Source organism: Magnolia sinica, chromosome 10, assembly GCF_029962835.1.
Source record: "Magnolia sinica isolate HGM2019 chromosome 10, MsV1, whole genome shotgun sequence".
NCBI classification, from domain to species: Eukaryota; Viridiplantae; Streptophyta; class Magnoliopsida; order Magnoliales; family Magnoliaceae; genus Magnolia; species Magnolia sinica.
Window position 1 is genome coordinate 44,771,575 of NC_080582.1, and position 72,089 is coordinate 44,843,663.

General features: G+C 39.4%; 1 protein-coding gene across 2 annotated transcripts; it reads left to right on the top strand.

Annotated features, from left to right (window-relative positions):
* Window positions 1-14,640: 14,640 nt before the first annotated feature.
* Window positions 14,641-38,945, top strand: LOC131258343 (uncharacterized). Of its 2 annotated transcripts, XM_058259601.1 has the most exons (5): window positions 14,643-14,876; window positions 15,965-16,000; window positions 17,721-17,922; window positions 38,440-38,518; window positions 38,671-38,945. In XM_058259601.1, the coding sequence occupies exons 1-5, from the start codon at window positions 14,692-14,694 to the stop codon at window positions 38,790-38,792; spliced, it is 624 nt and encodes a 207-aa protein (XP_058115584.1). In that variant the 5' UTR covers window positions 14,643-14,691; the 3' UTR covers window positions 38,793-38,945. The 2 variants fall into 2 exon arrangements, with proteins under 2 accessions (XP_058115585.1, XP_058115584.1); XM_058259602.1 differs by lacking the exon at window positions 15,965-16,000 and having other exon boundaries at window positions 14,641-14,876.
* The last annotated feature ends 33,144 nt before the right edge of the window (window positions 38,946-72,089 follow it).

The window sequence follows — 72,089 nt, forward strand, 5'->3', positions numbered from 1 at the left end:
TGCCCATAGCTGAATGGAAATGGGATTTCATCTCTATGAATTTCATCTCGGGATTATAGAAGACGAGGAAGGGACATGACTCCATTTGGGTGATTATGGACCGGTTGTGAAATCGGCTCATTTTCTCCCTATTAGAGTTTCAAACTCAGCAGACGATTTGGCTAGGCTGTACATCAAGGAGATAGTACGTCTGCATGGAGTACATATAGAGATCGTGTCAGACCGAGACACGCAATTCACAGCTATCTTCTGGACTCGTATCCAGGAAATAATGGGTGTGAAACTGAAGTTCAGTACCGCATTCCACCCACAGACTGACGGGCAGATAGAACGGGTGAATCAGGTGTTAAAGATATGCTGCGAGCTTGTGTGCTAGATTTCAAGGACAGTTGGGATGATTGTCTTCCTTATACTAAGTTTACTTATAATAACAGCTTCTAAGTGAGTATGGCATGGCCCCTACGAAGCATTGTATGGGCGTCTGTGTAGAGCACCGCATTTCTGGGCAGAGGTTGGCGAGAGAAGTTTGATTGACCCAGAGTTAGTATAGGCGACCTTAAAGAAGATCGACACTATTAGGCGTCGACTTCTTACAATACAGAGTAGACAAAAGAATTACGCCGATATGAGGCGGCGACCGCTGGAGTTCGAGGTTAGGGACTATGTATTCCTAAAAAAATTTCCCATGAAGGGAGTCCTCCGGTTTGGCAAGAAGGGGAAGCTCACGCCACGATTCATTGGCCCATTCTAAATACTAGACCGAGTGGGTGTGGTTGCATACTACCTTGCTTTGCCCATACCACTTGTAAGCATGCACAATGTATTTCACATAACTATGCTGAAGAAATACGTTCCTGACCCTTCCCACATTATCAAATGGGAGCAGGTATAGTTGAGTGAGGATGCTACTTATGTACTGCGACCGACACGTATTCTAGACCGGAAGGAACAGGTGTTGCATAGTAAGGTTATCCCGCTGGTGAAGGTGCTATGGACACACCAACTAAGGAAGAGGCTACTTAGAAAACAGAAGTCGAGGTCCGAAAGAACTACCCTCAGATTCTCGAGGAGTACGAAAAGGTACTAATTTCGAGGATGAAATTTTTTCTTAAGGGGGGTAGATTGTAACGACTTAGAAAAATCCGTACAAAGACCCGAGTATCACCTCAGGCAGAAATCACTAAAGACCAAATCCTTTAGAAATTAGACAAAAATTAATTAAGTACTAAGCTAAATTAATTGGTAGATTAGCTTGAACCGCTTTCTATACGATCTGTAAGACCCAAAGCCAGTAGAATCGCCAACGCTACATTACCTAAAAACCTAGGATCAATCTCAAAACCTAGTTGCTCTCGGGAGCAACACGAAACTCTGTATCGGACCTGGACAGCACGTCGAAAGTCCGATTACTGCAAAACTATACGGTTATGACCACCTTACTGGGCTTAACAATCATCTCCGAAATTAAGTCCTAATAATATCCAGAAATGCACAACTTGAGCCCGGAGTAAAGTGTGTGAGAAACGTGAATATCTTTAGAAAATGAACTCAAACTTAAGTGAATTGGGTCGTTCGCTTGCAGGCCAAATTTAAAGTTTCAGACCGTCAAATTTTAACCCAACTACACCCTTGGATTAGGAAAATTTCGCTACACATGTCAGTGCACTTGTGGCCCTGATCGAGTGGCAATGACCGTTGAACTGAAACTGGTCCTCCACGGTTGATCTACGAATTCGATCGGACTGAAAGCTTAACCTGACATAGATCCATTGTCAGGGAACTTTCTCTGGACCGTATGCAGAAAATGGGCCTCCAAATGAGCTCCGTTGGCCCAAATCAACCACCCTTTGGCTATAACCTAAGTATACCATGGCCTTGGGGCTATTAACATCAGTTTTGGACCTATATAAGGGCCTTAACCCACCCCTCTCTCATTCCATACGAAATTTCAAACCCTAGGAGAGAGAAGTGAGCAAAGAGAAGGAGAAAGTGAGGAGAAGTGAGAGAGAGTTGTGGTTTGTCGCCGGGGTTCGATCCTGCCACTCCACGTGCTGAATCATCCTACCCGTGTCGCTACACCGGCGATTTCGATTCTGTTGTTGGGTAAGAAATCCTAACCCTAACCTGTTTTAAGTATCCGGATAGAGTAAATGGTGAAATAACTAACCTATTTCATGCTATAGGTTACTGTTATGCCGTAGACGAAGACTTAATGTTCGAACTGAGTTTGATACGAGTTTATCGATGAAAGGTGTGGACTAAAAACATTTAGGTTATGGTTTTCAAGGCTTTCAATGTCAGTTATTGATTTATGACTAACTTGATTGCTATCACATATGCTTAGATACGATGTTTCTGCGTATTACACATATATATGAACTATGTTGAAAATAATGCATTCCATATGTTTGTTTAAATATTTGTATGAATATAGAATTATGATTTATGCTTGCCATGATTGTTATTTAGGAATACATGATTGTTGTATATGTGACAACTCCTTTGTGAAAGGATTTGCTATAATATACGTTATAACAAATTTATTACATGTATGTGATATGTGTCGTGTAAGTGTTTAATAAAATGCTTGAATGAGAAAATACTTGTTGAAATGTGTTTAATGAGGGTATTGAGATAGGATTCTCAACTCCCTTATCTATAGTTATAGTTTCCTTTATGTAACCTATATCGTTACTACGTGCTTTATGGTTGAAATGTCTATGTATGATAATATGTATACTATGTGTTTGTTGAAATGTTCAAATGAGATTTATATTTAGATTGTTGTCACATACTATCTTTGACTATCACATGTGAATGCTATTGTTTGGAGTGTGATTGGGGTTACGATGTAGTCCAGGCAATCGGTGATGGTTTACGATCGGTGGCCGAACTGTTTTATCCACTACAGACACGTTCGATGAATCCGAGTTGTACGATGATTATCGACAATGGTTAGGCCACAAGGAATGCGCATGCGCTCCATGTCGATTAATTCAACATGCGCTGGTACTAGTCGAGCTTGTCAAATAACCCAATTGACCTAATGTATGTTCATCTTGTATGGACGCTACTGTTTAAATCTAAGGTACTAACTTACTAGTGGAAAGCCCGTTTAACCTTAGTACCACGATCCGCTAAGACTCATGAGTCGAGCATGGTGGTATGAGACACTGTGGTTGAGCTGTCGGCCTACACTGGGGTGACGAGCCTCCCCGTAGTGTCCAGTGATCAAACCAAACTCGTGAGCCGATTACGGTGGTATGAGACACTGTATTCGAGCTGTCGGCCTACGATCAGGTGATGAGCCTCTCATAGTGACTTCAAGTATAAACTATGACTACGTTAAGGTGACGAGCCTTTCCGTAGTAACTTCGAGTATAAACCAGACCTGCGCTGAAGTGACAAGCCTCTCCGTAGTGACCTAGAACTACCATCGTATGTGAGTAACTAGGATTGACGACCCTAGGTGGATCATTGCTTGGGTAAATGATATAAAGGGAGGTGCCTTAGCTTCCCAACCTGCTGTATGAATAAAATTAATTAAGAACTTGGCTAATTACAATCATGCACCACATTACATGTGCCTTTGGCGTAGGAGTTGAGCACAGTGGAAGGGTTGCATGCCACGATCGTGATATGATGTCGCAGAGGGAGTGTAGGCGAGGGCATGCATTATTAACACATATCATCCTTGCATTAATCAGAGTACTTAGGAATGCTTATTGTCTTGCTTTATCATTACTGCTTGACTAAATTGATAACATGCTAACCTTTGCCTTATAGCTCTACTGAGTTGATCACTCACTCCCACTCTGGGACGGTGTTCTAAAACACCAACCAGACTCTATTGTAGTTTCAGGTAATGGCGAGGCTTACGAGATGGAGCCTGTCTTCTATGATGACGGGGAGTTCTCCTGCATGCAACTCTCCAACGGGTCTATGTAGACCTGGAGTTGCACATCGGGGCTACAGGGATATGGGCTAGATGACATTACACTTGATCATTTTGTAAATTTTAGTATATTATATGTAACTATTTGACCTGGTGACGTTCATACTCTGGGGACTTACAATCACTTATATGCTTATATGTACTTATCACAGTCTTCCGCTTGCGTAATTTAACTGTCTTTGGAGTATGATATGTTAATTTGGTATAATCTCACTCATGTTTAATGCACTAATACGGACAACATTTAATCATCATTATCTATGTTGCTTAAGTGATGTGTTAGAACTCAGGAGTTGGGCTCCTGCTCGACCCCCGATTTTCAGGGCATTACAAATGTACTGACCATATGACTGGAATTGTATGAAAGCAACACAAGGCCAATAACTCGGAAGAAGAGATCAGATAAGAGCTCAGTCTCGATTACCGAGCACGACCTCCGCGACTGACTCAAATACCAACCATCAACGATGGCCTCAACTATTTATCTAACACTTTACTGTTGCAACTAGAGAATGACTATGGAAGCTGACCTCGGGAATGACCACCGAAGACCTAGACCTCAAGACCTGATTCTGACCTGGATCATGATCAACAGTTCAGTTTGGTTTGCAGGGCCTCGGCCAAACCGATTTAGAGGTCAGCATTGACTATTAACCAGGACCTCCCCAGAAGCCAACCACCGAGAGATTTATTTTGTATACGAACATGATTAATTCTCTGGGATCTTCACCGAGAATCATGCCGAAGATAATGCCTTGTTTCTCGAGGAAGATCCCTCGCATGATACACGACTATATGGCAGATCCATTATTATATGCGTCAAACACCAAAGGGCTATAAATAAGATTCCCACCTATGGAAGAAGGTATGCACATCTACCCCTGATTCGACCGGACCCATCAAGCTCTAAATCTGACTTAGGCATCGAAGGGTCCCTGGCTACAACCAGGGCCTCCATTGTCATTTAGCTTTTGCATGTACACAGTGATCCAGCAAGGGACGACCAAATTTTAGCATCAACAGGCCAAATCCAAGCCATTCTCCATATGCAGATGTAGTCAATCTCTTTTAACCATTCAAATGTTCACGTGATAAGAGAATAGCTTGGTTGTCCGAAAGAGGACTCCCACAACCCTTTTTTTAAGTGATAGACATGTGGAGTAGCTTAAAACTGCTCAAGGCTGAAGTCAAGCATTATGAAGCAGATTGAAGAGTCGATCTGGGCCACTTTGAAATTGTTGGTTAGCTAGAACTCAACTGCAAGATGGACAGTTCGAAGGGAAAGTAAAACCAACCATCACTTGTGGTGTCCAACCTAGGGCTGAAAGTCAAGCGGGTTTAACCCGACCGACCCGCAACCGACTTGACACTGGGTTGGGCTCGGGCAAGATGTAACAGGTTTGGTCTTGAGCTTAGGCTATATAAACACCAACCCTACAAAACTTGGGTTGGGTTCAGGTTGCCTAACCCAACCCAAACAAGATCAATATATATAAATTACCTATAAAATATAATCGAGTGTAGATTGTCCGTGTTGAAAGCACATGAAATTCCAGTGTCATCGGGTCTTATTGGTCCATGTCATTTGTAATGACTCAAGCTACCAAGATATGCCGGATTTCTCTCTCCCAAATATATTGCGTGCTACACAACACGACTTTTAAATGAGTAGTTGTCTTATATTTTATCTTGTTTGTTTAGAAAAAATGAAGTTCTTTATGATAAATAATTACATATATAATTAATAAAATCATAGGTATAAAAAATAAGACGTGTATTGAAATATAATAGACTAATATAATAATGAAAATATTAGCATGTATCCACCCGACCAACCTGATTAACCCGACCGAGCCCGCTTCGGTTGGGCTTGGGTTGAGAATTTCCAACCCAGGGTTAGATTGGGTTGGGTTAGAGTTGAGGTATAGGAACCTTGGGTAAGTTAGAATGATTATGGTTTTTTTTTTTTACAACTATTTGTAACAGTGAGTCAAGTCAAGGTAGAGTGTAACGTCCCGGAAAAATTCGTACAAAGACCCGAGTACCACCTCAGGCAGAAATCATTAAGGATCGAATCCTTTAGAAATTAGACAAAAATTATTAAGTGCTAAACTAAATAATCAATGGAATTAGATTGAACTGCTTTTAATACGAACCGTAAGGCCCAAAACTAGTAGGATCGCTAACGCTACATTACCTAGAAACCTAAGATCGATCTCAAAACCCAGTTGCTCTCAGGGGGCGCATTGAAACTTCGTATTGGACCTGGACCACGTGTCGAAAGTCCGATTACCATGAAACTATACGGTTATGACCACCTTACTGGGCTTGACAACCATCTCAGAAATCAAGTCCTAATAGTATCCAGAAGCGCACAACTTGAGCCCGGAGCGAAGTGTGTGAGAAACACAAATATCTTTAGAAAATGAACTCAAACTTAAGTGATTTGAGCCGTTTGCTTGCAGACCAAATCTAAGGTTTCAAACCGTTAGATTCTGACCTAACTACACCCTCAGATCAGGGAAAATTTTCAACACATGTCAGTGTACTTGTGGCCCTGATCGAGTAACGATGACCATTGAACTGAAACAGGTCCTCTGCGGTCGATCCACAAATTCGATTAGACCGAAAACTTATCTTGATGTAGATCCATCGTCAGGGAACTTACTCCGGATCATATGCAGAAAAGGGGCCTCCAGATGGGCTCCGTTGGACCGAAACAGTCACTCTTTGGCTATAACCTAAGTATACCATGGCCCTGGGGCCATTTGCATCAGTTCTGGGCCTATATAAGGGCCTTAACCCACCCCTCTCTCATTCCATACGAATTTCAAACCCTAGGAGAGAGAAGAGAGGAAAAAGAGAAGGAGAAAGTGAGGAGAAGAGAGAGAGAGTTAGAGATCATTGCTGGGCTTCGATCCCACCACTCCACGTGCCGAATCATCCTTCCCGTATCGCTATTCCAACGATTTCGACTCCGTTCTTAGGTAAGAAATCCTAACCCTAATTTGTTTGAGGGATCCAAATAGAGTAAGTGATGAAATAGCTAACCTATTTCATGCTATAGGTGCCATTGTATCGTAAGCAAAGACATAGTGTTCAAACTGAGCTCGTTACGAGTTTACCGACGAAAGGTGCAGACTATGAACGTTTAGGTTATGGTTTTCAAGGCTTTCAATGTCAGTTAATGATTTATGACTGGCTGATTGCTATCACATATGCTTAGGTGCAATGATTTTCATATATTACATATATATGTTAACTATGTTGAATATAATGCATTTCATGTGTTTGTTGAAATGTTTGGATGAATATGAAATTAAGATTTGTACTTGCTATGATTATTTGATTAAGAATACATGATTATTGTACTTGTGGTAACTCCTTGTGAAAGGATTTACTACAATATATGATATAACTAATTTATTATATGTAGTTGATATGCGTAGTATAAGTGTTTGATAAAATGCCTGAATGAAAAAATACTTGTCGAGATGTATTTAATGAGGGTGTTGAGATAGGATTCTCAATTGCCTTATCTATAGTTACAGTTTCTCTCATGTAACCTATCATGCTATTTCGTGATTTATGGATGAAATGCCTATGTATGTTAACATGTGCACTATGTGTTTGATAAAATGTTCAAATGAGTGTTGTACTTGGATTATTCGTTAAATCCCTATATGATTATCACATGTTTCCATATGCTGCATTTGAGTATGATTGGGACTGCTACGTAGTCCAGGCAATTGGTAACAAATCCTGTTTAAGTGGCTGAATTAGTCTCGCCACATTTAATGCGTTTGGTGAATCTGAGTCATACGATGATTGTCGACAATGGTACCATGTCGATTAATTTAGCGTATGCTCGTACCAATCAAACTTATCAAGTAACCCGATTGGCCTACTGAGTGTTTACCATGTATTAACACTACTGCTTGAACCTAAGGTACCCCTTACCAATGTAAAGACCCGTTTCAACCATGGTACCATGATCTGCTAAGACTTATAAGCCGGGCATGGTGGTATGAGACACTGTGGTCGAGCTGTCAACCTACGCTGGGGTGACGAGCCTCCCCGCAGTGACCAGTGAGCAATCCAAACTCGTGAGCTGAATACGGTGGTATGGGACACTATATTTAAGCTGTCGGCCTACACTGGTGTAGCCTGGCTGTGGTCCCCAATTGGGTTGGTGACAAGCCTTTGAAAATAGACTACCAGTTGGTAGGGCATTGGTGAAGTGACCTCGAGTACAAAATAGGCCCATCCCAGCGCAACTTGGCTGTGGTCCCTAGTCGGGTTGGTGATAAGCCTTCGAAAATAGACTGCCAATTGGTAGGGCGTTGGTGGGGTGACCTCGAGTGTGAATTAAGCCTACGCTGAGGTGACGAGCCTCCCGTAGCAACCTACAGTGTAAACTCGCGAACTTACGTATCGTATGTGATAAATTAGGATTGACGACCCTAGATGGATCATTGTTTGGGTTAATGATATAAAGGGAGGTACCTTAGCTTCCCGAACCTGCTGTATGAATAAACCTAATTACGAACTTGGCTAATCACACACATGCACCGCATTTGCATGTGCCTTTGGCGTTAGAGTTGAGCACAGAGGAAGGGGTGCATGCCGCGATCGTGAGATGATGTTGCAGAGGGAGTGTACGTGAGGGCATGCATCATTAGCTCATATCATCCTTGCATTAACCAGAGTACCTAGGAATGCTTGTTGCATTGCATTATCATTACTGCTTGACTGAATTAATAACATGTTAACCTTTGCCTTATAGCTCTACTGAGTTGATCACTCACTCCCACTCTGGGATGGTGTTTTAAAACACCAACCAGACTTTGTTATAGTTTCAGGAGATGATGAGGCTTGCGAGATGGAGCCTGTCTTCTATGATGACGAGGGAGAGTTCTCCTACATGCAACTCTCTGGCGGGTCTATGTAGACCTGGAGTTGCATATCGAGGCTATAAGGATATGGATAGATGACATTACACTTCATCATTTTTTATATTTTGGATCTATACATGTAACTGTTTAACCTGGTGACGTTCATACTCTGGGGACTTACAATCACTTATGTGGTTTATATACATATCACAGTCTTCTGCTTGCGTAAACTAATTATCTCTAGAGTATGATATGTTGTTTTGGTATAATCCCACTCATGTTTAATGCACTAATACGGACAATATTTAATCATCATCATCTATGTTGCATAAGTGATGCGTTGGAACTCGGAAGTTGAGCTTCTGCTCGATCCCCGATTTTCAAGGCGTTACATAGAGCCTGAGCCGAGTCGAGTTTTGAGGCAAGTCGAGTTGGGTGACCTAGTGTGCGACCTCGACTCATTTTCTAACTCAAACTCCTAAATACAACATACCTTGACTCATCCCACTGAGTCGAAGCGAGTCAAGTTGAGTGAGTCAAGGCGAGTCAAGTTGAGTCCAGCGAATTTCTCAAGCCCATGACCAGCTCTACGCGTGTGTGCCACCTATGTATGCATGCAAACCTTCCCTTCAAATTTTAATTTTTCATGTGAGAGTTGCTCGAATGTACCTTTTTCTTCTTCTTCTTCCTATCTTTTTGCTTTTTTGTGCGTTGTATGGTGCAATACAACTGTAACTTGTAGTAGTACCAAGCTACTATGAGGTCCACGTCAAATGTATATCATATCCATTCCATCTATTAAATGCATCTAGGCTATTGACCCAAAATTTATGTTGAATTGAAACTCACGTGGACCACCCCATTGTCTATACACCATCTAATCCATTTATTCATACATGCATCGATAAAGGAACATAACAAAAATTAGTCCATTCTAAAACTTGAGTAGACCACACCATCTCATCTCATCTCTCCTCTTCTTTCTCCTTATCACAAGTCTCCCTCGTATCTTTTAGTCTCCCAACAAACCCTTTCTCTTAAAGAGAGAGTGTGTGAGAGCGAGAGTCCTACTAAGACTTAAAGAACCAAAGAAAGAAAATCGTAAAAAAGACAAAAAAAAAAAAACGAAAGAGAAAGTTAGAGAGAGGTTTTTGGAATTCGCCTATTCAGGTTAATACAATGATATTTTCTTTGTTTTCTTTCTGTAATAGTTTAATTCGATATTAATCTACAAATTAGACAAATTGGATCAATCAAGCATCCATTGTGTACGTCTAACTCATTCATGTGGAAATGGTATACTGTATACATGACTTTAGGGCTATTGTGCAGAAGATGAGATTTTTCCATGATGGACAACGATTAATATGATTTGTACAGTTCACAGGTTTTTTAAGACTCAGTAATGTAATGATTTCAAGAATCAGACCTATTCGATACCTCAATTGACTGTACCAATCATAGATTTACTAAGGTTCTTTCTTAAATTAAAGAAATTGAATTAATACTGAAAGAGTAATTCTCTATGCAAGTTACAAATTGACACAAAGAATTATATGACCTAATTTGAAACATGTGATTAAATCATTATCGTTCATCAGATTCTTTAAAATAAAATTAATTACAATTCTAAATTTCAGACCGATCGGATCATTGGATGGGCTGCATCGATCTGAAGTAATGGTAGACAATGAATCATGTCTTTATTTATTGTATGGAACCATTGGATGGTTGAGGTCTAACTCGATCTGAACCGACTATTAAAATTCAGACATCAGATGATGATAACATCTAGATTTGATGATTGATCTAACCATCTAATGGGCCGCATTGACCAATCAATGTAATCATTAAGAATTATAATAAATTAATATATGGATGATCGGATCAAGATAATCATTGGTTGTCCTTTGAAATTAATCAAGTGACGATCAATGGTTGGCCTTGATCTATCTATCAAAGGTGATTCGAAACTTAAATCATGAAAGTAGATAAATCTCAAATTTTTCGTATAAATCATCATAAACTACATAAAAATCTGAAATTTTAGGGCTAAAATAGATTTTTTTCACAAAGTTAAGAGATTTTAGTGTAAAATTTCAGAATGTTAAAGAATGTCTCCTGAACCTTCAGAAAAAATCAACTTTCAAGACTATTACTTAAAATAGTCAAAATCTGCAAAAATTTTAATGGCCTAATTCTAAAAACACATTAATTTTGTAATATTGTTTTTGAATTTATGATTTGCTTTAAATGAGATATTTTATAAGTTAAATGGATTTATATCGATCAAATGTGTGCTCCACTATGTGAACTAGTGAGATTAGAAAATAATTTTTATTTATGTGATTTTAGGGTATTCTAATTCAAATCAAACAATTGGTTTACAGAATCATCTCTAACGCATCAAGGTGAGTGATATCGACATGTTTTCCCTCTATTAAGTTAAAATAGATTCATTGATGATGTGTTGTATGTATGCTTTGACTTTGTTATTATGATCTCTTATTAGATTTGATTTAACGTATAATTAATTATGTTCAATATACTAGTATAGCCAATGATTCAATTTACTATATTGGTGAACTTATAATTTGATTTATTGAATGGATATAACAATAAATTGATGGTTGTAATGATTTTACCAGTTAGTGTAAAAATTGTAATGATTCAAATCTGAAAATAGGAATGATGATACGATATATCATTTATAACTAGTTAATACGCTTGTGCATCCATCATTTGTATGCACAACACATGTTGAATTCCTAGGGGACTTCCTTAAATGGTATACCTGGTAGAATCGTTATCAGAAGCCCACTATACTAGTAGAAGCCTACTCGTATAGTAGATGCGGGACTTTCCTATGCCTACCGAATCGTAGAAGCCTGCTAATGGGTAGATGCAGGTTGACGGGTTTCCAAGTCAAGCAAGTGGATAAATTCTTACTTGATGTATTCATGCATTCACGCACTGCATAATATTTACATTTTCTTTCTAAACTTAAATTGTAAATTATTGTTGCTATTCTATTATAATTTGATGCGAATAACTATGTCAGGACTTCTCAGTAGGCCTGGACAGCTTATCTTGTATTGATGTAAAATCGTATAGATATAATTGATGATGGGTCAGTAGCTCAAGAACAGGAGTACATGGTCGAGCCAGAAAAGGAACCAAGAGACATGTGGTCTTACTTAACAAAGGAAGAAGTTACTGCCCTAAACCAATCATGATTATTATTTTAATTTTATTTGATGTTCTTGGATTTTATTTTATTTTTATTTTTAGTTTGTCTGACAAGATTTATTTTATTGTATAAGACCTTGAGTGGAAAGGTTCTTAACTATGTTAATAACTGGTAATTGAAATTGATGGTCGATTTCTTATTCATAATATGTAACTAAATATAAATAAAATTTAGATCTACAATAATACTATTAGCTAGGAGAATTTTGTGTAAAGATATCAAATAATTTAAGTACATTTAGTACACTAGTCATAACATAGATATGAGATCCAAAATATACACGAATACTCAAAACCTTAATCGTGACAATAGAAGGGCAAACCTTATCTTTTCTTTTTAAATTATTTTTTATAACTTGGATAAGTATGGGAGTTGCATGTTGCAACTCGTTACAACTAGGCCCTGTGGTACAAATGTTTGTGGGACCTATGCTAATGTCCATGTACATGTAACATCCTCTCTATCCATCAGTAACCCCGGTTAATTTTAGTATGTAATCCAAAAAGTGAGGTAGATCGTAAACTCAAGTGGGCCACACCATAAAAGCTGGAGGGATTAAACGCCCACCGTTGAAACATTATGTAATTCCACCGATGATGTCTATATGCCATCTGACCCGCTTATAAGGTGATTACGACACACATATGAGCTTGATCCAAAACTTCTTAGAGCCCCAAGTGTTTGAATCCTCACTATTTCTAATGGTGTGGCTAGGGATGCCCATCGAACCGGTAGAGCCGTGTAACCGGACCGGAACCATTGGATCGGTCCGGTTTGGTCCAATTCTAGACAGGACCGGTTCCGGTTCCAGTTCCAAAAGTTCGAGAACCGTTGGATACAGATTGGTTCCGGTTTAGGGCCCTTTAGAACCGAACCGAACCGTTGATCCTAACCATAGATCTGAACCGTTGATCCGAAATGTGACTCGAACCGTGGATTCGAACCTTCACTTTAAAACAAAAAAAAACCTAAATATCTAAAACCTGACTGTTGTGCTGCCGCCCTCGCCCCTGCTCTCTCTCTCGCCGACTGCCACCCCTGCCTCTGCCCTCTCTCTCACCGCAGCTAGGGTTTGTGTGTGTGCGTGTGTGTGTGTGTGTGTGTGAGAGAGAGAGAGAGAGAGTAAGAGAGATGGCTGAGAAGGGATTGTCGCAGACAGAGGCGGATATACAGATGATGCTCGTGGCGGACGTGCATCTGGGCATCAAGAACTGCGATTTCCAGATGGAGCGCTACGTCTTCAAAAGAAGAACTGACAGTCAGGATTCTCTCTCTCTCTCTCTCTCTCTCTCTCTCTCTCTCTCTCTCTCTCTCAAAAGAGACAAAAGCTTGCTTGACTTTCATTCAAGTAAGACGATCTGCAACAGAAGTGTCTTTTTCCATCTTTGGCTCCTTTGTTCTGAAGGTATAGCTCAACAGAGGGTATGTATTCACCACCAGCGATGAAGACACCATCTCTCTCTCTCTCTCTCTCTCTCTCTCTCTCTCTCTCTCTCTCTCTCTCTCTCTCTCTCTCTCTCGCCATCTCTATCTGGAACCGTGGAACCGATCCGGAACCGAACCATTTTTCACGATTCGGTTCCAGTTCGGTTCTAGGGTGCTAACAGTCTGGTTCCGGTTCCGAAAATCGTAGAACCGTTAGGAACGGTTTGGTTCCGCTTTCACTTCAAAACCGGACCAAACCGACATGTGTGCACCCCTAGGTGTGGCCCATCTTGGTTTTGGATCATAACATGAGGAGCTGAAGAAAGAAACCCACGGACGGAGTGGATGTAAACGGACAGCTATCGAGGAATCAAAAAAACGGAAGCGGATTGCGTATCGAGGAAACTTTGTGAGGTCCACCGTGTTGTATGTGTATTATCTACGTCACCACTTCATTTTAAGGCATGAGCCCAAAATTGAGCATATCCAAAGTTCTAAGTGTTCTATACCACATACACGATGGGGCCTGAAATGCCAACGGTCTAGATCGCAGGAAAAATGCGATCCAAGTAAGGATAAGAGCATTGTGTGAGTGTAGCCTTTACAAGTGGCGGAACGACGATTCTGCTTCTTTTGGACGCAAACGCATCACCAAAGTTGATTGAGACGAAAGCGGCGGTTACTTTTGAGCTTGGAATATATGTGAGTTGCGTCGTATAACCCAATTCTCTGTGGGTCCCTCTGAAATGTCTGTGTGAAATCCACTCTGTCTATCAGTTTCATCGGATCTTGTTAGAACATGATTACAAAAAAGAAAGGTAGATCCAAATCTCAAGTGGGCCACACTAAAAGAAACAGTGGGGATTGAACGCCGACCATTGAAAAGGATGATATTTGTTTTTTTCCATAGCGAGAATCATCATCTTAGGAACAGGTTGGATCGCATATAAAGATTAGGGTGGGCCCAGGAATGTTCCAATGGTTGGGGTTTCCATAGCGAAACTGATTTACGGAGTGGATTTCACACATACATTTATGTGGGCCCCACAGAGCCCACGTTTTACGTCTGTTTGGAATCACTTGTTCATGTAAGCATGATATATAGAAAAAAAGAGGGACCTGCATTTCCATGCATAGCATTAACAGAAAAGAAAAGAAGAAGAAAAATGGGAAGGGGAAGCAAAGCTATAGATTCTAATCGTCTACAGTTATTTATCTTCTTCATCGTTTTCACAGCTGAAGCTCTTGTTACTGCAAAGGCTCGCCTTCTCTACCAAACCAAACCAAACCCAGCGGATGCAGTTGCTACCGCCCGCTGGTTGGTCTCTCACAACTCTTGGGGCGTCTTGAGGTTCTCTCTCTCTCTCTCTCTCTCTCTCTCTCTCTCTCTCTCTCTCTCTCAGATCCACGCCGTCCATGAGATACGTCGTTTGGTTTTAGACTACGAGGTCAAAAATCGGACTGATTGGAAACTCAGGTGAGGCACACCACAAGGAACGGTTGGGAGGGGACACACCCAACTTTTAACACCTTCCTTACTGTTTTCTGGGGCCCACCGTTTGTTGTCTATATGCCGTCTGAACCGTTCATGGGCCAACGAGGATGAAGGGACACATCCAAATTAGGCTATTTCAAGAATCAGGTGGGCCACACCAACTGACCTTGCAGACTTTAGGCATGATTTTCACTGTTCCCTCAGGTGTGGCCCACCTTAGTCTGTGAGCTGGCTGATTTTCGGGTTCCTAGGGAGCGCAACTTGGGGTCTCCCGGGAACCAGCGATGTGTGTGCGACCCTGACGGTAGGGCCCACCTCGATCTATGAGTTGTATATCTATATGATTTTCCAGCTGATCTTAGTATAAGGTCTCAAAAATGAAGCGGATACAGGTTTCAGGTTGACCACACCACATGCAGGAAACAGTGGTTATTGAATTGCCACCATTAAAAGCTTCCTAGCGTGTCCAACGGGATGTTTGTTCACCATCCAACTTATTAATAAAGGTCATACAGATTTAAAACTTTTGTGCACCACAAAATATTTTCAATGGTTATTAACCACTGTTTCCTATGGTGCCGTGCGTTCTTCTGAAAGTTACATCTGCTTCATTTTTTAACCATGGACTAAAATAAGCTAGAAAAACAGATGAATAGCGGCAATAAATAATGCAATATATACATGGAGGTGGGCCCCTAGCGTCGGGGTATCACCCACATCGCTAGCTTGAGGCGGCACTCCTGATGGGAAGGGATGGAAGGCTCACCCCACGGAAGTTGATGGCAGCATACGTTAGGTAAGTGAAATTTCAACTATAAAGGTTGACGAAATCCGTTAATAAGAAGGGTCACAGAACATTTTTTTTTTTTTTTTTTGGCTTTAACACATTTGTTATCATTTACAGATATTATCAATCTAATGTATTATTTTTATTATTATTGCAGTACCATCTCAATTGATCTAGGTGGAGCTCCATTTGGGTACACTACTTAACCTTTTAAGACAATATGCAGTAAATAAGGTTTGCAAGGGTTTGGGTCGGTCAGCTGGTCAACCAACCCAAACCACTTGAAAGCCTGTTCTCTTCTTGAGTTTCATTGGCTTTCAAATCAGACTCTACTAAGAAAATCTGGTCCAGTTAATGAATGAGTCAGTCTTATATTGTCCCTACACTGGCCCAACCCATCCTGCCATTATATATTCTTTTAAGAATAGATCAGGTAAGTTGGGCTTGGGCTTCATAATCTTGTCTCATGACTCTAGGCTCAGTCATCTCATTTTGGGTCACCGGTCGAGGACGGTCCTTCCTTGATTCTGTGTTGGTTAACCCGAATTCGACCCAACTCATTGCCACGGCTAGTGGCAAGGAAATATCTTGTGCGCGTGCATGCACACACACACACACCCCAGTGGCAAGGAAATTTCTTGTGCGCGTGCATGCACACACACACACACCCCACTGTGATGCATGTTGAACATCAACAATAATCACAGTGTTGACGTACACACGCATCACAGTGGGGCCCACACAACTCAACCTCATGGGAAGTTACCATGAGGTCGACCGAATAGAACCATTTCTATATATATATATATATATATATATATATATATATATATAGCCAAATGCTCAACTGCACATCAGTTTGCACTCCCGAGTTTGAGAACTCATCATACGTGATGTGACTCCAAAATTTGAACTGTCCAAGTGAATCGGCACCTCATCAAATCCCCTGGGCCCAATTTTTACTTTATCTAAAACTTTGGTGAGCCATGAAAAATAAAAACAATTTCCTCCCCTGATTTGCATTTCTCTTTGCTATGGCCCACTGGAATTTTAGATCAGAGTCAAAATTTGTCTCTAAGGGTTTCATGGGATTCTGCATCACATGAACCGTTTGGATTAGACGCCCATGACACATGTGCAAAGGTACGCCGGTGCATAAGTGCGCAAGTGAGCATCTCTCTCTCTCTCTCTCTCTCTCTCTCTCTCTCTCTCTCTATATATATATATATATATATATATATAGGAAAAGGTTCTATATGATCGAGCTTATGGGAACTCCCCCAAGGTTGAGCTGTGTGGGCCCCACTATGATGTATGTCGAACATCTGCCCCATCAGTCAGATGCACCATTCCATAGTGGGCCTAGGGCTTATAAATCAAGTCAATCCATGACTTGTGTGGACCACACCACATACAAAAGTTGAGAGGGGTTACCCTTCATTAAAACATTCATTATCATTTTTTGGACCCACGGAGATGTGGTTCACAAATCCAGCCCATCCATTATGTGTGTCCCACTTGGATGAGGGGTCAGACCAAGTTTCAGATGCATCCAAATTTCACGTGGGCCCCACCAATTGCTTTTATATGTTTTAGGCATGTCTTCATATGATTTTATATGGTATGGCCCAGCTGAGTTCCTTATACGGCTGATTTTTGGGATATCCCATAATTTAAAGGGGACCCATCAAATGCAAGGTGTTGATGTTTGACATACATCATGGTGAGGCCCACACATTTCAACCTCATGGGGAGTTCCCATGAGCTCGACCGTACAAAACCTTTTCCACACACACACACACACACACACATATATATATATATATATATATATATCTGCAATTTTTAATATAGTAATTACCTGATGAGTTGTTGTATCTTGTCTCTTTATTTTATGACCAAAACACATGCAGAAATGTAGTTTCATTTAGTGATGGTTTACCTGGTGGTGGTCGTGGCATCCCTTACTTTTATCTAACAGCCCTGGATCCCACGCCAAGAAATGCATTGAAGGATGCAAGGTCTTCACTTACTATCAGTGAGTTTCCTATTGGAAGTTGTGGCAGAACAGATCCTGAAAACCCAACTTGTGCTAAACTCACCCTTACAGGAAAGGTATGTTGGAAAATCAAATATTACTTCTATTGATTTATTACTTTAGTATGCAAGTAGTTCTTTGATAAGCGGGACTTCGAATTTGTATTTCAATATCCATCTTTCCAAAATTCCATGGTTGATTTTTAGCTCGTAATGATTCTGTAGCTATGTGATTTAGACATGGACACTTGGGTTGCGTTAAGACTTTAGGATGGGGTGTGTTACCGAGTGACTATTGGATATACTATCTTGGGACACAATTACTCGTGACATGGGCAAAAGTAACTTTCTATGACCCAATAAAAACACCAAATATGAGCAATGGAGCCGGCCAATGAAAAGGGCAAAAATGTCAATTCACCTAGTGGAATCTTTGCTTTACACTGCGGGCCTCGTAAATGACATTCATGTTGGGAGCTATAGAACAAACTCTGAATAGAATCAAACAAACAAAAGATAAACATAAACAAAACAATTAAGAAAACACATGATTTTACGTGGAAAAACCCTTGTGAGAAAAAAACCACGGCACAAAGAAAAAAATGATCTACTATGAAAACAAAAATACAAGAGATGGAATCAATTTATAGATGCGAAAACCCTAGTTTCCACCTTTCCAAACCTTAGAAACGGTTTTTCTCTCCTTGTTATACCATAATCACATATTACACCTATATATATATATATATATATATATATATATATATATATATATATATATATATATATATATATATATATATATATATATATATATATATATATATATATAACACTCACCCACGCACACACCACGTAATTATGCAAAACAGTGCGTGCCATCGATCTAACCATCAATCAATCGACATCAATCGAGCATCCATGTTCGATCAATCGAACATGCTTAAAATTGTTCAGCAAGCAAATTAGAAAAATCAAGGAATTTTGATCAATCAACATGTGTAGTTGATCGATCGAGAACTCTTGTTTCAGCATAGATTAAAGGACCTAATTTCAATAATCTCTACTGTGGCTTTAATCTCTATGCTTCACTACTCCAAGTTCCTTCCTGCATCTCTAATTGTCTTCATCATAGCTCTAACATCGTTGTTGTCTTTCGTACACACTCTATCTTTAACACTTCAATGTCAAGCCTAAAGAAGTTGAATAGAATTTAAACTTCTTTACAGGAACCACCTTTGTAAGCATATCTGTTGGATTCATACTCGTGTAGATCTTATCAAGAGTAACATCGCCTTCCTCTAGCACCTATCGAATAAAATGATAATGGATATCAATATGTTTAGTATGAGAATGGTATACAAAATTATTTGTCAAATTGATTGTGCTTCTGCTGTCACATTTTTCGGCACGGCCTCCTGCCGAAGCCCCAATCATTCATCATTGCTCTCAACCAAACAACTTTTTTGAATACTTCTGTCACTGCGATATACTTGGCTTCATTTGTGGAAATAGCAACCACAGACTAAAGCTTCGACATCCAACTGTTTGCTCCACCCGCTAATACAAATGAGTAACCGGAAGTTGACCTTCTATTGTTCACATTTCTTGCGTAATAAGAATCCACATATCTTACAAGTTTGTCCTCTGATTTTTCAAATGTCAAGATGTAATCTTTCGTACCTCATAAATACCGAATTAGCCATTTTACTGCCTCCCAATGTTGTTTGTCAGGGTTTGACATATATCTGCTCACAACACCCACTGCATATGAAATACCCAGTCTCGTAGAGACCATGTCGTACATCAAATTGCCAACTATGCTTGAGTAGGGCACACGAGACATAAAATATTTTTCTTTATCTGTTTCAGAACAATGTTCCGAAGAAAGTTGAAAGTGAGCAACATGGGGTGTGCTAACCAGTTTAGCCTTGTCCATCCCAAACTTGACCAATACTTTCTCAAGGTATTCTGCCTGAGATAATTGATTAGCAACCCCAAGTGCAGGGTTACAATATAGTAATAATCTCAGTGAGATCGAGGTCGAATCCACAGGGACTTACCTTGTATGTATTCTGAATTAACTAAAATTAGAACTATAATCTAAAATGTGAAAATTTAGAGAGAAATTGTTATGAATTAAATCTATCAAAGTAATGAAAACTAGAGTGCCAAGATCCACTTGTAGTTAGTATGATGTTACTTTACTTGATTCAACAATAACACAACTGAAATCAAACTCTTATTCTATCGAGTTGGATGATGGAGCAATTAAAACATAATGCGGTGTTGAACTTTATTTAATTAGTTTACACATGAAGCATCAATCCTATGATCGCAGGGAATTCATGCATCAACCATATCTATAGGCGATGGTGGATCACGAATTTTACAGATCACATGCTTGCAAAATAGGTAAGAAGATATTAAAAGCTTCCCGAGCATCTATTGTAATTTTAGTCACAATAAATCATAGAAAACTGAAAATATTCCTTCATTCAAACTAGAAATCAATTGAAGTTCAACATAATCTTGAATCAAAGTAAAATAAGTATCAAAATAAACTACAAGCTTCACCTCTTAGCTCTATCTAAGAGATTAGCTAACTAAAGACATAATTAAGCTAAAAACTCTTAAGAAAAACATGAAAAACTAACTGGAGAAGATGAAATAACTCCTTTGAAGATCTACACCCTTGGCTTTACTCCTCCAACCCAAATTCGTGTTTAAAATCTCTTGGAGAACCCAAATATATAGGCTTTGTCTGGCCGACTTTGGAAACCGCCTCAAATTTATGCACTTTACGCACCTTCGATGTCATCGTCGGTGGCACTTCAATGCCATCGAAGGTTCGAATTCTAGTTGGATTCAAATTTAGAAACTGTGCACTTTTTTGCACTGCATAGCTATCGATGTCATCGAACAACTCTTCAATGATATCCTAAATCATCCAGAATTGTTCAGCGAGTTGACCTCAAAATCCTTGAATTATCAATGTAATCGAACCTTGTCTTTTTGATGGAATCAAGAATTGCACCCAATAGTCTAGCAACCAAACTTGATTTTTTCTGAAATTTTCGATGTGATCAGCAACTTTTGAATTCTGCACTTTGCAAGCTTGATTTTCTTTTTTCTTCACTTAGTTTTCTTGAATCTTGGACTCTTCAAATCTTCAATCTTGGCCACCAAATATACATCCTTGCCTTGGCAATTCTTGAGCATCAAATCTATGCTTTTAACATCCTTTTCACCTTAAGCTCTTAAAATCACCTCGTAAGACAACATGCAGAAATAAATCAATTAAATGTTATCATGTTTATAAAACTAAGGTATAAACAAGAAGAAATATGCAATATTTGACACTCAACAACAATCGTAGCCTGTTCCTCTCCCTACCTCTGTGTATATTAATGCCAAGAATCGTCTTTTTAACCCCAGATCTTTCATCTCAAATGTCTTGAGTAAATGAGCCTTCAATATGTTGAAAGAACTGATGCTTCTCAATGACAAGATATCCAAGAACTCTACCATTATCTCAAGGTATAAAAGCGAGTGCAATTCCCTTCAAGATCAAGCAAAGGCTTCTGAACATACTTTGGTTACTATCAACGAGCAAATTCCTAATCTTAAAGCCTAAAAGAAGGCTAAAGAATTGAGGCTAAACAAGATAAGGACAAATAATATTGTTAATGTTAGCATAACTAAGCTTAAGAAATCAAAGCTTTTAAATCACAAGAAGACCACTGTTTTTTTAGAAAAGAAGCTTACAGGTGCTCCGGATCAAGCTAGACTTATCATTGAGGCTGAGCTCAACGTTGCTGCAGCTCGAGTCCAATTTAAACAAGATTTGCATAATTACATGTTAGCTTTAGGCATTTCGGAATGATTATAATGCATTGACAAATTCAAAATACATGAAAATTTTATATTGTATACTTCAGAACAATTCTAAAGTTCAAATGATATAAGCAATTTTATTCCATTGATATTATATTCTTACACATAATCATGGATGATTCTTAATTTATACAAATCATATTTCAACTGCATACTTTTCCATTACTTAAAGCATATAATATGATGATAGTTTAGTCACTCTAACTTTTGCTTGTCAACATGCTTTGTGATGTATTTTCTTTAGTGAGCAGGACGACCTTAGAGTTTTGTTAGTAAATTAAGGCGTCAGCCACAGTTTAGGCTCTTAAGTGTTTGGAGCAACCACATTTTAGGCTCTTGAGTATTTGGAGCAACCACAGTTTAGGCTCTTAAGTAGTTGGAGCAATCACAGTTTAGGCTCTTAAGTAGTTGGAGCATGTAGGACTTATGCTAGCTGGCCTCTATAACTCTCTTGAGTTTATGAAACCACCACTACTTGAGGAGTTCACTCATCATAGTCTATCAGAGGGGCCCATTGAAGCTACTGGGATGGTGAACTCGGTAGGATTTACACACGGGGTTGGCCTTAGTAACTCTCTAGAGTTCGTAAGGCTCGCAGGGCTATCTGTAAGGGTACCAAGTCTAAGGCCGTCAATTCATCGATTGAGAGGGTGGGTGGGCTCTTATAGAGGTCATCATTTCCCATGAATTACTATTGAAAACAAGCTAGAAACCTGGAGGTCTTATGCATGGTTGGCCTATTTATGGATGAACCACAGAGCTCACACTATAACCATCCTTTCCTTTGCCTATATGACTCGGATCCATTCATAAGGGAGCATTTTCTTTCACTCATCCCCATGGCGCTACCAAGAGTGATATCAATAACATATGTCTTATGTGTGGTTGGCCTTCATGGGCTTGTAGCTACCCTCTCTCACCGCAATCCTATAATACTTATAGAATCGACGATTAGACAACATAGATTTTATGTGTGGTCAGCCTTCATGGGCTTTTACCTATTGGCCATCACCGTTACTCGTATGATATTTGGAGAATTGGTGGCAATATTTGTTGCTCATATGGGGTCTTTTCTTTCACCCAACCCATGTCATCATGTAGGTCTTACGCATAGTTGGCTTATAACGCCCGTCACAGTCTTACTTGGAACTGTCTTTGGTAATTTGGAGATAACCAACAATAATCTTTGATAATCGAAGATAATCAGTGATAATGTTTTATAATTAGAGATAATTGACGATAATCTTTTGATAATTAGAGATAATCAATGATAATCTTTTAATAATTGGAGATAATCCTTGGAGCCTTTTTAGGATATATATATATATATATATATATATATATATATATATATATATATATATAGAGAGAGAGAGAGAGAGAGAGAGAGAGAGAGAGAGAGAAATGTGGCAATAATTCCAATTAGATTGTTATTCTGAAGAATTATCAATAATTACTGTATTTGAAGATCGACAATTACCATCCTTAGAATCGAAAAATTGTAGATCATATCTTTCTTAAGAAGCATTTGAAGATTGTATTTTCTTTGACTTTTCTTTTCATTAATCATCCTTCACTCTCACTTCATTGGAGAGATGATATATGGTTGTTCTTTCGCCATCACATTGTGTTGTTACACAGTTGTTCTTTCTCCGATTATACCCATACTGCCCCCTTTTGAATGAGAAGAATTCTCATGAACAATCTTCACAATTAAAATTTCACATCTTTCAAGAATAGTACCTTTTTATGAAATGGGCGTTGACAAGTATTCATATCCCTTGTCCGATCTTATTCACAACTCGATAAGCCCCATTAGAGTAAACTTTTATTACAATATATGGGCCATCCCATTTGAGATCAAATTTGCCCCCGATTCTATGAGTAACCACAGTGGGCATTTTTAGCATCAGCACAATGTCCCCCTTCTTGAATGAGCGGTGTTTAACCTTCTTGTCGAAGGAGGCGGCTATTTGCACTTGGTATTGCTCTAAACGCTACTGCACTGCTAACTATATTTCATTCAGAGTATCAAACTCGATTACCCTTATCTTGGCATTTTCATCTTCCGTCATTGACTCATGTGCCACCACCCTTAGTGACGCGACTTATACTTCGATTGACAAAATAGCTTAAACCCCATAAACTAATAAGTATGGAGTGACTTTTGTTACCATATGATGAGTTATTCAATAGGCCCTTAAAGCTTCTTATAACTTTTCATTCCAATCTCACTTATTCTTGGTAATGATTTTCTTCAAAATCCTGACTATCATCTTGTTAAAAGCTTCTTCCAATCTATTCGCTGACGGATAATAAGGCGCTAAGAAGGAACGCTTAATTTCAAATTTCTCGCATAACTTCTCCATATTCTTATTTTTGAAAGGAATACCGTTATTTGTAATAATTTTCTTCGTAACTCCATGCCTATATATGATAGCATGATGAATAAAATCTACAACATCTTTTTTCTTATGTTGCATGCGATAGATTTTGTCCACTTAGAGAAATAATCCGTTGCCGCTAGAATATACTGGCATCCTGGTGACGATGGTGGATTAATAGGGCCAATGACATCTAGCCCTCAGGCCACAAAGGGCCACAAAGCCACTGACTGATGCGGGTCTTCAGGAGATACGTGTATAATCTCACTGTATATCTAGAATTCATGACATCGCTTGGCGAAAGATATTGCATCTTTAAACATAAAAGGCCAATAATATCCCATACAATGTATGCAGTGAAACAAATTTCAATCGGCTTGATTAGCTCCGCATTCTCTTGAAGGCCTTTTTGTAATACATAACCGGCTTCCTTTATATATAGCATCACAGTAACATTTTGTTATAAAAAATTTTGTAAAACACTTCATCGTGCATTACAAATCTTTTCGATCTTTGCCTAATTTGTAACCTCAACGGTGGTTCTTTCGGTAAGATTTCATATTTCATGTAATCCACTAATGGTTGTCGCCAGTCATTGATCATGACTTCTAAGTAAGACACTAGTTGTATTTTTGCACTTTTGTTTGGATATTCGGGCGATGGTAAGAATCTCCGTTCTTTTATTGTCACCTGAAGAGGCCTTCTAAAAGGTCAAGAATGTACCACAGCCAGGCTAGAGAGATCATTTGCCTTTGCGTTCTCATGCCTAGGTATATGTTTGATTTTGAAGTTATGAAAACATTCCAACAATTGCCGTGTTCGCTGGTAATAGGGTAACAACACTGGTTTCCGTATCTCAAATTTTGTAATCAATTGATTTTTTACTTTTTTAAAGTCTTCGAAGATTTGTATAACATGAATTTTCATTTTCTGGGCTATTTCAAATCCGATGACAAGAGCATTATATTTGACTTTATTATTAGTACATAGCATGCTCAGCGTAAATAAGTACGATAATGAATCGCCATGAAGATTAATGAAAATCACTCTGGCGCTGGCACCTGATGTTCGGGTTACCCCATCGAAATACATCTGCTAAGGCTCAGGTGGCTTAACTAGCAACACTTGTTTATCTGGCAACTCATCTGAAATTTCTTCGTTGTTGGGAGTTGGATGTGCCACTAAAAAATCTATAGCCGCTTGACCTTTCACTACTTTGGATGGTGTATAGGTTATTGTAAACTCGGAGAGAAGTAACATCCATTTGGCTAATCTTTCAAACAACAATGGTCACATCATCAGATATTTTATTGAATTTTCTCGCGAGATTAGTGTTATTTTGTGAGACAAGTAGTAATGTTGTAACTTCTGTATTGCAAAGACCAGAGCTAAGCATACCTTCTCAATGAGAGAATGGTTATATTCCGCCCCTACCAGCGTTCCACTCTGGTAGTAGAGTGTGTTTTCTTTCCCTTGTTCATTTCATTGGGCCAGCAATGCTCCTAGGGAACTTTCGCATGCAGTGATATATAAAATTAAAGGCTTGCCTTTTACGAGCACTGCTAATACTAGTGGTTGCTTCAATAAATCCTTAATTGAATCAAATACATTCTGACACTCTCTATCCCACTCAAACTTTATCTCTTTCTTCATAAGTCGAGTGAATGGTTACCATCTTCCTACTATATTTGATATGAAATGCCGAACATAGGTCAACTTTCCTTGTAAGCTTTTTAATTCTCCTACATTTCTTAGCAGTGGCATTTCTTAAATTGCCCTAATTTTTCTTGGGCTGATTTCTATCCCCCAATGTCGGATAATGAACCTAAGGAATATGTTGGACAACACTTTGAACGTACACTTTTTCGGATTCAATTTTAATTACTTTTTTTGGAGTCGGCGAAAGGTTGACAATAAATATTCTCGATGCTCTGCATGGCTATAAGATTGTATCATTAAATCATCGATGTAGCATTCAACATGTTTATGCATCATGTCATGAAAAATATTCTACATTGTTCTTTAGTACGTATCCCCAATAATTTTTTTAGCCCAAATGGCATGACTTTATAACAATATATTTTTAAAGTGGTTTTGAATGTTGTAGCATCTTCGTCATCAGGTGTCATACATATCTTATTGTACCCATCATATGTAAGGCCCATCCCCACAGCACATGATATTGTCCGCTTTGGCGAAGCTCACGGATTTAAAACGCATCATACATGTTAAAGAAGGAACCCAACTTATAGTCACCATAACTTCGAATGACGCTTCCGAAGTGGGACAAAGAACCACCTTCACTGTGTGCACAGTAACCTTTCAGCCACCTTAGGTCCCGCCCACATGTGACTACAGTGATGGGGCGTCACAATATCCCCCACGAGGGTAGAGCCATCCTCGTCTTTGATACCACTTATAAGGCTCGTCCCCACAATACATGATATTATCCACTTTGCCAAAGCTCACGGATTTAAAATGTGTCATGCCTATTAAGGAAGGAACCCAACATATAGCCACCACAACTTCAGATGACGCTTCCGATGTGGGACAAAGTTCTACCTTAACTGTATGCACAGTAGCCTACCAGCTACACAGTAGCCTGTAAGCCACCTCAGGGCCCGCCCACATGTGACCATAGTGACAAGGTGTCATAGCATACCCACCATGAAAGACATGACTGCATATTTTGTCGTACTGCCGATCAACAATTCTGTCATTGGCAATGGGAAGTCGTCTTTCGAGCATGCTTCATTTAGGTCCCTGAAGTCGACACACACTCTAATTTGCCCATTCTTTTTCTTAATCGGCACTATGTTAGAAACCCATTTGGGATACTTTAATTCTCTAATGAAGTCGACTTTGATTAACTTATTCACCTCTTCCTCTATTAGTGGCACCAAATCGGGGTGGAAGCATTGTTGTGCTTGCTTAATTGGTTTTTTATCTTTTGAGATATTGAGTCAGTGCATTGCTACTGTCAGTTTCAAGTCAAGCATTTCTACATATGTCATCGCGAACACATCCTTATTCTCTTTTAACAACTCGACATACTGGTTTATTTCCTCGTCTAGCAGGCCGATGCTTATATATTTGTTCCGAGGTTTGTCGCCTATCTCCAAATTTATTTTTTGTAATTCATCAATAGTAGGATGCCCCACATCCTCTATTTACATTGGTGCTATATCGAGTTGGTTCATCTCTTTTTCATTACTTTCACTATTCTCCGAGATGGACTCTCCTGTGCTGGTTACTTCAAATGAGCTAATCATATTTGCTTGCACACATGTAGGAGATGCTCCCAGCCAACAAATTTTTTCCTACTTTTCATAAACACTAATCGAGACTTATATTCCTCTGCCGTTATTTAACCCCATCAGTTCATTACAGTCAAATCCCATAACTCGCATGATCTTTTGGCTCGGGCTGCATCTTCTTAGATCTTCTGACAAGAGCTTTTCACTGGCCGTTATCGTATCAACTTCTTCCATGGCTTCTTGCTCTGGCAGATAATAAAACATTACCGAGGTCGGATTAATGGAACTCAGTTACACAAAAAATCTGTTTGGTACAAGAGGAAATGGTCTAGCCCTCTTTAGTCGTGGCACAAGTACCGTATAATTTGTTTGCAAAATTTTCATCTGCTCCGAAGACATCATTATCAGAGGGGGTTACCCCAACTATCTTAAATCCTTTGGGACAAAGTAGCAGTCGTATTTGATTTTGGGCTCTTTAACTGTCTTTTGCCTTCTACTTTAGCCAGCTCAACATGTGCGACATTTCTTACCGGTGTTCTGGACTTATTATCTTTCGACCCTAAGCCTGTCTCATTCACTCCTCCTTTAATAGCGAGCTTATCATAATAATGCGCATCTGCGAATAATAATTCTGCTACTATGTATGGTTTGGTATAAACCATAACATTGTATTAAAAGCTATCTTGACAGTATTTGAAACATTGATATAGCGTGGATGGCACGATGCTTTACTGGTGAATCCAAGGTTGCTCCAAGAGAAAGTTATAGGTTACTGCATCAATCACGTAGCAAACAACCTTTGTAACCAAAATTTTAATTTCTAACACTAGTGTAATCTTTCCTAGTGCTCTCTGATCATCTTGATTAAACCCTTGAACCATCATCTTGCTAGAACACAAGTGGGAGCGATGATATCCCAATTTAACAAGCATGCTTAATGGTAGGAGATTTAGTGTAGAGTTGTTATCCAACATTATTAATTTGACTTGCTTCTCACGAACATAACCAATGACCTTGAGCGGTCTGTTACGTTCATTCTCAACTAGCATCACTCTTCATCGGAGAACGTGATAACGGCCACCTCTATCTTTTCAAACATGAGATCTCAATTTGTACTATCATCCATTTCTAAATATGTACTTTCCATTTCAGCGAGTGGTGCTTCTCTTACTTTATCATCGAATAATGCTTGAATCAAAGTTTGATGAAAATTTTTTAATAAGCGCAACACATTGTATATGCTTAATCGAGTAGGAATCCTTTTCAAGTGACTTATGAGATTGTAAGTCAGTCCTGAGGTTAATGGCATCTTGATACATAATCTTTCATTTCCCTAATTTCTTTCTTTATACAGAGGTTCTCTTTCTTGGGAACTTCCTAAACTGCCTTCTTGTAATATCACAATATCATGCTTTCTTTAAGGAGTCATCACTCACTTTCTTAAGCGTAGCGTAATTGCATCTGTTTCTTCATTGCCTTTTGATGGAGAGCTAACCAATTATGTCATCGGCTTTGTGGGGTTGATTGATTGATATCGTTTATAGTTCCTGAAGTGTCTTTGACGACTTAATAGATTTCAGGATTAGTTCGCGCCATAGGGTGGTTTATCGGATACAATTTATTACCATAGCTACTTCAGACGCAAGTAGCGAAAGGTAGCAAGAGTGTATGTTCCACCATCGTCTGATGAAATCTAGCACATCTTCTTCAAGGTGCTGAACTATTCATTTTAGCTGTGTTCTAAGTATCTGAGTATTATACTTATAAAATCGCAAGCCAAAAGCTTCTTTCATCTTTTCCTAAGATTGGAAAACTCGTGAAGGTAAAGACAGATACCATGCCATCGCCTCGCTAGGCATGACCAATGATTATATAAAGTATCTCAATAAGTAGTCTTCCAAGACATTCCCCCGAGAATAAGTTGTCTTCTCATAAGATATCAAATATTCTACTTGTGATCGTGTCCCCTTTTCTTACAACGTGAACTCTGAAAATTCTGGCATACACTCCTTTATGGTAAATTGAAATGTCTTGAACGGCTGAGATAACGTCGCGACCAATATTTGTTGGACTTGTCTTACATGCGTCCAACTGAAGAAATGACTAACAAGTAGCTCATTACAAGGATTTAATTCTACAGTCGCTGCCTTTTTCATCAAAGTAAAAAGGATATGAGGTTCACACCTTTTTCCCTGCACGTAACCACATGCTCCTCGGTAAGACTCAGCTATGGGATCCTCCAAATATTTAAGCAGTTTGCATGAACTGCTAACGACATTCCTCCATTTCAAAAGATACCAGTATGGACATTCGTCAGTACTGGCCTCCCATCTTACTAATTCTGTCACTGTCATGACTCTTCTCAACATAGAGAATCGGAGCAGGAATAAATTACAGGCTTATCCCCAACTAGTGACTCCTTCAAGTGCCCCTGACTCGAACCGTAGTTTCGTCGGGCCTAGCAGAGATTCATTGAATTATTCCAACAAATAAATTTTGTTGGTGGCTCGCTAACTATTCTGCCTGGCGTATTGCACCAAATGTCAATGGAAGACTCTGTCCCAGAGAAAGGGATGATTGCAGCCTTAGGTGTCTTTTTAAGCCTGCAGTGCCTTAACGAGCGTTAGGATTTAACCCCTAAGGGTGCTTCTATTCTCTTTTGTTGTCGATCATCGAAAACCACGGTTATAGTCATGCTTTGTGCTATGACCCTTTTGGGGAGAATTCTCTTTAGTTTTTCTTTCTTCATTTTTGAATCACATACTTTTGGGGGAAGTGTAAAAGGTGTCTCATGAAGCCTGTTCCACATGAATATCATGTTTGTCGTAGTATTCTTACTACTTTCCCTATTCTTTTCTATTACTATTTCACCTTAGTTAAGCATTTTCTAAAGTATATTCTTTATAGTATAACAATTTTCGATCAAATGACTAAGCATGCGATGGTAATGGCAATATTTCTTATCTTTTGTCTCTCTCACCTCTTTAAGGCATTTTGGTTGAGGCAATTCAATCTTTCCTGTTACTAGTAGTTGGTTCATCATAGGGAGTATATCCTCCTTTTCAAATGCATATCACTCATGATTGTTGTAGCACCTAGTTCGTTTATCTGTTCTCCTCCCAGCATAGCGACTTCTACCATCTTTTCTACCATCTCCCTGTTAGTCTTAGGAATCTTCTCTTTTTTCCTTTATCAGTGACGTTTGCTTACATCTTTCCCAAGCCACATGCGTTGTCTCTGTTTGAAAGGCTGGCAACTTTCTAGTCATGATTTCAATGGCATGCGCTTTGGTGGCAAGATGACGAAAAGTCAGTATATTAGCACTTGTTAGGCAGAATGCTACCCTCGGATCTATAGAATTCAAACACATCTTTACTTGTTCTAACTCTCCTGGGAGCTGCCTGCATGAAGCTCTTAGGGTCTTCCATTAATCGATGAACTTCTTGATCGGTTTGCCTTCTCTTTGTCAAACAGAAGCCAACGCAATTAGGCTGATGTCTCTATTGAATGAGAAGAAGTTCACCATAGAGGCATTTTACATCTGATCCCACGTACATATGGATTTCGTCCCCAGGTTTGAGTACCATCGAAATGCCTTTCCTGTCAAAGATAACCCAAATAACCGTAAACAGTACTGCAAGACTGTTGAGAAGTTTCCCATAGTCGTAATGAAGTGCATTAAGTGTTCATCTGGTGAACCATCTCCATTAAACTTTTGGAAATCAGAATATTTGAAGTTTTTAGGAAATGGTATGTCCTCAATCTTGCAGAGATATTGTGTTTGAAACTGAAATCTTCCCGTATGTTTGCTTTCCCTTTCCATACAAACATCTTCAGCCACTACTTGTCAGATTTTATCTTGAGCCACGATGTGAGTGTCGGGGGCCTTGCACAAAACCTTAGGATTTAACCTCCCAAAACAAACCAAAATTATAAGATAATAAAGCAATGAAATAAATCAAAGCACAAACCATACGACACAAGAGATTTTTACGTGGAAAACCCTCAAAGAGGTAAAAACCACGGAACCTCATCCAGATCAAGAATCCACTATGAAGTAGAACGTTACAACCTTCTTCACTCATGCAAGAGTGGATAAACAATAAGAGAATAAAAGAAAAACGGAAAGATCTCACCGATCGCGAGGACGTAGAAGCACTGAGATATCAAGTGCACAATAGATCACCTCTACGAGTAGAACCTCCCTTCCACAAGCTTCCTCTCTCTCTTTCTCTCTCACACACACCTTTGATAGCCCTAAACCCTTTAGTAAACCCTTGCAAAGCTTTAAGAAACCCTCTTGCATTACCTAGAAAAGCCCTAGGCACCCCTATTTATAGTTTAGGAAACTCCCTTCCGCACCCTATCGCGAAAGGCCTTAGATTAACGCAATCCGCACAAGATCCGGACTCAAATCTGCATAAGCTCGACTGGTCGAGCCGAGTCCTCGACCGGTCGAGCACCTCCCTTGACTGGTCGAGTACCTCAGAGAAAATACATCAATTGATCGTTGGACTTTGAGTTGAGCCCCACTCAATTGGTTGCGCGCCACCCACGACTGGTTAAGCAACCCACTTGACGAGTCGAGCAACACAGTGAACTACTCTGAATTTTCAACCCGCTGCACTGTCTCTCCTCCGAATTGAGGAGGAAAACCCCATCAAATCTCTCCCTTTCTGACTCAGAAGGAGTTTGTCTTCTTCAAGCCAGCCAGGTTTTTACAAACCTCAAACTTGTCCTTGAGCAATGTCTTGGTCATCATATCTGACCCATTATTGTCCATGTGGACTTTCTCAAGTTGTAACACCTCCTATTCCAAAGTATCCCTGATCCAGTGATACCGAATCTCTATGTGCTTCGACTTGGAGTGCTAACTTGGATTCTTGCTGAAGTGTATAGCACTTTGACTATCGCAATAGACCATGTGCTCCTCCTGCTTCAGGCTAAGTTTCTGTAGGAACCTCTTCATCCAAAGCATTTCTTTACATGCATCTGTGACTGCAATATACTCGGCCTCTGTCATCAACAATGCTACGACCTTTTATAGCTTGCTTTGCTAAGAAACCGCTCCCCCTGCAAAACATGAACATGAACGCCGATGTAGACTTCCTGGAGTCTATGTCGTCTGCCATATCTGCATTTGTGTAGCCCTCTAACACAGGTTTTCTGTCACCATAACATAGGCTCAACCTGGATGATCCTCTTAGATACCGCAGTATCCATTTCACTGCTGCCCAATGCTCTTTGTCAGGATTGGCAAGATACCATCTGACAATACCAACCGCATATGTTATGTCTAGGCGTGTACACATCATAGCATACATCAAACTTCCTACAGCTGACGCGTAGGGTATCTTCTGCATCTCTTCCACCTCTGCCTTTGTCTTGGTACACTGCCTGTCGCTCAATCTGAAGTGACTATCCAGTAGAGTACTGACCGGCTTCGCTGTATTCATATTGAACCACTTTAGGACTTTCTCAATATACCGCTCTTGTGACAGCGAAAGCTTCCTGCTGCTTCTGTCACGGGTTATCTCCATTCCTAGGATCTGTTTAGCTGAGCCCAAGTCTTTCATCGCAAAAGACTTGCCCAACTCCTGTTTTAGCCTGTCGATCTTCTTGATGTCTTTTTCCATGATGAGCATATCATCAATGTATAAAAGGAGAACTAAGAATCACCATCTGAGAACTTGTGTGTGAACACACAGTGGTCCGACTCCGTTCTGTCATATCCATACTTAATCATGAATGAGTCAAACTTCTTGTACCATTGTCGTGGAGCTTGTTTCAGCCCATACAAGCTCTTCCTCAGCCTACACTCATATGCTCTTTGCCCTTGACTTCGAACCCCTCTGGTTGGTGCATGTAGATCGCTTCTTCCAGGTCGCCATGAAGGAAGGCAGTTTTAACATCTAACTGCTCTATCTCCAGATCCATGCTAGCCGCCAACCCAAGCAACATCTGTATGGATGTCATCTTCACTACTAGTGAGAATATCTCCTTGAATTTTATGCCTTTCCTCTGACCAAACCCTTTCACCACAAGTCCGGCCTTGAACCTCGTCTGTGAATTCTTCTGCTCAACTTTCTTTCTGAACACCCACTTGTTGCTCAAAGCTTTCTTACCCTTAAGTAATTTCACCATATCATAGATGTGGTTCTTATGAAAGGATTCCATCTCCTCTTGCATAGCTTTCAACTACTCCTCTTTATGCTCGTCGGCTAGGGCCTTAGAATAATCTTCTGGCTCTCCCTCATCAGTCAGTATAATGTACTCATGTGGCGAGTACCTCTTGGACGACTGTCTGTCCCTAGATGACCTCCTCACCTATGGTTCAATAGGTGGATCAAGTGGGGGCTGCTCCCCTGGTCCATCTTCTGAAGGAACTCCCTCGTCCTCTGTACCTTGCTGTACTCCCCTATGATCAGGCACCACAGGAAGAGTAACCAGATCCATGTTCTCTAGCTTACCTGAACTAGGTTGGTTCTTCTCTAGCTTACCAATGTCTTCTATACACTGATCTTCAAAGAAAATCACATCTCTGCTCTTGACGAGCTTCTTCTCGGTCAGATCCCACAATCTGTAACCGAACTTTTCATCACCATACCTCAAGAATACATACTGCTTGATCTTCATATCGAGCTTGGACCTCTCGTCCTTTGGTGCGTGAATGGATGCAGGCCCTAACATAATTGTACGATGGATCATGTCCAGTCCACACCTTCTCAGGCACTTCTCCATTCAACGAGGCTGATGGAGACCTGTTTATCAAATACACTATCATATGCATTGCTTCTCCCCAGAACATCTTGGACAACTTCGCATGGGATAACATGCATCTGATTCTCTCTATAATGGTGCAATTCATACGTTCAGCTACACCATTATGCTGGTGGGGTCTTGGGAATCGTCTGTTCATGCCGTATACCTAAGGACTTGCAATACTCATGAAAGTCATCGATCTATTCACTACCATTGTCAGTGCGAATGAACTTCAATGATTCACCTATCTCTCTCTCTCTCTCGACCATAGCATGAAACAATTTAAACACACCAAAGACCTTGTCCTTAATTTTAAAGCATAAACCCAAACCCTCTTAGATGCATTATCTATAAAAGTGACAAAATACAATGCCCCACCTAAGATTTTTATCTTCATAGGACCACAAACATCAGAATAAACCAAATCTAATGCATGCACTTTATTAACATGAGAAGCAAATTTAATAAATGAAACTCTATGCTGTTTCCCTGATAAATAATTGGTTTTAAGAGGTATACCTGTCACGTCTAGAAGGAGCTGCTTCTTTACTAGTAAATGAAGCCATTTTTCACTCATGTGGCCTAGACGTCTGTGCCACATGTCAATAGCTGAATCTTCCGCTGCATAACCTACCCTTGCACACACTGACACTTGTAAAGGGTGCAACACTTCTTTCCTCTAGCTGTGATCAATGAACCCTTGATGAACTTCTAATGCCCACGAGCAAACCGGCTTTCATAGCTATCATCATCCAGCCTTCCCGTCGACATCAAGTTGAGGCGAAGGTCTAGGATATGCCTCACATCCCTGAGAACCAATGTGCAGCCCACGTCGGTCTTCACACAAATATCACTGACCCTTACGATCTTTGATACGCCAGAATTTTCCATCTTCACGGTCCCAAAGTCACCTGACTTATAGCTTGTGAAGAAGTCTTTGCATGGAGTCGCATGAAACGAGGCTCCCGAGTCTATCACCCAGTTGGTGTCCTGACTCGTAGCTGTGAGACAAACATCATGATCTGAAGAAAGAATAACTACAACGTCGCCATCTAAAGCGACTGCAGTGGAGTCTGATTCATCTTCCTTCTCATTTCCTCTTCCTTTCTTGTCATTCTTATTTTTATGACATTCATGCTTATTGTGGCCCTTCTTGCCACAATTCCAACATTCAACATCCTTTCCGGTATTCGACTTGCCTCTTGATTTATCTCGGGCCTTCCCGTCCTTCTTGTTCTTTCCTCTCCCCCGTTCCTGTGTCACAAAGGCCTCTTGTTGAGTAGACCCCTGAGACTTCCTCCCTGTCTCCTCATTGAAAAGACAACTAGTTACCTATTCCATGAAGATCTTTCCGCCTGGCACGGAGTTACTTAGAGACACCACCAATGTCTCCTAATTGTCAGGCAATGAACTAAGCAATAACAAAGCCTGCAATTCATCATCGAGGACCATCTTCATAGCGGAGAGCTGGTTCACTATATTGCTGACCTCATTCATATGCTTGGCCACAGAACCACCATCTTTGAACTTGAGATTCACAAGTCATCGTATCAAGAAAATCTTATTGCCGGCTGTCTTCCTCTCATATGGCCCTTGTAATTTCAGTCATAGGCTAGCGGCTGAGGTCTTCGTAGACACATGGTGGAACACAGAATCATCCAGCCATTGTCTAATAAACTCTACCGCCTTCCAATCCAACTTCTTCCAATCATCATCAGACATATCCTTGGATTTTGTTGATATGCCTAAAATTGGAGAATATAAGTCCTTGCAATAAAGCAAGTCCTCCATCTTAACCTTTCATATGGTCCAGTTAGAACTATTGAGGCTGATTATCCTTAATGAGCCACCTTCCATAATTCAGAACAGATCCCACTCCGTTCAATAAACTTAGCTCTGATACTACTTTGTTGGGGGCCTTGTACAAAACCTTAGGATCTAGCCTCCCAAAACAAACCAGAATTATGGGATAATAAAACAATGAAATAAATCAAAGCACAAACCATATAACACAAGAGATTTTTACGTGGAAAACCCTCAAAGAGGTAAAAACTAAGGGACCTCGTCCAGATCAACAATCCACTATGAAGTAGACGTTACAACCCTCTTCACTCATGCAGGAGTGGATAAACAATAAGAAAATAAAAGAAAAATGGAGAGATCTCACCGATCACGAGGACATAGAAGCGCTGAGATATCAAGTACATAGTAGATCACCTCTACGAGCAGAACCTCCCTTCCACAAGCTTCCACTCTCTCTTTCTCTCTCTCTAACACCTTTGATAACCCTAAACCCTTTAACAAACCCTTCCAAAGCTTTAGGAAACCCTCTTGCATTACCTAGAAAAGTCCTAGACACCCCTATTTGTAATTTAGGAAATTCCCTTCCGCACCCTATCATGAAAGGCCTCAGATTTCCGCAGTCCGCACAAGATCCAAACTCAAATCTGCGTAGGCTCGACTAGTCGAGCCGAGTCCTCGACTGGTCGAGCACCTGCCTCGACTGGTCTAGCACCTCGGAGAAAATACATCAATTGGTCGCTGGACTTTAAGTCGAGCGCCACCCACGACCGGTCGAGCAGCGCGGTGAACTACTCCGAATTTTCAACCCGCTGCACTGTCTCGCCTCTGAACTAAGGAGGAAAACCCCATCAATGAGTAGCAAGTACTAACCCGTGTGACCATGTCCTATGTGGTTGCGACCCATCTGATTGTTGTTCATTGCCACTTGCGGCAACCATCATTGGAGGGGCAGTAACCTGAGCTATGTTGTGGGTTAATGTTGCTAGCACCTCTCTAAGGTTTATGCACTCTTCCATTAATACAGTTTGCATGCGTGTTATCTCAGCTAAGCGCTCGTCCATGGATAATGGTTGGGTCTGGCTAGTTCCTGGCATGAAAATTGTTGTCTCTCCGCTTCTTGATTGTCCTTAAGCTGAGGGAGAGAGGGAATAAGTTATCATAGGGGACCTCAAGGAGAATGACCTACCGCTTAACTCAAAGTTATCCTTCTGCTGCCCTGAGGATTTTATCAGTTCTAAACAGAACATGTTCGAGACAGCTTTTCCCTTTTCTTTCCAAGCCTTCGGCGCGGCTACGACAAGGCAGGGAAGTCTTACGGGGTGAAGAAGGTTATTTCTGTCTATTCAGGATAGAGCGGGGGTGGAGCTAAGGCAAGAGTGCGTTTTGCAATATTGCACGTGATGGACCCTCTCACTATCTGCAATGAAATCGGGTCTCTCATTGTAGGAGATTGAGTCTTCTATCCCCTAGACATCATCGTTTTTCATCCCTGATCCTCTTTCTATGACGTAGGTGAGTCAAGGATCACCCCAGACATTGCTTCCTGGTGTCTATTTCCAGTCGCAGCTGGCTTGACTTTCCTCGACACCTCTATATAAAGCACTTGAACATCGCTAGCATAACCAAGTCATAGACGATCACATTGACTAGGAGAGGCCATTATGACTATATAGAACAAAGTACATGAATTCCAAAACTTGTTGTCAAGTGATTCTCAACCAAGCTGCTCAAATGCTTTAATGAATGGATAAATAGGATGTGAAATAATGGCTAAAAATGGATATTTAACTGTTAAGCTTGATCAATCGAGCCTAGCCTCAAGCGATCGAGATCCAAAATGATTTAAAAGACAATTTGGGTCTTCCTTGATCGATCAATTGAGCCTGATCACTTGAGAGTGATCAAGGATATCCTCAATCAATCGAACAAGGGCTCAATCACTTGAACTCCTTGATCATTATTTACATAGATTTCTTGGTGGAGTTTTTTGGCAATCCTTGATCGCTCAAGCATGGGCTCGATTGCTCAAGTCTAGCTCATTTCAAGTGCATTTTCATGATTCTCAAAACTACTTTGCTGCACTTGATAGATGTTTAAGCCTTATCCTTTTCAACTAGGCTCTAGACACATGGAAAAGGGGTTTACCTAGCACGGATTGGGCCATCTAGAGCAATGTGATTTTGAGCTATAAGGATTAAAGGTTTTGGGGTAAACCGAGGTATCACTTGATATACTTTTGTCTTGAATGTCCTTGGAATGTTGTCGAGCTTCAATTCCTCAAAATCTCTTCATCATGGATGGGGTTCACCCAACTCGATAACTCGTAACTCATGACTCACTGATTGACAAACCGGTGCATTTACAATATTCACCATAGGAACATCTTACCTTGGGAAAAAAAAAGGTTATTGCTAAATATAGAGAATTTTTAGATCTCTTAATCTATAACTTCAGAAACTACCAACTTAACCTATGGTTTTATGATATTTCAGTTGAAGTTGGTTGATATAAAATCCAAGGAAGCAGAATTTGCAAAAAATGCTTTATTTTCAAAGCATGCAGAGATGAAAGGTAAGCAAATGAATTCCAAAATCAATACTATCCTACTAGCTTCCGGGGGAAAAATAAAAGAAAGTATGAAAATTTAACATGAGATAGGAACTCAAAAATAGATTACACTATAACTAATTCTTCTTCTTCTTTTTTCTTTCATTGGTGTGCAGGTTGGCCCAATGATCACAACTTCCAGTTCTTCAAGCTAGACATTGAGAACTTATTTTTGATTGACTGGTTTGGTGGCCCTAAACCTCTTACTGTGGCTCAGTACCTAAAGCCTAGAATGTAAGCAGACTAGCATATAGCAAAGATGCCCTAAATAAATGTATTTTAATTAACTTTTCTTGGATTTGGTTGAACTTGAACTTTCTTAGCTAGTGCTTTTTCTTTTTTCCAGTGGTGGGCATTTATCATCTACATGATAGTGCTTTTCTTTTTCCAATATCATCTACATTGTGCTTTTCTTTTTCCAATGGTGGGCCTTTACCTTCTAAAAGGTCTAACATGCCAAAACATCCTTATTGCGATAACCATCATTTAACCAATTGTAGTATTATAACAAGGTTTGCTCGAATGCATCTCGATGTATTGCAATGAAATACGTCATGACTTTATCAGTTGGGAGTTGGGTTTTTTCCAATGAAACAAACGGTTTATGTGATAAAGCTTATCTTGGATAGGGGACGTCCAAAAAAATATAAAATATATATATATATATATATATATCTGATTGAATATTTCAACTCGTTAATTACAAAGTTTGTGGTGAACATACATTTTCGAAGCAAAAGAGCCAAATTTCAATTTGTTGAAATAATCCAATTTAAGAGACTATTTGTTGTTTGGCCATTGCACAAGTTAAGAATCATCATATAAATGATTTGGATCATTAGAAGGCGATTCAGATTCAAATGTGTATCATATTGCAGTATGTCACGATGTATTCAAGCAAACCTCTTTCATAATATTAGTACGTTGGATTAGTTGTTCTACTTGTTGAAATTCCAAGATATATTATTCAAATCATAAGTCAATGGAGATTTGAGTGTCTTGGAATTTTCTCTTCAGAGAGCACAATCAGATGAATCTTTTGAATGGATTAGATAGAAAAAATAAAAAGAGATTAGCCCTGATACAATCTGGAAGGTTTTAAATGGTGAGTGTACCCATGCCAATCTTTTCCTTATGGTGTGGCCCACTTGATATCTGGATAGGCTTGAATTTTTGCAATCAAGGAGAAAAATAGAGGGAGCAAATGATTAACGGATTAGATTTCATTAAGAAATCAAGGTGAGCCTCACACGTCAATTTCTATGTGAAGCCTATTGTACAAAGAAACGTTTTATAACATTCAAATCATAAGGAGGTTTTAGTGAGTTGGAATTTTGTCTTCAAAACAGTCGGATGAATCTTCTGAATGGATTAGATGGAATATACAAAACACAATCCGCCCCACGTACAATCTGGAAGGTTTTCAATGGTGGGTATCCACATGCCAATTGTTCCCTGTGGTGTGGCCCACTTCAGTTCTAGATAGGCCTGAAATTTTGGAACCAGGAAGAAAAACAGTGGACACAAATGATTTATGGAGTGGATTTCATTAAAACATTACGGTGAGTCCCACAGATCGATCTGTTTGTTGAGCTTAAAGTAGGAATGCTTGTATTGGATCCGTCCTCAAACAGAAATGCGCATAAAACCAACCACAGGAGTATGTCAACATCCAAAAAATAATAATAATAATAACAAGAAGAAAGAAAGAAAGGTGGGCCCAACGTAGCAGTGATATCAACACCTAGAAGGCCTCATTTTCGTGGAGGGGCCCAGTGCAATATTACACCGTACGGATGCTTCTAACCATGAGATTGGAGGGGGGTGTTAGAGTACTGCTGTTTTGCTCATCATCAGGACAGCACTCTTTGTTGCATGCGGACCATCTCTTAATTTCTTCCAATCAGGTTCCATTTTTAGATGTGTGACACACCTTATGAGTCAATGTACCTGATTTTCAGCCAAGGCCATCTATTGCTGGGGCCCACATGTTGAGAGGATTGGGTCTCATGCACCTACGCCACCATATCCACTCCCCTATCTAAAACACATGAATTTTTGTATAATTCTGTTTAGTAGATGTCTCTTTCGGCAGGAGTAGGTTGAGAAAGAGAGAGTCAGTATTTCATGATTTTCAAAATCAACAATGGGAAGACTTCTTTTCCTTTCCTGGATTTTCCACTATATTTGATTTAGAAACATAGTGACAAATCTCGTTTGTGACAATATCTAGGACCTGAAATTACTCGGGAGATTTTCAGATTTTGAGGTTTTTTATGAGATAAATTATAGGGGAAATCTTGCCTAAATAAAACTTTTAAAAATATATAATAATAAATTTTATATATATATATATATATATAGAACTGTTTTAGAAAATATTTTTTGCATTAAAATTGCAATAATTAAAATCTGCCAATATTTTGAACTGGGTGAAAGTGTCCAAAAACCTACATTTTCAAATCCCATTTGTAAAGATTGTGAACATTGTGTTACTGTCTCAAGGGGTTAATGGCCTAACTTTACATGTTTTATAAGTTTCGGTTTCTGTGGCGGTTGGCAATAAATTGGTATCAGAGCCAACACTACAGCTTGTGGTCAAATCAGAAAAGTAGCGACCTATGAAAAGGGCAAAGCGTAGTGAATTGTTACAATCCCAAGGATTAAAAGCTTAAATTTACACGTTCTCCCAATCCTTAGCGAGTGTTTTAGATGTTTGTTATTATATTTTTCAGTTTGAAAGTCTCTAATTTTATAACCAAGTTGTTTCCTGCCTTTTAGTTGGATTTTACATTTCCTCATAATGGCATTCCCTAACTATTTCTTAAAAAAACTTTTCCAGAATTTTAGTTGGGCAATAGAAAACCTAGAAAATTAAAATAAAATTTTAAACATTTTCCAAATTATCAACAAAATATAATTTAATATTTCCCTAAGAAATGTATAGTCAACTTTAACATTTTTCAGAAAAAATAAAAAAATCAGGCCTATGTAGTGAACGGAAATTCATTAAATTTAATAATAATTCCTTCATTGGTTCACATCGTTGTTTTCAGAAAAAGATCAATGGTCTAAAGATGGTAAGAATTCTGGAAGATGGGTCTTATTGATCAACAGTCTAGTTTTTCCTGAGGGTTAGATAATGTGATTAGGCATACTAGTGGATCCCACCAAGTTGTGATTCATCTAAAATTTTGTTAGGAGTGGTGTGTTGCAACCGTGTTACATGGACAGTATTCTAATTGGACTACGATTAACAAATTCGTGTGGAGCGAAGAGAGTTTTGATGGATTTCAAACTCCTCAACCCTTTGAACTATAAAAGTAGGGCTGGGTCCCCAAGCCTACACACGCCTGGGGTAATTTTTCCATGTCGGTGCTTTTACAAGAGGGTGTCAAGTGCAGAAGACTATAGTGTTTATAGCAATGGCATTGGCATCCAAATCAAGTACGAATTTCAGTTAAGATTACTTCTCAATCCCCATCTCTGATGCATTTCACAGTCATTGCAATTCTGAACCTTAAAAATCAAAGGGTTATGGTATATTTCAATAATAATAATAATAATAATAATATATACCCTTTTTTTTTTATATAGTAAAACATAGGAAATGGGAATCAAATTCCAGAATTACCTTTCGAAGATAGACACCTGCAAATTTGATTTCCATAGAAATCAAATTCATTTCTAGAGTACCCTTTCAATCACAAGCCCTGCTATGGTCAAGGGCATGTATAAAATAAATAAATTGCATTGTTGGAGTGTCTCTAACCATCCAAAAACTACATATTTGTTTCAAACATCAACTTGTGCATAAGCCTATACTGTCATAATTGTGATGGATCCACTAGTGCGTTTTATCTTTTTCTTTTTCACCATCATCTATCTACTATTGGGCCCACAGTTATTGATTTTGATCAACATACATCTTACACATGTAGAGAAATGCAAGCGTTCACCATGCCCTACAACTCCGGCTACCATTCTCGTATCGTCAACCAAACTATTTTGTATGTGAAATCGGATTGCATACATAGTAAACTATGTGGGGGCATATCCACACCATCCATCTATTTTTTTCATATTATTTTAGAGCATGGTCCCAAAATTCAAGAATATCGAAAGCTCAAGTGTACAACACTACAGGAAACATTGTGAAATGAACATATGGTTGAAAGCTTCTTGTAGTCCACATAAATTTTGGATGAAGCTGATATTTGTATTTTTCCCTTCATCCAACTTGTGACGGGTAGAGTTGTACACGAACCGAGCTAGCTCGGTTAGCTCACTCGACTTGACTCAAAAAAGATTGATTCGACTCGGTTCGAAGCTGAGTTCGAATTGAGTCGAGGTGATTTTTTGAGCTAGAAAATGAGTTTGAGCTGCCCCAGCTCGACTAAGATCGAAACCAGCTCGAATCGAACTCGGATCGAATCAATTCGGTGACTCGGTTACTTTGATATTGATGTTGCTCACCAAGTATTTGATGAAATGACTCAAAGAAGTGTGGCTGGTGGCAAGGAAGGTATGTATATGAAACCAACACCCTTTTTTTTTTTCTGTTGCTTAGAAGGTGTTTGATAAAATACTTGTAAATCCATTGTTGCTGTCTCAAATACAGTGAGATTTTGAAGGTGCAGTCCGGGTGTTTGTAAAAATGCTGCAATGGCGAACTCGGCTCGATCTTGGCTTGAACTCGACTCGAACTAGCCCGAGCTGCTAACCGAACCAAGCCAAGCTGACTAGTCGGGTTGAGGACTGAGCCAAGCCGAGTTCGAGCTGAGGTCAGCTAGTGGCCGAGCCGAGTCAAGCTGAGGCCAGCGACTTGGTTCGACTCGATTCACACCCCTAGTGACAGGTTAGATGGCAAATAAAAATTACCATGGGCTTTAGGAAGGTTTCAATAGTGGACATCATTATCACCACTATTTCCTTTTGTGTGGTCCACTTAAGCTTTGTTTATGCTTAAATTTTGGGCTCAACGCCTAAAATAAGCTGAAATTTTGGATGGACGGCACGGATAAGACACATACATCCACTGTGGGCCCAACAGAGTTTACTCAGTGCAATAAAAGCTTTAGGGAGTTGCTCAAGAAACCGTGGAAGTGTATGAGTCGGCTGACCGCACGCAAGTGGTATCTCAAGAAAGTCCAGGTTACGTACGGCATTTGGACAACTGAAGGCTATCATATCTACTTCTGACCCAACTTGGACTTTCGTGAAAATAGGAAGGTTGGTGTCGATTTTAAAACTTATGGCGTGGGCTTCCAAGGATGGAGACTTCTCTTCCACTCTCACATGTAAGGGTTACACACGTGTCTCCCTGTTAGCAGATTAGGTGCGGCCATTGCCGTCGGGCCTACCTTAATGTCTGTATTCTACACCCACGCCATGTCCCCATCTACCTGTTTTGCCAAATCATTTTAGGGCATGAGCTAAAAAATTGAAGCAATACAAATCTTAGGTGGACCATGTTATAGGAAACCGTGGTGATTTAATTCCTCATCATTAAGAACTTCATGTGGCCCACCGTCATGTCTGTTTGACATCCAACCTGTTGATAAGGTCACACAAACCTGGACAGATGAAGGGAAAAAAAAGATGCAAATATCAGCTTGTTCGAAAACTTTTATGGCTCCTAATGGTCAACCACTACTGTTTCCTATGGTATGGTCCACCTGAGATTTGATTTGTTTCATTTTCAGGCCATAAACTAAAATGATCTAGAAAACGGATGGATGGGCGAATATAGAATACATACATCAACGTGACCCCAACAGTAAGGGCCGCACCTTTTTTGGGTGAGGCGGGGCACACCATATTGTGGTGGTGCCCAATGATGAATGGTCTATTTCTCTCTCTATTTACAAGGCAATGCCAAAGGTGGACCTGATGGATGATGAATGATGGAACTTTTCTAATATAATTGACATACACCATCCATTTATAAAAGATTGAGAGGATGATAAGATCATATAATCTTTTCCTTTTTTTTTTCTTTTTTCTTTTTTCTTTTTTCTTTTTCTTTTTTTCTTTTTAAAAAGAAGGATGGGAAATAACGTGGTCTCATGTCTGAAGTCCAAGACAAATGTTCCAATTCCTTATGGTATAATCTAATATAAATTATTTGTTTTCATTATTATTGTATCAATTCAATTAAACATAAGGTCATGTGTGATCGAGGGCCTGTATTCGGATTTCGTGTGTGATTAAGATGCACGGGTGTGTTAGAGTCTAGTCAACTCAATGTTTGATTAAATCGTTGGTGTTCTCCACGTTGAGTCAAACTAATTAGAGACGAACGCATGATCCAGTTATCCTCTCAACCATTGGTTATCATCACCAATTAGGCGATTCGTAAAGGGGTTAAGGGTTAACCCTTTCGAATAGATTTTTTTTTGCCTTATGTCTATGAACTCAAAGATTTGTTATTTCAATAGTAATTTAGTTTTATACTTCTCAAAGGAATGTAGATAAATAAATAAATAATAAGGAAGGCTAAACAATATTGATATTATTAATCTTTGAATGTATAGTTCATTATAACTGACAAGTTATCAAATAACCAAATAAATAAATAAATGAGATAAATACTTAATATGTCTATTAAAACAGACGATCGAGTCGTGTAGTCAACAAGATATGATCGAAACAGACAATCAATGTTAGAATTATGCTAAGTTATACTAGGATAAAAGACGATAGATGAAAGATAAATATGTTTGGCATACAACCCCAAACTCCTTCATATGCTCCTTTTATAGCTCGCCAAGGCAGCAAAACCCGCTACATTTTCTTGTTGATTCTACATTCCGAATAGGAAGGACTCCGGAGAGATTTGGAACTATTAACTTCTCAGATCTTCTTCTCATAACCAATCCTTTCATGGAGATTTTTATGGCCCACTAATCGAATTCGAGATCAATCAGGGGAGCCTTTAAGGCTAATCCTAGACTTGAAATCAATCATGTCCACTCATCTAGTCGGATTCTCTGTCTCTTCCACTCAAGGTTTTGGACGGTCTGAATCCACCTAATACCGATCTATTGTCGGAAATAGGTTAGATCTAACTCTTCAATTCTTTTTATTCTAATTGATGCACTGCTTGAGACCTGATATGGCTAATGTCTATTCTCTCATAGTTTAGGTATGAACCATAATTGAATTTGCTTAGATAAGGATCTAATCTACAGATATTCAAAACATTCACAAACGTTGTAAACTCTCTAAATGTCTCTGGAAAGATCTTTATTTTGAAAAAACTAGGAGAGACAGCCTCGTTGAGTGTATCACAACTAGATTTATGATCAAATACATTCTCTCGATGGGTCTTTCATAGATGTGCTAGGCACATTGCCTTATTAATTGGCATACTAATCCGTTGCCACATGGCATGCAACAATTCAATCATTTAAAGGTATGTGTAAGCACATATGCCTCTACATTGATAACCGAATACATATCACTAAAGGTATATCAATCAGATACTTCCGAGTGTGAGTAAGATTTTTGCCGATGCTAAACCTGTAATGTTAGTCCACATCAAGGCGCTCAAAATATGTGTAAACAATAACTATGATTGGATGGCTTTAATCATCTAACCAAACTTTTGTTTTTAAGAGTTTTGGAATAAAATATGGACCCCACGAGATGGATGGTCCAAACCAAACTAGTTTGAACTTTTCTAGAATGATAAGGATGGATAATTTGTTTTCCCAACCACTAGCTGGATGGTAAGGAACATCCGATTGATGTGATTTTTGAGAGATGGGAATCAAAGGGGGGCTCATATGATGGATGATGTAGATCATTGATCAGACCCAACCAGTAGTTGGATGGTTAGGATTATTTGATTGAAGTGATTTTTGGAGGAGTGAGCAAAGGTTGACCCCACATGATGGATTGTCAAAATCATTGAACAGAAATGTTTTGTTATGAACATTAATTGCCATTCATTTTCCCAACACTAATCGGATGGTTAAGATCATCTGACCAAAGTATCTGTCAGAGATAGGTAAATCAAAGGTGGGACTCGCATGATGAATAGTCTAAATAAATGCGGACCATTCATTTTCCCCAACCACTACTTGGACAGTTAGGATCATATGACGAAAAGAGATTTTTGAGAGGGACGGACAATTAAAGGTAGGCCCCACATGATTAATAGTCCAGGTAAATCATCATGCTTTTTCTCATACCATTAATATGGACTATCATTTTTCAAGCCATCAATATCATGGTTAGTATAGTTCCATCCATGCCATTTTCAAAAGGTGTGGCCAATCAATAGTAGGAGCACATGGTGGACGGTCTTGATCCATAATCATTCCACATGTGTGGCTCACCTGACTTCTGAGCATCCAAACAGGCTCCAAACATACTAAAGCATGGTGGAATTTTATTATGATTATTATTATTTTATTTTATTTTTGAAGAAGCTAACTGGGGCCTCTGATCTGCCCAAAAATTCAAAATTCGAATATAATGGAAGAGGTGGGTCAAAAGTGTTAGACAAAAAATAAATAAAGCGTGAAAGACTCGAAACTCAAGAGAGAGAATTTCCCAAAAAATTCTAACGTGCGCCGGTTTAAACCTTGATGGGCCCAGTTTCCCACCAGCATAGGCCACTCAGGATTTGGGGCCCACTCGAATCAATGACATCTGCGTGGACGTGCGTATTTGAGCCAACAAGTTTGAATTTCAAATTTGGAATTTATTTTATTTTATTTATTTATTTATTTATTTTTAAAAAAAAATTTGTCACACCAGATTTCCACCGTACATGTTGATTGGAACTGATGGATTGGTGGGTCCCTTCCTGTATGCTGAACATTGATTGATTAAGAGACTGAAATGTGCAAATGGATGTTGAAGAAGATGGGACACCAATCAGATGGTTAGGATTACATGGGTGATCTATCTTGCATTGTGAAGTGTGAATGGCACGTGTACGGTGGAGATTGGTCAGGAAAGATTTTGAATTTGTCCTTCCCGGGAGCGGATTAGGTACGGTCTCGGCCTCGCCCAACACTGCGGCCTTGGTCATGGGGCCACCTTGATATATGTATTGTAGATCCACTCTGTCAACCGTTTTTCCGGATCATTTTAGGGCATGAGCCCAAAAACGAAGGAGATTAAAATCTCAGATAGACCACACCATAGGAAACAATCTCCACCGTACACTAGGGATTGAAATGGAAACATTAACGGGCCCACCGTGATGTTTATACTTCGTCCAAATCGATCAGTACGCTATTATCTTACTGAGTAAACCCTGTTGGCCCATCGCGTTTGGTGCATGATATTAGATATTAGATGGGATTAGGTGGGATGGAATTGCATCTGGTCTCATGCCAATTCCACTCGAGAAGAATGGAAAAGCTTGGAATTAGATTAGATGGAATTGCACCGGGTCTGTGCTAATTCCGCTCAGTGTTAGCATGTTGTGTAGGTCCCATCATGATGTGTGGGCTATATCCACACTGTTCACCCATTTTTTGAGATCATTTTAGAGCATGGACCAAAAAATCAGGTAGATCTAAAGCTCAAGTGGACCACATAAGTTTTGGATCTGCCTCATTTTTAGGCCTATGCCATAAAATGAGGTTACAAAACAGATGAACGGTTTAATTATAACATACATGTGTTATTCTCAATAGTTTCAAAAGATGGTGGATATATCCATTCAATGTACCACCGTATTACAAACATAGCATGAAATTAAGCTTATCCCATAGCAACATGGGACAATCCCTGCCATATCTAATAAGCATAATTTTTTAATCACATCCCATCTAATCCTTCCAAATACCATGAGCCAAACACGCCCTTAGGGCCCGTTTGGACGGGTGGATTGGAGGGGATTGAATGGTATTAGGGTGGATGACATGGATTTCAAGGCAATGATGGTGTTGTCGGTGGATTGTCTTAAGATCCATGGGATTGCTATATCCCGTGATTGCTATATCGAGTCTGTTTGGCATGCCGGACCAATCTCGGGATTAAACCTTCCAATCCCTTCCAATCCCTCGAACCAAACACGTCGCAGGCAAATTTGAATGGATTAGGGTGGATTGGATGGGATTTAAAGGTAATGATGGTGCTGTCAGTGGATTGTCTTAAGATCCATGGGATTGCTATATCGAGTTTGTTTGGCATGCCCGACCAATCCCGGGATTAAACCTTCCCATCCCTTCCAATCCGTCGAACCAAACATATCCCAGGCAAATTTGAATGGATTAGGGTGGATTGGATGGGATTTAAAGGTAATGATGGTGTTGTTAGTGGATTGCCTTAAGATCCATGGGATTGCTTTATCTGGATTAGATCACCCAGTCTGTTTGGCACACCCGGCCAATCCTGGGATTTAACTTCCAATCCCTTCCAATACCATCCAATCCCTTCCAATCCGCCCGGCCAAATGGGCCCCCAAGGGGTTGAGACCAGTGGGAATAATGATTTCCACCGTTCAAACCTTTCTAGGCCCCACAATAATATTTTCAATGGTAGACATTCAATTTACACTATTTCCTGTGGTGTGGTCCACATAAGCTTTGGATATGCTTCATAATTTTTGTCTCAAGCGCTAAAATTATCAGTTAAAATGTAATGACTGAGTGGATAAAATACATAAATCACAGTGGACCCCACGGAGTTTACCAAGTATGCAGTCGCCTTCCCCTGTTGGGGGCACATCCAACGCCGGACCTACTTCGGCCCTCATCTAAGACTATGGTAAAATATTCAGCAGTGACTATTTGTTTGTTTGTTTGTTTGTTTGTTTTTTTCCTCCCCTATTAATCCATGCATTTTAAATGGGCATTGCTTTAAAATTTCCATGACCATGCAAGATGGGTAGCAGATTGCATGATTATGAAAGTCAAATCAATGTCATTTTCAGTATGTACTCATCCAAGTGGTTGGTCCACTAATCAAGGGTTCAGATCTATCACCAAGGAACGGGAATCAAAGTACTAAATGGTATTGCAAGCATAGCGACCGCTCATTCCCCTCAAATTTTCAGATTTCAATGCTTTTTTGGGATATTATTAGAAAAATCTTGCTTAAATTAAAATATAAAAAAGTAATTATTAGAAATTAATAAATATTTTTAAGAATTTTAAGCATTTATGTATAATGAATTATATTAACTCCTAAGTTTTACATTAAAATTGTGATAATTTCACAATTAAATCACAGCACCTTTGATATAAAGGACATTTTTTCAGTATTGTCTAATGAATATTTTGCGGAATTTCAGCACATTCGTTACAAGATTTGCAGCTACCAACTGTCAAATTGATCAACTGAATTCATCCATCAGTCTATTATGCAAATTGCATTGCATGCATACTAGTTTTGGACATTCCAAGTTTTGGGCCCATGGACCATTATACATGGCTCGAAAATCACATGATAGCAATCTTCATTATTGAATTTCACATCAAATTTTCGATTGTTGACCACTTGCTTTAGATTGTGTATTTGATTTGATGGCTGCTTGTGATAGCCAGACATCATGTCCTCAACATCTTTCCTTTCTTATTATTATTTTTTCCACTGCGCACCCTTTTTTTATTATTAAAAGGTGGACCTTACTATTATAAATTTTATTTTTCATATGAATATTAAAAAATTACATCAAAAGAAGCGAGAGTGGACCTTTTCCTTGGCCGCCTTAATCTGGGTGCAATCAAAACAGAGCCTTTTCTTTATGAGTAGAACCTCTTACTTATGCACCACGCAATGGTGGCAATGCGGGCCACGTTCTTGGCCCGGTTCTTGCTCTGAGAGGTTAGCCACATTTCATGGCTATCGCCATCGTCATTGTCGTCCGTCCATATCAGAGTCATTGTCCTTGAGATGGCTCATGGCTTGCTCCTTGGTAGTTCGACCTCAATGTAGGCATTTGTCGTCGTGGTTTCATGTGCTGTATGCTACTCCGTCATCTGTTTGGCCAATTTATTTTAGGGAAAGAATTCAAACATGAGGCTGATTCAAAGTTCTAGTGGACCACACGAGGAAATAGTGAGCCACAAAAATCTTGGATCGTGTTTTCCCTTCATCTAGGTTGGTGTCATCGTGTGAATGAGTTGGATGAAATATAAGTATCATTGTTAGTGGATTTTGATAATGAGCATATGCATCTTCACTGTTTCCTTTGGTGTGGTCCACTTGAGATTTAAAATCTAGCTCATGTTCAGGCAAATGCCCTAAAATGAGTTAGATGTTGTTGTTATTTCAATCTAAGTCACGTGATTTATGCGTGCATGCTAAAATTGAATATGCAGCTCAATTCAAACCAAATGGCTATGACCCCGAGCTCCAAGATAAGAAGATACGTCGGAAATTGATTATATATCCTCGAGTTCTAATAAGATCAGTCACCTATTCAGTTATTTGCACAATGTTGCTTAAGATGATTAGGCGATAGTCAAAAGGTGAGATTCGTTCTCTAAAAATGGGTCACACTTTTGCCTTATGTGCAAAAGGACTTTTTTTTTTTTCTTTAACATAGATAAAATAAAAGGAAATTCTTAGAGTTGGCCACAGAGAATAGCTGCAGAACACCTCTCTAAATGGAGAACTTCGCTTGATACATAAATTGAATCCAACATATGAACACAGACTCGAATTACAACTAAAGTAAACAATTACTTGATTACTGTCGTAGATTATACTAAGGAATGCAAATGGAAGATAAATGTAAAGATTACATTAAGGAATGTAAATAATTGATAAAGATAAGGATTACACTAAGAAATGTAAATGACTGATGATTGAAAAGATAATTGAAAGATAGATTTGGTTTGGTATGAGATAATTTTTTCTACCGACTTCCTTCATTATTTATAGTTTTGGATCGAACATCTGGATTCTTCCTATGTTCTTATAGTTGCTATAACCGCTTCAACACTACTTGTATAACGTTCCATATTTTCGCTATTTTGGATTTCCTAAAACCCTTAAAAAATTTGTTATAATTAGCTTATATTGTCACTTACTAACCATTTACGCTCGAGGTGAGCCTATACATGAGTGGTACCAGTAAAGAACCGCACATATCCGATTAATCAACTATAGAAAGCTAATAAATCCGTCTGATCACTTATACCTCGAGTTTAGCCTCATAATTTGTTCATATAAAGCCCAAATCTAGCTGACCTATCACTGACTAATTAAGACGACCACAACTAAATAAAGACATACCTAAAGCCGAGACAAGTAAGGGTTGGATCTTAATTAACAAACTAACTGACCTAATTACTCTTTTAGCCTTAGAACCAACGGTTTAAGGTGATAAGGATTGGATCACTATTTTTTCTAATTTCGAATAAGCTACACTCTGAACTTAGTTAATTATCGTGTACAAGAAATCTCGCTACCCAATTCATTCCAAAAATGTCTTGATTATCCGAACAAACTTTAAATTGCTTGTTAGTGGGCCACTAAATCCAATAGTATAGAAAGACGTTCGTCTTAGTGGGCTTGACATCTATCGTTGGATATTAAGTTAAGATTGCATCTCAAATCGCTCAATTTGGACTCGCAAGGCCAGTGCATGAGATGTATGAATATTTCTGAACGTAATCAAGAACTTAAGTTAATTGTTTGTATCCGGTCTTTACCAAAATTGTGACTTTCGCACTATTAGATTGTAACCAAATTTAAGGCAATAACCTAAGTTAAGACCCTGCACATATCTGTATAGTCGCGGCCTTGATCGACCATCAGTGACCGTCAAGCTGACTTATGATCATACCCGTCTATCGACACATCCAAATGACGAGTCGATCATATATAGATTATCACTAGGGTCAACTATCCTATAGTGTATATCGACCCCTATATCTCATAGTGGACCACAAAGTTTATAAACACCCTCCCATAGGGCTAGCATAATGAAAACCTATGCCTTATGGCCATTTGAACCATTTCTGACATTGTAAATAATTCATTATTTCACTCTCCCTCTCCTCATATGAATTTCATGCCCTAGGTTGGGAAAGAAAGAGAGAAAGAGAGAGAGAGGAGTGAGAGCAAGTGAGGGGGAGATTGGTTTCTCCTTCACCGAATCACTTTAATCCAACCTTAGTCGCTATCAAATCTTCTGTTAATCCTCTTCCATCGACATTCGAAGGTAAGAATCTTGTCTAACCTTTTGATTGTACAACCTAGTGTAGATTTCTATCTATTAATGATGTTTCCTTGATCTTGGTCTAGGATTGATGATTTTTCTCCAAAAAACCTAACCCCAAGCATGAGTAGCTCACATGAAACCCTTTAAGGTGCGGACCATTCTTCTAGGTTTCATTTTATCAACTCTTGATAGTGATATATAATGATTTTGATTGTTTATAATAGTCATATGCTATTTATGCTTACATTGCTTTATTGTTGTAACTCTAATGTTACGTATTGTTGGTAGTCAACATGTTCGATGAAATGCCTGAGTAATATGAAATTCCTACTGTTAGGACTTTTTATATTATTTGATAAGCGTTATTGATATATGTGGTTTTGTGTCGATATTCATTCGTTGGTGCCGATTCACACATCTGTTTAATTGACACACCCCATTGTAGTATCAAGTGGTTACGCGATTTATTTGTGTATTTGATAATTTGATTTGTGGTTGCGTGAATCGAGCCATATAAAATGTTAAGTAAGTGGATAACCTACTTCGAATTGGCTATCCCAGACTTATACGGTTGACTGAGGTTGAACACGGACAACCGACAGTAGTTGAGATACACGGGATGTTCCGCACCCAATGTCAATTTTTCTCGGGATCTCATTGTGCATCAGTCTGATGTAGGGTTTAATCATTCTTATGCTTGGGTTACCATTATTACTATTGATGTAAGTCTACTCATAACCATTAGTGCGTTACGATCCTACAAAGACTCGTGAGTCGAGCATGGTAGTATGAGACACTGTGTCTGAGCTATCAGCCTACGTTGGAGTGACGTGCCTGCCACATAGGCAAAACATTAGGTGAAGAGCCTTCCATGTTGGTAAAATATTGGGTGACAAGTCTCTCCATAGTGACCACCGAGCATTAATGAATGTCGCGACCCTACCATGTTGTTAATGGTTTAGGTGGCATGACTTCTCCACATTTGGGGTGTGGGTGACGACCTTCACCCTACATGTGATTGTCCTTGTGGGAAAAGCCTAAATATTAACCCTATTTGTATGGAATATTGGGTGATGAACCCAAATTTGGATCAAAGGATACTAGTGAGGGATCACTACGTGCCGCCACAAGTTACGTGAATCCGTTTAGCGACAATTGATAGAATAGATGTATCCTAGCTTCGCCAACCTGTTGTTTGAACTAAAAATAATAACTACTTGGCTAATCATGCATATCATTACATTGTTGGATTGCGCTGCGGGCCAACCATTGCACATATGTTGACGCCATTGCTAGCAATAGTGTTGATGTGGTTCTATATTAGTATCATTGATCTCAGGCATTCATCATGTTAAACACTATTAGATTGTGTTGCAGGTCAACCATTGCGCATATCATCATGTCATTAATGCATTTAAATAATTAACTTAGCAATTATTTGTTTTGTAATGCTATCATTATTTATGCTTGATGGTGTTGATAATATGTGTAACTTAAAAAATGAAACCACTGATTTAGCTACTCACTCCCACCCGGGATGGTGTTTTAAAACACCAACCAGATAACACTATTGATATAGGTACCATCGAGACTAACACATTAAATGAGACATAGTGGACCTTGTTAATAGCTCCCCATACTTCCAGTTTACGGATGGGTAGTCTTGGGTGAAGTGCCTCGCCTCTCCTTTTTGTACATTTTAAAGATTTGTATATTTAGAATCCCTAGCTGGGTGGACTCCATTAGATATTTTGTAAAATGCTTATCGTGGCTTGTATAGTCCCCAATTAGGCGAACAGCACTATTGGGATGACACTTTGACTGTTAGCTCTATATTTATGAATTTTTATTATCTCTACATCGCTTTGGATCCACCAAGTTGAATTGCGCTAATCTGATTTTTCATATGTGCAATGAATGTGAATCTAAATAAGGTCACACGTGCATTTCATTTAGTTCATACCTAGAAACTTGGACTAAGGTTTTTGTACTTGGGTGTCAATTTTCCGGGTGTAATAACTTTCTTTTATTGCATCTAAGCCTGCCATCTGTCCCGATAGCCGCTTCACTCGACCACTTTCTCTTAGTGGATGACGTGATACTGCTCAGATACTAGCTATTTTACCGTAAAACCTCTCTGAATATCTCTAAAAATCTTCAAATATACTATGCAACTCCCTCCTAATTACACCCAACCTTACTTGGTTGGTTCTTGTAGGAATTAACATAAATAGGGATGAACATTGCCCCCACCTCACTTTGTCTTTGGAAAAGGGTGAAAGCGATGTGTGACCCCTCATAAATGTGGCCACTCTTCACACCACGTGGCAATACTTCACTTGCCATTTCTAACTGAGATAATTTCAAATGATGATTCCGATTTCTCTTTTTAGAATAAAGACTTATTCCTATGGCGATGTATGTGCAAGCATCATACTGAACAAGAAAATAATGATGCCTTAATTAATACGCTAGATTTTGGCCAATATATACCTTGTTTCAACACATTCTTCCACTTCTCACGCCTTCTTCCCTACTTCATCTTCAAAACCCAAGTTAACCCTCTCGTTTTTACAATGGCCGCTTCCTCATCTTCTATTTCTCTAATCTTCCAACAAGATGATATAATAAACGTCTTAGACCGCCTCTCCAAAAAGTTTACCGACGAATTATATTCAAATCACCAATTGGAGACTACTACTGCCTGAGGCCAACCTTCCTTCCTGAACTCAAACCTGATGAAATCTACTCATTGGATTTCTTCTTCCCAAACTGTCCTGGCGAAACAATGCTAATTTAATCTAAATCAATTCCAGAACCCTCTAATGCTTTAAAAAAAATCCATGATCTTAGCTGAAACCCTTGCTAAGATGGAATGATTGGTTTGACCGTATCGCTACCCAACATGAAACTTCTTGGAGAGAATCCAGGATCTATGAATGCATCAAATTATCATTATTCGACTATGCATCAGTTCCTCCTCTACTTACCGCAACGTTGACATTTTGGGCCCATCCACCAACACATTCTTCTTGGGATGTGGTCCTATGAGTCTAACAATCTTGGATATCTTTGCCCTTACCCAACTTCTTCCTTTCAGCGAGCTAGTCTTCTCAGGCTTCGCTTAGAAGGAACGAAGATATTTCACCAATAAGGCCAGGAAAGCCTATTCCTACTTCATGCAAACGTACCGTAAACATGAGGGCCGAGTAGATTATAAAGCGCACACATCATTCTTGTTGCTCTGGATATGTCATCATTTACTCTATGTAAATACTCTCTAGATCACTAATAAGTACATCCAATTGGCCGAGGTGCTCATATAGGGTAGAAAACTTGCCCTTGTGCCTTTTGTACTTGGTCATCTATACCGAGGCATTTATGAAGTAACTAGCAAAGGTCCATTTCATAGTGGAGAACCACTATGGCTTCTTCAAATGTGGATCTACGAATACTTTCGCTCTACTCTTGTACATTCTCCTATCCCTTCGAAAACCATATATACATCTTATGGTCATAGCGTTATTCATCTTCCTTAAGTAAACCATACATTATCTGTATATATGGAATCCTTATTCTTTCATCTCAATAAAGGTAAGCATTATCAAACTTTTATCCCTTTAATCCTCAAAGAATTTGACCCAGCTTGGTTTACAGGCAATTTTGAAAAAATTAACAAACAGACAACATCTTAAACACTTCTCACCTGGGAAAGTTACCTCATCTTTAAGAGTCTTCCCTACGACAGTACCATAGATGCAAAAATGCCAATGCTAGAATTGAGCAATATTGTCTAAATTTGCTTGTTTGACAATTTGGCTCAGTCTAATGCTTTCCTTATCCCTTCACTCAGAAGACTTGCAATTAACCTCCTTATTCTCGGCCAATCATTGATCAAATTGAACTCTATTATTTCCTTCATTCTTCTTTCCAATTGGTCAACATGTCTTTTGAGTTGCCCAAATTTTTGAATCATCCGTAGGTGATGGACACCTTTTTAAATGGTGGGGGGACATTATGAATAGTTAGTCACCACCTCTATTGAACTTATCTCCGCTCACCTTTATTCCTCAATGGACCTACGAGGAAAAAGAACTGCACCCCAATCGACTGCAACTTCTGGCCGACGAATAACTGGGTCAAGAGATATATCGGCCGAAGCAATAACTCCAACGATCGAGACAACTCCTAAACTAAAGCGTAAAAAAGTTCTAGTGAAGGGGCCTGTTTCTCAACAAGCTCCAACCCAATCTCCTCTATCTACTCCCGGGAGGATTGCTGATTGGGGACCTCCACTCAGTCCAACTCCTGAACCTACAACTCTGGTCTTCATCCGAGTTGATCCAACTACAAGGCCGACATCAACAAGTCAACCATTATCAGCTAAAATGTGCAACCCATTGACATTGCAAAAACTAGGTACTTCTTCGTCTGACATTGTAACTTCCTTTAAAAAATATTTCCAAGTTAAGTACTGGCCATGGCTCCCCATTGAAGATTATGCCACAAAAACCGAGGAATGCCTTAAACATCACACAGATGCACATTATAACCGATGCTGGATTAAATGGTCTCATGATAGGGAGAGATTGAATGATATGAACCTTCCTTTTGATGACAAATATCTCACTCCTTATAAACCCAATCCACCACCATTTCCAATCTCTGCTCGACCGATGACAACAATCATTAAAAATTCCAGTCAATAAACAACTGATTCACCACCTTCGTTGTCCGTTCTGACTTAGGCAAATGTTCCCATCATTCTTACCCTTTTTCATATTTCCTTTTCTTTTGGTCATCTTACTTCTGACTTTGTTCTTTACTCATAGTGACTCGGGAGCTATCAGCCATGGAAAAGGAAGTTATTTTAGAACCAGCACTTCGACAAGTTGAACCAGCTATTCACGTCGTGGAAGCAACATATTAGCGGGCCACCGATTATGCAGGGATAGTGAGCAATGGACTTCTCTATCTTCCTCCCATCCAAGAAACAACGACTAACGAGATAGAGCCCGTGCATACGGTTGATCACCCTCAAACGCCCATGATTATTATCGACCAAGGGGACAAAGAAAATGAACTGAAGTGAACACTCGCCCTTTATATGCCACTCCTCAAAGCTCCAGAGGGTGTTATCCTCATGATCTACTCTAGCATCCACTAGGCAACCATCTTCATTCTTGGGATCCTCTCATGATTAAGATCCATTTCAATCATGTTTAACATGCGAAGCTATCATTTCTGACCCAGTATCGATAGGAGTTCAAGCGACTGACATTTCTATTCCTCACTCAAAACTGATACCTGATCAATCACCGATATCAATCGATGATGCTTTGGTATCTACCATTACAACTGAAGATGTGCTTCCAATTGAAGACATTCGCTCCTCCAACAAGCTCTTAGCAGCGAAATCCCCATGACCAAGTCTCCCATGCCCTCCACCGAGCTACAACATCTCAAAGAGAAAATCTAGGCGCTCGTACTCTCAGGGGTACAAGAGGTTGTATCGACCGAACAGATTGAGAAACTTACTGAATTCATCGATCGATACCAAGTCTTCTCTCGCTCGGATAAGAGCCTCACGTTCAAGCTGCTAGCACTTAGAGAATTTTTAGATATGATGAAAGAGAATCGCAGGCTCCACATCATGATTAGACATCTTGAATTTGCAAGCGAACACGACTTCTCAAGTGCCTAGTGATGCTGCTAAGAGGCTATCGCCGAACATGAAGAGCTGAAGAAATTTGAGGTCGAGTTAGAGGATATGAGCATACAGATTGTTGCTATGAAGGCACAATTAGAAGTGTTGAAGAGAAGTTTTGAGGAGAAGAAAACGGAATATGGTCAAAGGAAAAAAGGCTATTAGGAATCTTGCAGAGTTTGCCACAACACAAACTAAAGTGATCGGCCATGTTAGACACATAGCCTAGAGACATCAGGCCATTTTGGCTAAGAAGAATGAGAGACAGGAGGAAGTTAGTGTGCAATTGCTGGATTTTGTCTTTTTGAATATTAACTCCCCTCATATACATATATCAGTTAATAAAATCAGCCACTACACCAATTTAATTTTGTTTCCTTGGTTGTCTTTTACTTAGCATTCTCTTTTACTCTTTCCATCTATATTTGACTTAATGATATGGCACATGAAAAATGAGGAGTTATGTGCTGCCTTAGCTGAAATAACTATCATGACGGCTACACGTTCTTACTTTTCAGGAACACAAAGTGTCATTGCATTCCATAATCACTCATAATGCACCGAACCGGGGGGGGGGGGGGGGGGTTTAATGATCACCTATATAAACAACATTAGACCTCATGTTGTAACTCTCTAAACCCCATGTACTTCCCAAACTCCTATGATTTGCAGATATGGCTCTCAATCAATCCCCTTCTTTCATCAGTCAAGCCAAGGCCTATCTGGAAGAGATCTTTGATTGCATCCTTATTGATTATGGCTAGAGCTCCCCATTGTTTAACATTGCCCTCTTTATCAAAGATGCTTTTAAAGCTATTAAATCTAATGCTTCTTTGGGAGAAGTTGTGGAGGTACTGAGAAAACTCCACTACCTTGGGGATCGGTACTTCCAACTCAAGTTCGAGTGATAGAGGATTATTAAATACATAAGACAACAAGCCTCTGTTCAAGAAAAATCTAGCCTCATGGGTGATGCTTATAAGAGAGCATGGAACGACCGGCTTCGCTAGAACATGGTCCATCAATTCACTAAGACCATACTGCGAGTCCTTAAAGCTTAATGCACTGAGCTTATGGAGGACATCAAGGAGAAGGAGCATGCTTATGCCGCAAATAAATTGTCATTCCAGATGATCTTCTTTCCTTCCTAAACTCACAAATCGCCGACTACTAGGCTCGGTCACGCATGAGCCTTGTTGGTAAAACAGAGTCAAAAGGCAAGATTTCCTCGATCGGAACTTGCATTATCAACACCTGCACTTCCTGAATATTTTCATAGAGAAAGGACCTGAGTAGAATAGTTAGAAGGAAGATGTGAAGGCCGACAAGTTGTGTGTTAACCAGGAGTTTGAGGAAATAAAGGCAACATATGCTTAAACTGCTCTTCTTGGCCAATGGCTATTTCTACATATGCCTAAATTACTCTTCTCGGCCAATGGCCATTTCCCTTTTCTTTTTTTTTTCTTTTTCTTTTTTTTGTGTAATCTAACCAATGGCCATTTTTTTTTTCAATAAACTTGCTTTTATCATATTTTGCACATCACTCATATATTATTAGTTAGTCGTATCGTTCCCACCATAGAACAACCTCATTATGGTCAAGATATCATGATTCCAAAATGCAAAATACCATATAATAGTATTATCGCTGTAATTAGACGCTTTTAATCTAGGATACCTGGCCGATGAGAATCCTCTGGTTGTATGTGTCATTAAGTGCATAGGAAAGGGACCCAAATCACCATGTTAATCGAAAATTACCTCATCAGCTAACTCCTCGTGGAGGAATGTTGTCGATTAACTCGTTGACAATTTTCTACTTGATAAAATCAACCGACGCCATTCCCCAAACTCAGCCGCAACTAACAATTAACAGTTTCATTTCTTTGTGTAATAACTGGCTGGCTAATGGAGCATGTGAAAGTGGGGAGACTTGCATGTCATTTCTAAAGAATTGACATTTACTGCGGTTACTCATTCCACATTTTGGGGAATATGATTCGGTATTGTAATTCTTAATTCGGTTATTCCAACCGTTACACCTTATCCAACACAAGTATTAATTGATCCTAGTGATGCTTATAAAAGAATCATTCCTTCTTGGATTTGCATCATGCATCTTCTCTGCCTCTACTTCTATTTATAGACTTCGAGCCTTCATCTCTTCTTTAATCTTCTATTCGCAATCACCAACCCTCTTGAAGGAAATTCTCACTGCAGGGATTGAGTATTTCTCACAATCTCCTCTCCTTCATAACTTTTACCCTTTCTTCAGAGATACTAAGAAGCATCTTGGACTGACGAATTTCTTAAAGAACTTTTAGAGGTTTTGATGAAACTACATAATCTCGGAGACACTTACTCTAAAGCTGACTTGGAAATACAAAAATATGCTAGGATGATGAGGGAATGGTCTACCATTCACACAAAATCTAAAGCTCTCTCGAACCATTATGACACTTCATGGAGTCGTCGCTTGCACTGGAACTGTTAATACCATTCCAATAAGGCAATGCTGCAAATGCTCGAAGCCCAACGCAAAGAGCTAGCCAACGATCTCTCTGAGAATGGACATGTCCATTCAAGAAGGAATCAGCCTAACTCCTGAGAGCTCATGTCCTTCATCGAATCTCATATCGACTTTTATTAAGCTCAATCACAAGAGAATGGTGCTCGCATGGAAGAGTTGACAGGGAGGTTGATGTAGTCGGCCGCCACATTGATGAAGTGATAAGCTTCCTTGACCAGTTTATGGTTGAGTGACCGTCATGGAGGAGCAAACAAGCATTGGATGAGAAGGCTAAGGCATCTACACTTAAGGAGTTTGAGGAGATCCACGCGACATATGTCTGAACTACTTGATCGGCCAATTGAACCTCCCCTTTTTTTTTATAAATATTTTTGTAGTCCCACCTACAACAATGAAATCTCCTTTCTTTTCATGATCTACAGTAGAATATGTATTAATCATTTCATTTTTTTTGCTACTCAGCTCGACCCTGTACTACATACCACAAAGAAGGGTAGTAAGTTTTCAAGAAGTGGCCATTAATTAGAGTCGCCGCAATCTTTCTGTCCTTATCACATAAGAGATAAGCTCCACCCTTAAGGACTTATACAACAATATAGGGCCCATCCTAAGTGTGCGACCATATCTTGCCCAAGGTTTGGTCTTTGTGCCCTATGGGTAACACTGCCTTCAAGACCTTATCTCATTTCCTGAAGGACTTGCCTTTCACTCGTTTGTTATATATCTAAGAAACTTTGGCCTTGTTAACAATGATAGAGTTTAAGGCTTTCATGCGGGTTACATCTAACCTTTCAAATTCGACCAACATGTCTTCAATGAACTTAGGAGGGGTTAACCCGGCTTAATGAGTAACTCGTAAAGATGGCACAGTGACATTCAGGGGTACCACTGCATCGTGTCCATACGTTCACGTAAATGGACTCATTCTGGTACTGGTGTAGGGTGAATTTCTATATGCCCGAAGTACCTCAGACAACTTCATAAGCCATTCGTGAGAATTCTCTTTTATCATCTTCCTCAAAATATTTTTTTATTTCCTTATTACTAGATTCAGCCTGACCGTTCACTTGTGCATAGTACAACGTTAAGTGCAAAATTCTAATTTTATATCAATTGGCCATGGCCTTGACTTCTTTTACTGAAAATGTCACACCTCGTTCCATAGTGATTGATTCCAGAATTCCAAACCTATGGATGGTATGAGACTTGTTGAAATCAATGATTTCCCTCTGACTGACTCCTTTCATGGGTCTTACTTCCACCCACTTGGTAAATAATATGTGGCTACAATGATAAAAGAATCCATGCGCGATGAGGATTGATGAATTTGGCCTATCAAATTGATCGTCCATCCTCGACATGATCATGTCATGATAATTGGATGAATTTCGTTTACGGGCACATGCTATATTGGTCTGTTTTTCTGACATTCCTCAGACCTTTTGGTATATTGAATGCAATTGACCATCATTTTTTTGCTAAGAATATCCGTAACATTTGAGTGTAAGCCTCATTTTCCTCCACGTAACCACCCGATTGGAGTATACATTTTAAAATAATGTGCGATGCAAGCGACTATGCAATTAGGTCAGTGTTAGGCCAAAGAAAAGAAACCCTATGTTATATACTATGTGAGTAGAACTCTAAACTTTTCCCAAGTGAACAAATCCATTATGGAAAAGGAACTCATAGTCATAGTGTTCACGTTGGACAAATTTAGGTCCTACTTGATAGGATCCAAGATCATCATCTTTACTGACTATGCGGTGCTGAAGTGCCTTCTTTCTAAGAAGGAGGTCAATCCAATTTGCTAAGATGGATCTTTATATTTCAAGAGTTCGACCTTCAAATCCGATTCCATGGAGATGACACATCAATGACATGTTTCCTAATGAAAAACTTTTTAAAGTCTCCTAATTACCCTGGTACGCTGACATTGCTAATTATCTTACCACAGGTACAATTCCTACTCATTGGACTGCAAAGATAAGAAGAAATTCTTTACCCATGTATGTAAGTTTTTTTGGGATGATCCTTATCTTTTCAAATATTGCCCAGATCAAATCATAAGGAGATGTGTGCATGACCATGAACAAAATAGTGTCATCTCCTTTTACGATTCATATGCATGTGGTAGACACTTTTCAATTAAAAAGACCATTAAAATTTTTTTGCAATGCACCTTTTCTTGGCTGACTATGTTCAAAGACACAAATGAACTCTACAAAGCGTACAATCAATATCAAAATTTGAGAGGATTATCTCGTTGAAATACAATGTCACTAAATCCCATTCTAATCATTGAGGTATTTAATTGTTGGGGCATCAATTTCATGGGACTATTTTCCCTATCTTTTGGAAATCTCTATATTTTCTCGTTGTAGATTATGTCTCCAAATAGATTGAGGCAATTCTATATCGAAATAATGACCATCACACACACACACACAGACACACACACACACAAGTGCTCCATTTTGTCAATTAACATGAGTTGTGACTCATCGAGTACAAAGAGCCCCATGGAAGATTGAAGAATGAAGGCTCGAAGATCATATACCTTCAAGCAGTGGAAATTTAAAAGAAAACGATGAAATGCCATAACCTCTTCAAAACCCATTCCCAAAACTCTCAAACTTGACCTTCTAACTAGCTCAAATCCTATAGAAAAAAAAAATCAATCCAATATGAATTAGTAAGTGGTTATGGGAAGAAAACTATTTAAAAAGAACTTCAGAAAAGCACACCACTTTCAATCCCATCGACCACCCATTGAAGGGTCTTTGATGGCATTGAAGACCACTCGATGGCATGAAGTAGTACCTCGAAATGTCCAGAAATCTCAAGTAATATTTCTAGATTTTTCTGATGGCATCGAGGCACCTCAATGGCATCGAAGGCCACTCGATGACATTGAGTGAATACCTCAAAATGTCTAGCAAACACAAGTTTAAATTCTAAAATTTCTCGATGGCATCGAAGGGTCTCCTCAATGGTATCAAAGGCCACTCGATGACATCGAGTAGATACTCTAAAACTATACAGCAACTTAATGGCATCGAAGGAACTCCTTGATGGCATCGAAAACCACTTAATGACATCGAGCAGAGATGTTAATCTGTCCAGCAACCATTCATGATATAAGTTGATTTTCTCAATGACATCAAATGTGACTTCGATGCAATCGAAGCTGACATATTTCTGCCTATTTTTTACCATTGCAAAACCCTCTACTTAAACGAAAGAGAGGTTTCTTTGCAAATGAGTGAGTAATAGAGAGAACCTTGTGAGTGTGTGAAACCCTATGTAAAAACCCTTCTCCCAAGCTCTCTTCACTCATGGAGTTCATCATTCAATCCTTATGCTAAAGACATTTATTGAGTATTCAAAGCTTAGATTGAAGAATAAACTCCAGCATTCATTAATGCCATAGCAACCATCTTTAATGGTAAATCTGTTGTGCTATAAAAGCATTGAATGCCTATCCTTGAGAATCCTAACAATAACCATAAAGACTCATCATTAGCAAGTTAGGATTCACCTACCCTTAACTCATACCTTAGCATCTGTTAAGGTATATCATCATCAAGGTTGTGGTTCAAGGAAGATGAAGATGCTTTTATGATTCAGGAATATTTTTATCGAAGGTAGTTCAATGAGGCTCATCCACTTTATGTAGGAAAGTTTATTTGAGTCCATTGTGTTTAGAAATCGATCCTTCTGTAAGATTAGGTTTCAGAGTTTGAAATACCGAACTTGTCAAGTCCTTGTGTAGGCCTCCGACAGGAGAGTATGTTTGTCATCATTGTGTAGGACTTCGTGTTTGAGATCCAAACTCACTAAGACCTTGTTTAAGTTTAACTTCAATTTTAGTTGAGTTATCTAATTGAATCAAGTAAATTAAACATTAAGGATGGCTATAAGTATATCCCATGGCGCTCTAGTGTTTTATGTTACTAAATTCTTTTAAGTTTCAATAATTACTTCTTAAAATTATATTCCAAAAATTAGTTTAGATCTAGTTTTAAAGTGTTCCATGAATCACACAATCATAAGTCCATGTGTGTGCGACTTCAGTCTCACCGAGTTATTACTACATCGCAATCCTGCACTTAGGGTTTGTCTCGATCAATGCCTATAGTCAAAACCTTATCTAAACTCTTTAAACTACCATCTAACTGAATCCCCTGGGATTACAACATTTTCATAATTTATAAGAGATTCAACTAACCTCCAATCACCTTGCTCACCTCTTGGAGCATCATATGTAAGGTAATTGATCATAGGATTTGAAGCATCAACGTTAACGAGTAAGGGAGCAATTGAGGAGCAGATTGAAGCATGGGAGGGCTTTTAAGAAGCAAATCAAACAAAGAGCTACAAAAAGGGCTCAATTCGATAAGTTGTCAATTATAAGAGTCCACATACTCTTCCCTTATGTAGGATTGAGTATAGAGTTTGTGACTCAAACTTGTGTAGGTTCTTATATAGGATCATATCACCACCAATACGTATGAGTATGTGTAAGTCCTTATGTATGCCTCTGGTGGGAGTGTACGCTTGATAATTCCTTTTATAGGCTACTGACACGGGTGAGTACGTGGATAAGTCCTTGTGTAGGCCTCCGATGGAGTGTAAGATTATACATGTTAGAGGTTAATCTAATTTAAAACCTCCGATAGAGAATACCAGTACACTTGAGGGGAGTGTGTCTACCAGGAGTAGAGTAGGGAAACCGAACCACTATACATGATTGTGTTTGGGATTGTCATTTGAGCACATTTCTATTTATGCTTGTGAACTTAATTTGTTGAATTATATATATGCATGATTAGATGAATGCTAGGTGTTAAATAGTTAGCACATCCCACACATAAGCTCACTATCTATATAGATTAGTTGCTTAATTGGCATATCTCTTATAGTTAATATAATTTGACCCACTTTAGCTTAAAAGTCTTAGTGTTAATTGTCGTAGTTAAATTGGTAAATTATTTAAGTAAGCATTTATATTTTATTTATAGAATTTTTAATTGGTCACAATCACCCCTCCTCCCTCTAGGACTTAGCCATAATTCTATAGCTCCGTCAAGCTTCTGAATGGGTCATGATTAACTTTATCCCACCACATAATTTCAATTGGTATTAAAGTAGTTTGCTCTTCTAGGACCTAACCGTAACACCCCATATGTTTCAGTACTTGGGTGTTACCATGAATACTTAGTATATATAAGTATAGGATGTCAAATTAGTCTAGTTTACTTGTTCGTCTACACTTTAACTTAAAACTTAATCGTCTGTGTACTCTTCAACCATAAATCAAGCTATTCGGACGTTTGTTGGTGAGTTGGACCGCTAATCTTCACTTTAACAACCCTAGAGACCCCAAGGAACCTTATAAACCCTTTGATTTATGGTTTCAATGAGATCCAATCGTTAAATTGTGAAATCAAACCTTTAGATCGTTGATTATTGATGGCGAATCAATCTAATTGTTGGATTATTCAGGATCAATGGATAAAATCTTAAAACCCTTTTCATGGCCCATTTAGAAACTAAAGTCATTTAACTATCATAATAATTGTTAAAGTATAATTAGATTAACCTAGTGAACCCTAAAAGCATTAATAATCAAAATTAAGACAATCTGGCCGTTAGATCAATGAAAATCAACACATAAATACCACAATCCACTTGAATTGTGGATTGGCCTTATTCCTGATCAAAAGACCTAGTTAGGCCCATAGAACCTCATGGTCGAAGTGGATTTTCCATAAACACCATGGTAGACCCACGTTGCACCGAGTGTACACCCACGCACCTCTAAACTTAAAAACCCAGTAAATTTGGGTTTGACCAGACCAAATGCAAAAGAAGGAAGGATTTTTCTTCTTTTCTCTTTTCTTGCCCGTGGTCATTTTAAATAGACAATGTCCGTTGTGGTGCTAGTGGGCCCACCATCTTAGACCATTGAGATTATCTGAGCCATCCATCATGTACAGAGTAGAATTCCGGCCAAACCCTTGTGATTACATGCTTAGAAGCATAGATGCGTATGCTCAATCTACAGCTCAAGTTGAGTTGTGCACGAGTAGATTTCTAAAAAGAGAACTTTCTATTTCAGACCATTAAGCTAGTAATCTGCATACGTCTATATCTTATAATCATGACTTTACATTCTGAAAGATCTCGGCCATTCATTTCATTCACACAAATTAGGGTTTTCCATACAAAGAGGCGCCACAAGGAATCGTTTTGCTGGTGCAATCCCAGCCATTCATTTTCTTCTAAAAACCATTTTGATTCATCCTTAGCGTCAAACTTAGGGCATATCAAAGCCTCTTTCGCAATGGTTAGGAGATCACATAATCTCGATGTTTTGAGAAATACTGGGTTGTTGAAGAAAAGATTGTGCACCACCGAAATTTTTGTAACGTCTTTCAAAAATGTGGGATCCACTATGTTCAATGATCCAATAAAGTCATCCATATGCGTCCGATCAGAAGAAAACCCATTCAAAGATTATCCGCCATTAACAGTTGGATCATCTTCCTCAAGTAAATGGAAAAACACATCTCCTTTAAGTGGACCCCATCTTTCAATTAGAGTTGTTCATTTGGTGTGCCATATTGTTAAAAATTCATCTGTGATGTTAGATTTCAGCCATGCACGTGGAATTCGATTACATCAACTCAACTCTTGCGATTAGAACAACTAACTCTTAACTAATTTCTCGAATATAATCCACACATTGTTTTCTTCTTGCCGGTGTAATGACCCGAAAAATTTCATGCTAAGACCCGAGTACTACCTCAAATGCTTGAGAAGTTATTTGTAGGTTAATTAGCGCTAACCTCGATTGCCTGTGAAATTAGCATCAATCACTTTAAATTTGATCTGCAAGACTTAAAACCTATAGAATCGTTAGCGCTATGTTACTCTGAAATTTAGGATTCAACCCTAAATCCAGTTACTCTCGGGAATTTTTGGAAGCTTTGGATCGAACCTGGACCGCACGTTGAAAGTCCAATAGTGATGATCTTAGACAGTTATGGTCACCTAGTTGGGCTTGACCATCACCTTAAAAATCAAGTCCAGATGATGTTCTGGGTCGATTTATTTGAGTCCGGAGTAAAGAGTGTGAGAACGGTGAGAAATTAAATATGATTTTATGAAATCTGAGTCGTGTCGCTTGCGCTACGATTTTAAGCAATCTGACCGTTGGATTCTGACCCAATTTCACCCTCGGATCAGGGAAGGTGGCCCAGGCGTGTCATAGTGCTTGTGGAGCTGATCGAGTTTCGGTGACCGTTGAATTGAGATTGGTCCGCCACGGCTGATCTGTAAATTTGATCGGTACGAAAACTCAGTCTGACCTAGATCCATGGTCAGTGAGCTTAAGTCCGACCGTACGTGGAAAAAGGACCACCGAAAGTGCTCCGTTGGATCGAGAGAGGCCTGATTTGGTTATAACCTAAGTATACCTTGGCCCTGGGGCTATTTTCATCAATGTTAGGCCTATATAAAGACCTTAAAACCCTCACTCTCTATTCCATACGAATTTCCTAAACCCTAGCTAAGAGAGAGAAAGAGAGAAAGTGAGAGAGAAGTTGGTGAATCCTTGGAGATTCTTTCTTGTTTCCCTGCATCCTTAAACTATCACTTCTGAATCGTTATTCCGGCGATTCTAAGTTCATTCTTGGGTAAGTTAATTAAACCCTAATCTGTTTTGGAGCTTAGAATAGTCTATGTGTTGTTGTAGCTCATTTCTATTCTTGCCTTAGGTTATCTAGTCGCCGTTGACGAAGACATATCGTCTGAATCAGTTCGGTGTGCTTTTTCTAGTTTAAGGTGTGGACTATATTCGTATAGGTTATGGTTTTCAAGGCTTTCAATGTCAGATAATGATTTATTATTGTTGTGGGTGTAATTTCACATGCTAAATGCGATGTTTATATTGCATTCCTGATATATATGAGTTATGTTGAGATTTGTGTATTCTATGTGTATGTAGAAAGTATCGTATATGTATATAATACGAACATGTGTTTACCATGATTATTTGTCGTGTACTTGTGTTAGTTGTACGTGTGTCAACTCCTTGGCAACAGGAATTGTCCAAATGTGTGTTCTCACCAACACACGTTATATATGTTGGAATATGTAGTTTAAGTGTTTGTAGAAATGTCTGAATGATTAAGTGTAGTATATTATCCTATGTATGGGTGTTGAGAAGAGATTCTCAACTCTCATCTTGGTGTGTATGATTTTCTACATTCAATTTACATTCTTTGTTCTTTAAGTTCAAGCACTACTTATGTTGAAATCCATGTTAAGTTGATATTCTTCAAATGCTCACATACTGTATGATTTGGCTTGTTGTTCCATTACTGTTCTAAAGTGTTGATATGAATATCTGTTGTAATGGAATATGTTTGGGACTATGGAATAGTCCAGGAAATCGATAATCGGCCTTGAGTTCATGGCTGAGATTGCTTTCGCCACGAAGGACGTGTTTGACGAACCCGAGCCGTATCAGAGTTGTCGACAATGGTTTGGCCACACGGAGTGTTTGCGCACTCTATGTCGTTCAACCCAACGTGCGCTCGTGCTAGTCGAGTTCGTCAAGTAACCCGATTGTCTGATATATGTTCACCATGTATGGACGCTAATGTTTGAATCTAGGGTACCAAACTTACCGATGTAATCCCGTTAACCGTTGTACCTTGATCTGCTAAGACTCATGAGCAAGACATGGTGGTATGGGACACCGTGGTCGAGCTGTCGGCCTACGCTGGGGTGACGAGCTTCCCCGTAGTGACCAGTGAGCACACCAGACTCGTAAGCTGATTATGGTGGTATGGGACACTATATTCGCGCTGTCGGCCTACATTGATTGGTGATGAGCCCTTTGTAGTGACCTCGAGCATACCTTGATACTGCAGTAAGGCGACGAGCCTTAGAGTAGTAACTACGGTATGATAAGTGTGCATTGATTGGTGACGAGCCCTTTGCAGCGACCTAGAACTATATGAGCGTATGAGATTGCCTAAGACTGACGACCCTAGATTGGATCACTGTGTGAAAATTGATATGAAGAAGGTACCTTAGCTTCCCAATCCTGCTGTATGAAAATGACTAATAACAACTTGGTAATCATGTTCATGCACCGTATTGCATGTGCGTAGAAGTCGTTGGCACTGCGGGAGGTTGTCATGCGTAACGTAAGATGAAGACACTGAGGGAGTACAGGCGAGGGCATGCATCATTTATACATACATCTTTGCATTAACAAGAGTACTTTAGACTTGTTTAATTGTATTACCTTATCGTTACTGCTTGATTGATTTGATATCATGTTAACTTTTACTGTATAGTTCCACTGAGTTGATCACTCACTCCCACATTCTGGGACGGTGTTTCAACACCAACCAGACTCTGTCTTAGATGCAGATGATGACGCGACCCCTGAGGCAGAGCAAGAGTTCGAGGATGATGAGGACGTGTTTTCTATTATGCAGTACTCAGGCGGGTTCATGTGAGCCATGTCCTGATAGACGGGGATTCTGGGTTTTCTTTTGGAATTGATAACTTCATTTTGATACTTGTATTTTTGAGATAAACACTTGTATTATGACCTGGCAGAGCATACATACCACAGGGACTTACACATGTATACATATATTTCTTTAAGTCTTTCGCTTGTGTTTTTCACTTATCCCTGGTATATGTTTACAGTTTGGCTTAATCTATTCCATGTTTTATGCACTCATACAGACAACATACATCCATCATTACATATGTTGCATAAGTGATGTTTTGGAACTCGGGAGCTGAGTTATGCTCGACCCCCGAATTTCAGGACGTTACAAGTTGGTATCAGAGCATGATTTGGATTAAACCGGACCTGGGTTATGGTCACTCACCGCACGTTGTCACCATCTTATTGTAGGAGGGTGCGAGATTTACTTAGAATTCGTGTAGTGTTTCCTGTTGCTTCTATCGGCGAGAGTTTACTGAAAACGATCACCGAGATTGAGTCTGTGCACACTCTTGATCACACACAGTGACCCTATATCTCTTTTAGACCATCCATTGACGAGTTTAGATGGTGTATCATCCTATCCCAGCCATTAAAATGTCTGTAAACCTGCATTTGTATCAGATTCTAATCAGTGTGGCCCGATATGCATCGAATCAGACTAAGGGCCCAATCGGGGCAATTCCAAGGGGACCCGGGGGGGGGGGGGGGGGGGGGGCACATCATTTTGGACCTTGGGGGCCAGGAGGACCTTGTCCAAATGGTGTGTCATCACCGGACTGTCCAGAGACCGGCGATGACCTCGCCGGTTCGGCGAGCCCTTGCGGCCGAGCGGGTCGGCTTGGGTCGATGCATGTGGGGTCTAGTGTAGCCCACTCCTCCATGGTTGCATGATTTTAACACCTTCTAAAACCCCTTTCCTTCACAAACCCACCCTCCAAGCTTTCTTTTTCTTCAAATCTCTCTCAAAACCTCACAAAAACCCCTTTCCAAACCCTTTCCTTTCTTCATTTTCATGCATCCCCATCCTACCATCTCAAAACCCCATCTTCATTGCTGTTTTCACTCCTTTTCCCTCTCATTTGAGCTCCCAAATCCTTCCTTTGAGTCTCAATTGTGTGGAAGGCTCACCATTTTTCCCATTTCTCTCTTTTCTCTCATTTTCCATGGCCCTATTTAAGTTTATTACGGCCATATTTTCCATCTCCACCATTCTCTCTTTGATGGGGAAGAAGAGAGTGCCCATTGATGAAGCCGGGCCTAGCCGCCCAACCCATGCACGGAAGCCGAGAGGTGCCGCCGCGAGCACGGCCGCCACGCGAGAGTTTCAGACGAAGCGGGACCTCGATCCTCAAGCTCCCGTTGGAAGAACTTTATTGGCAGAGCTATCTCATGGAGTTTATGAAGGGCGTAAGGTCCTTTTTGAAGCTCATGAAGATCCACGGCTATTTAGCGAATTTCTCTTGTTGGAGCGCCTAGAAGGGACCGGTTGGTGTCCCTTATTTGAGGGTGAATATCGCACCAATGCGAGCACTGTTTGAGCTTTTTATGCACTCATTCAGGAACCGTTGCTGGAGCCTTTGCAGTTCAAGATCCCTTGTGGAAAAGATCGGGAGG

Coding starts and splice junctions, on each gene's coding strand:
- LOC131258343 (XM_058259601.1), top strand. CDS start 14,692: ATGGGAAGGGGAAGCAAAGCTATAGATTCTAATCGTCTACAGTTATTT. Junction 14,877..15,964: donor AACTCTTGGGGCGTCTTGAG/GTTCTCTCTCTC, acceptor TTATTATTGCAG/TACCATCTCAATTGATCTAG. Junction 17,923..38,439: donor AACTCACCCTTACAGGAAAG/GTATGTTGGAAA, acceptor ATGATATTTCAG/TTGAAGTTGGTTGATATAAA.